Source organism: Thamnophis sirtalis, unplaced genomic scaffold, assembly GCF_051295495.1.
Source record: "Thamnophis sirtalis isolate CommonGarterSnake01/CBP01778 unplaced genomic scaffold, rThaSir2_p1.2 scaffold_15, whole genome shotgun sequence".
NCBI classification, from domain to species: Eukaryota; Metazoa; Chordata; class Lepidosauria; order Squamata; family Natricidae; genus Thamnophis; species Thamnophis sirtalis.
The window spans coordinates 39,456,728-39,519,035 of record NW_028261395.1 but is presented as its reverse complement, the minus strand read 5'-3'; the positions used below and the strand labels follow the sequence as shown (position 1 = coordinate 39,519,035).

The following is a 62,308-nucleotide window of genomic DNA, read 5'->3' as shown; positions in this document are numbered from 1 at the left end:
GGACACTCGGCACCCGATTCATACTTACGACGGTCACAGGCTCCCGGGGTCATGGGGGTCACTTTTTGGGACCTTTGAATCCCTTCAAATTTGGGAAGCCAGATTTACTTTAACAAGGGGGTTCCTAATTTAACAGTTGCAAGCGATCCACTTTACAAATGTAGAAAAACGGAGTAAAATTCACTTAACCAATGTCTCACTTAGCAACATAAATTTGGGGCTCAATTGTGGTCATACGTCGAGGACTCCCTATTTAGGAGCCATATATAGTCTTCCTCCACCATAGGTCTGATTGAATTTGCATTCGGTGGTGGCAGACTCAAGTTAATTTTGGGGAATTTTGGGGAAAGGAGAAAAGAAAGGAGGGAAGGCAGGGGAGAAGGAAGTAAGGGAGGGAGGGAAGAAAAGGGTATGGAAAAGAAGAAATGAGGGAAGAGAAGAGGGAGGGAAGGAATAAGATACCTAACCTTTGATGTTTATAATGATTTGATAGTATGGGAATATCTCAAAATGTAGTTGTATTGTTTTTTACAAGTTATGGATGTTGTATTTTCTTTTTACCAATAAAATCTTATTTAATTTCAAAAAAAAAAATGGGGGGGGGTATTTGCTGTCTACTATCCCTTTGCTTTGATGTTCTGCTTGCCACCGACTTCTTCTCAGCTCAACTATTCAGAAAGAAGGTGGAATACATTTGTAAAAAAACCCAAACAAGTGATTGCTCTGCTCTGCTCTACTCTACTCTGTATTCTGTATTCTATATTCTGTATTCTGCATTCTCCTATTCTATTCTATTCTACTCCACTCCACTCTACTCCACTCTATTCTGTATTCTATAGTTATTCTATTCTATTTTTTACTATACTCAACTCTACTCTACTCTGTATTCTATTCTACTCCACTCTATTCTGTATTCTATAGTTATTCTATTCTATTTTCTACTATACTCAACTCAACTCTACTCTGTATTCTATTCTATTCTACTCCACTCCACTCTATTCTGTATTCTATAGTTATTCTATTCTATTCTATTTTCTACTATACTCAACTCAACTCTACTCTGTATTCTATTCTATTCTACTCCACTCCACTCTATTCTGTATTCTATAGTTATTCTATTCTATTCTATTTTCTACTCTACTCAACTCTACTCTACTCTGTATTCTTTTCTACTCCACTCCACTCTATTCTGTATTCTATAGTTATTCTATTCTATTTTCTACTATACTCAACTCAACTCTACTCTGTATTCTATTCTATTCTATTCTATTCTATTCTACTCCACTCCACTCTATTCTGTATTCTATAGTTATTCTATTCTATTTTATATTATACTCTACTCAACTCAACCCTGTATTCTATTCTATTCTACTCCACTCCACTCTATTCTGTATTCTATAGTTATTATATTCTATTCTATTTTCTATTCTACTCTACTCTGTATTCTGTATTCTATTCTACTCCACTCCAACTCTACTCTATTCTACGCTACTCTACTCTATTGTATTCTGTATTCTATATTTATTCTTATCTATTATCTTCTCTTCTATCCTATTCCTATCCCTATCCCTATTGCTATTGCTATTTCATGTCATCATTTGGCTGAAAAGGTGAGAATCTGGAGGTTGTTTTTCAATCCCCCACCCCTCATCTTCATCACCCCACAACCTTATTTACATCCAAAGGGGAGGACACCTCCCTGACGTTGCCACCTATACCCTCTAACCGCTCGTAGCGGAAGGGCACTCTGTCTCCTGGGCACAGATACTGGCTGGCCAATTTCTTTTGTGTGTGATGGCTTCCGGCCTGCTGCTGCTGCTGCTACTGCTGCACAGCCCCTCCTCCTCCTCCTCCTCCTCCTCTCTCCAAGCCCCGCAGAGAGCCTGCTTGGGAAAGAGACGCTGGAAAGCAGCAGTCGCTCCAGCCAGATTTCCATAGCTACGCAGGAGGCAGCATAAGGAACTGCCCAGAAAGGCAGGCAGGCAGGAGGGTGGGAGAGAGGAAGCCTCACAGCTGACCCCCTTTGCCAAGCAAAGGCGAACGAACGGTTATTCTGGGCCGCTCGGACAACCACGCCACGGCTTCGCCTCCCCCAGAAGATGCTGAACAGGCATCTCCAGGGCAGGTCCCAGGACCAAGGATGAGCTGAGATGCAGGGTGGGAGGCCCACAGCACCTTCCCTGGCTGGGCTGCTCTCCTGATCTCCCCCCCACTCATGTCCAAGAGCTGACGGGGAAGAAGAAAGCAGGGTCCCCGGGATCACCCCACAACCTTATTTACATCCTTCCGCTGCCAAGCATCATGATCCGCAAGAAAGCCTCTGCTGCCAGCCCGCCCGATGCCAGCCTCTTGCTCAGCGCTGCCAAGGACTCCTCCGGGGGCCACTACGGAGAAGCCGAAGCCATTCGAAATGGGCCCTCGGCCGGTAGCTTCGTAAGTACATGGCTAGAGCCAATGTAGGGATAGGGTTGGGATCCAGCACTTTAAAAAAAAGCAGAGATCTTCTCTCCTGCTCAGGGACAGCTGTGGGATCTGGCCGTGATGGCGTATAAGCGGGCGAAAGCACTCGGCGCATGCTCGGCGTCAAACTGTAGCGAGCATGTCCTCAGCATGCGACCCCTGGGAAGTTCCCACAAGAGGACAGGGAGCAGGAGGAATGGACGTTAGAAGTAGTAAACTTAGCAGAGATGGCCAAAATTTCAGCATAGTTGAAGGACCATTCAGATGAGAAATACAAGTTGGAATGGAGAAGATGGATTGATTACATTCAAAATAAATATCGGACTAAGAAATTTCAATTGGCTTATGAATGAACAAAGAATGTTATAATTTACCTAAATTTAGTTTAAAAAAGGGGGAGTTAAAGTACAAGAGGGAGGTAGGATGCTATAGTTAGTTAGCTTATGTTAGTGTATGATTGTTAAATGTTTATACCTTGTATTTTGCTCTGGGAAATTGGGGGGAGGGAGGGTTGGAGGGGGGAGTGTGGGAGGGAGGGAAGGGGAAGGGGAAATATTTATAAAATGTATTAAAATTCTTCAATTATAAAGAGTACAGAGAGCAGGTTCAAACCCCCAGCAGCGCCTTAAAGCCGACGGCAGGCGATTTGCCGTCATGCGAATAAAAAACAGAAAGTTAAGGGTGGTGAGGTGTCACAGCTGGAAGGAAGCCAGCTGGTTCCTTTGGGGCTGCACTGAATTCGGGAGCCTGAAATGATCGAGGTGTCAGTCTCCACGGATTCCATGTAGAGGAAAAGAGAGAGCAGGGTCACCGCATCCTTGCCCTGGCAATACATTCGGTGGTGCCCAGTGGTGGGTTTCAATTTTTTTTAGAACCTCTTATGTAGGTGTGGCCTGCTTTGTGGGAGTGGCTTGCCGGCCATGTGACCAGGTGGGAGTGGCCAACTTGTAAAATGGGGTGAAACTCACTTAACAACGCTCTTGCTTAGCAACCAAAATGTTGGCTCAGAAACTCTGGCATTTGAAGTGAGCAAGTCTTAAAGCTGTCAAGTTACAAGACCCTTGCACCCCTAACCCTTTAGGGAAAAAAACCCAGGTGTGTTCAAACTTGACAGCTTTAAGACTTGTGGACTTCAACTCCCAGAATTCCTCCTCCAGTCATGTTGGCTCAGAAACTCTGGCATTTGAAGCACACAAGTCTTAAAGCTGTCAAGTTACAAGACCCTTGCACCCCCTAACCCTTTAGGAAAAAAAACCCAGGGGTGTTCAAACTTGACAGCTTTAAGACTTGTGGACTTCAACTCCCAGAATTCCTCCTCTCGCTCTTCATCTTGATGATGTGCGGACAGGCGGGGGGGGGGTAGGGAGCTGGAACCGGTTCTAAACGCCACTGTAGATTTGTGGAACCTCTTTTATAGAGGAGGTTAAAACTGGCAGGAACCCACCCCTGGTGGTGCCAAACAATGATATGTGACGTGACACAATCGATCACCCCAAAACAGGACCCGCAGTGCTCTTGGTGCAGCACTAAGCAAGCAGACAAATAAGAGGGGTAATACAGATTCAAAACCAGCCCTTTTGCTTCCCCTCCAGGGGTGCCAATCTCCAAAGAACATGGGCTGTTTAAAGAATTTGGGTACAGAATAGTACTGGAAGAGACCTTGGAGGTCTTCTAGTTCAACCCCCTGCTCGAGCAGGAGAACAAATAAAATACAAACCCGAACTCTTTCTGCTGGGAATAATCAAAATGAAATATACAAAGAAAATTAAGTACATATTAACACATCTGCTGACCACAGCTAGAATAGCGTTTGCCCAATGCTGGAAGCAAAATAATATCCCCTCGGACGAATTAGTGATACAAAATTTTTTGGATTGTGCAGAGATGGACAAATTAACACTAAAATTAAAAGACAAAGAAGAGTCGGAATATTATGAAATTTGGAACAATTGGTACAAATGGTTGAAAAACAAGAATAAAATTAATTAAGCCAAAAAAACAATATAGATAGATAGATAGATAGATAGATAGATAGATAGATAGATAGATAGATAGATATAGATATAGATATAGATATAGATATAGATATAGATATAGATATAGATATAGAAGACAGAGAGAGAGGGAGGGAGGGAGGGAGGGAGGGAGAGAGAGAGATGTGTATAAAGGTTATAATCATAGAAGCTAAATAATATTTACATGTACAGGTATGATGACATAATAATGTTGATATAATGACTGTAAGGTGTTGTAGAAAAAAATAATTAAAAAGAGGGGGGACACCCTGCATTTGTGGTCAAAGCTGCAGAGGGATGCAGAGGGAAACAGAGGGATAGAATTAGGCCTACATGAAGTGATAATACCACTTTATAATGCCTTGGTATGGCCACACCTGGAATACGGCATTCGGTTTTGGTCACCCCAATGTAAAAAAGAAGTTGAGACTCTAGAAAGAGTGCAGAGAAGAGCAACCAAGAGGATTAGGGGACTGGAGGCTAAAACATGAAGAACGGTTGCTGGAATTGGGTATGTCTAGTTGAATGAAAAGATGGACTAGGGGAGACATGACAGCAGTTTTCCAATATCTCAGGGGTTGCCCCAAAGAAGAGGGAGTCAAGCTATTCTCCAGAGCACCTGTGGGCAGGACAAGAAGCAATGGGTGGAAACTAATCAAGGAGAGAAGCAATTTAGAACTAAGGAGAAATTTCCCAACAGTTAGAACAATGAATCAGTGGAACAACTTGCCTCCAGAAGTTGTGAATGCTCCAACACTGGATGTTTTTAAGAAGAGGTTGGATAACCATTTGTCTGAAGTGGTGTAGGGTTTCCTGCCTAAGCAAGGGGTTGGACTAGAAGACCTCCCAGGTCCCTTCCAACTCTTCTAAATTCTAAAATCTCTTAAAATACAGCCTCTAATAGAGGACAGTAGTACTTTTCCGTTTCCTGTTCAGTGGGTCATGTTTTCCGACCCACAGCCTCAGCTGTCTCCAGGGGCTTCCCAGAGATGTCCTCTGTCTATATCCGTATGGTCTCTCTTGACCTTCTTCTTGGTAGGATGCAGAAGTGGATGACACGGTCTACATTTACGGCAGAGATGGCTATGAGTCTTCCAACAATCCCAGAGGAAATTACTTCAGGGATGGGAAAACGAAGATAGGTGAGCATGCCTTTCTCTGCCCTGTTTCTCGGTGGCCTAAATGGATCGCTCTGGGAGGGGTCTCGGATGCCGTCCCAACTGAACCCTCGCTCAGCATGAGATTCCAGCAGAGTTGGGGGTTTTGGTTTTTTTTGCAAGTCCATCTAGATGATTTGATCGTCTCACAATCAGGAGACTGTGAGTTTGATCCTAGGTGGAAGCAGCTATTTCTCTCGCTGGGCACAATGAGAATATATCTGCTGAACAAAACTCCACATTGGTGACAGGAAAGGCATCTGGCCATTAAAACACTCTGCTAGCTCCATTTAGTTGCCCAGACTCCACCAGCCATGGGATTATGGGGTCGTTAAAAGATGATGATGATCTGGATGATTTGGTCAAAGCAGAATCCTTGATGAAATGGGATTCCTCCCCCCAAGAGTTCTTTCCCAAATATTGTCGATAAACTACCATATTTTTCAGAGTATAAGACGCACTGGAGTATAAGACGCACCAAGATTTTGAAGAGATAAATTTTAAAAAAGGTTTTTGTACTCTGCGGGCTTCCCAAACCCTCTGCACACCTCATTTTTTGTGAAAAACGGGGCATGCAGAGAGTTTGAGATACCTGCAAAATGCTCCTGGGGGCTGGTGGGACAAAATGAGCAAAAAATGGCCCGTTTTTCATGAAAATGGGCCCATTTTTCTGGGGTTTTTTTGCCAAAAGCAGGGCGTGCATAGGCTTTGGGAAGCTTGTAGAGTGCTCCAAGGGGCTGGAGGGTGCAAAAATGAGCAAAAACGGCCCATTTTTCACTCATTTTTGCCCTCCGCAGCCCCCAGGAGCATTTTGCAGGCCTCCCAAACCCTCCGCACGTCCATTTTGTGAAGAGGGCAGGATTTCAGGAGGCCAAAAATGCTGTATTCAGTGTATAAGACGCACCCATATTTCCACCCTCCCTTTTTGGGGGGGGAAGGGTGCGTCTTATATTCCGAAAAATAGGGTAAGCTAGGAACCAGCTTCCAGGGCAAAGGACGGCACTTGGGAAAACTCAGCACAAACCACTTGCCATTCGTTTTATAATAATAAGGTAGCCTATGATGAAAGCCTTCAGGCAAAGGCTCAAAACTCCCCTTTGGTAACTTGGCTTGCAGACTTCGTACTGGTTTGGGAGGAGAAAGCCCGTCCCTCAAAGAAAAAGCGTGGCAAACAGCTGCAATGTCAGGGCGAGGCGGCGGCAGCGGGCACAAGTGCTGGATGGGATCAACGTTACGGGCGGCACAAGAGATGGAAGCGGAAATTCCTCAAAAATCTGAGGAACGCTGGCCTCTTGGTAGAGAAGGTAAGATCGGGGGGAACACTTCTGGGCTTGGAAGGGGGGCAGTAATACAAAGAGTGCTATGTTGGCATCAGAGACCGTCTAGTGTCAGTTGGCATTGGCGGAAATAACATCTCAATCTGACATTGTTATGACCTGCCAGCAGCCAGAGAGCTGGCAGAAGATTTGGACAGTGAAGAGGTTGGGGAGGAACATGGGCCAGTCCTGGACTCTGGGGAAGGCTCGGACGAGGGCTCTGCATCAGAGACAGAGATGGGGCCGAGGCCGTCTGGCAGTGATCAGGTGTCTACAGAGCTAGACAGCAGTGAGGCGGAGGAACAGCTGGAGCCTGTTCCCAGTGTGCACATGCACAGAGCTGCCAGAAGAACAACTCAGAAATCAGGGTCGACTTGGGAGTAAAGCCACAGGTGAAAGGTGATTGGCCCCTCCCATAGGGAATAAAAGAGGAGCGAAAGGGGAGGGGGCTTTTGCAGGAAACAATTCACTCGTTCGCTCCTTAGATTCGTTTCAGGAGTGTGAAGATCTGTCCCTGAATCTCAGAGACTCTGTGCCCAGTCTTTCCTTGCACAGAACCTCATTTGAGATATATTTACATGGCAGCTTTCCAAGAGAGATAAGGTCGGTGGTCATAAATATTCCTTTGAAAGACTGTTTGCCAGGCCTTTGCTGAATGTGAAGGAGAGGAATTCCCATTCGTTTTAATAAAAGGGGTTTTGCCAGGACCAGGAATCTGCCTCCTGCTTTCTGGGGAAGCTTAGGTCAGAATAGATAGACATGTCTTTGCACCAAGATGGAATTGACCCAAGTATTTGGCAGAGGGCAGAGCTCCTCTCTCTTCATCGCTCAGAAAATTGTTGGGTTTTAATTGGGGGTCCTGGGGTTCTTGCTTGAGGTGTTCCCCCCTTCTTCTCTTCTCAACCTACCCTCCAACCTGAATGGGCTGCTTTTACAGGAGGAGACCAGGAGCGAACACAAGAGCATCCACTATCTGAAGCTGAGCACCCCCTGGGAAGTGCTGGTGTATTATGCCGAGGAGCTGTGCATGCGAGCGCCTCTCCAAGTAAGCCCTGGGCTAGTGTGTGTGTGTGTGTGTGTGTGTGTGTGTGTGTGTGTGTGTGTGTGTTTCGGAGTGTGGTACAGGAGCTCCACTTCTTCCCTGTCCCCTGAGCGGCTCTTTCCTTCCCAGGCTCACCCCAACCCAGACCGAAATAGTTCCGACCACCTGCTTCGGTGGTTGCGTATCCCCAACGTCATGGATCAGAGGGTGCCCAACAAGCCTGTGGACTACTACACCTGTGCCTTCCGCAAGTCCAAGCTTGACAGGTAAGCGGGGGCAAGGGGGCAAGTCAGAGGTGGGATTGTGACCAGTTCTGGAGAACAGGAAATTCTGAGTAGTTCGGGGAACCAACAAATACCACTTCTGGCTGGCCCCGCCCCCATCTATTTTCTGCCTCCCGAGTCCCAGATGATCGGGAGGATATGGGGATTTTGCAGTATCCTTCCCCTGCCACGCCCACCAAGCCCTGGCCCACAGAACTGGTAATAAAAACAATTGAATCCCATCATTGGTGCAAGGGCACCTGTGCTCAGATGGCGCCTCGGCCTGGGTGAAGGGTTCTGGCTCCAGATTTGCAGCAGGAGCGAAAGAGAGAGGGTCCTGGTGCCTGTAGACCAGGGGTGTCAAATTCAAGGCCCAGGGGCCGAATCCTGCCCACGGGGTGCTTAGATCTGGCCTATGGGGTTGCCCTGGAAACAGTGAAGGACTGATCCGCGGTGCCTCTGCCAGCAAAAATGGAGCTTGTGAGGGTGGCAGGAGGCCAGCCCAGCCCAGCCAAAAACGAAGCTCACAAGAGCCGCACGTGCCCCACCCCGAACTCCATTTCCACTGGCAGGGCATTGCAGGAGACCATTGTAGCCGAAAACGGAGCTTGGTAGCCCGTTTTTGCTGGCAGAGCACTCGGGTCACCACAGGTGTGCCCTGACATGAGTGACGTCATGCTGGCCACACCCACCCAGGCCTTCCTTGAGGTCAAACACAGCCCTGATGCGGCCCTCATAGAAATTGAGTTTGACACCTCTTGCTGTAGACCATCTCCTGGGAAGAGTGATCCTACCTTGCTAGGATTTTCCTCCACCTGACGGGAGGTGGGGTGGATTGCTGGACAGAGGTGCAGTGTTCTGACCTATGCTTCCCCCGCAGCATGAAGCCGAGTTCTCGTCCCGATAAACCCCTTTTAATTAATTTACAGTGAATTCCTCTCCAGCAGTCTTTCCTCTCCCACAGTTTTTCAAGGTAGTTCACAATTACTGACCTTTATCAGGCTTGGAGAGTGGCCCGGCCGATATCTTTCAGACGCCGCAATACTTGGCAAGATTGCAGGATTGAACAAATTGTCTCCTGTAAACTCCACTCCCCTTTCACTCCTCTTTTATTCCCTCTGGGAGGGGCCATTCATCGTCCACCTTTTGGCCTTACTCCCAAGTCGACCCCTGTTCTTTAGCTGTTCCCTTCATCTGGCAAATCTGTGCATGCACACACTGGGAACAGGCACCAGCTGTTCTTCTGCCTCACTGAAGTCTGACTCTGAAGGCAGCTGATAACTGGCATACGGCTCTAGCCCCCTCCCTGCCTCCGTCACAGAGCCCTCATCCGAGCCTTCCCCAGACTCCAGGACTGGCCCATGTTCCTCCCCAACCTCCTCACTGTCCGAATCTGCTGCCTGCTGGCGGGACACAACACGCAGGTTCAGTCAAGGATGGAAACTGCACCCCACAAAGCCCTGTTTCATCTTTGAAGAACATTTCATGTTGGGTTCGGGCTTGAATCTGTTGCTCTATTTTTCAGGTTCCTGGGCAGTGATGTGCACGACTCCTACTTCACCAATACGCAAAGGCATCGCATCGTAAGCCCTCTTAGGGGGAAAGCCCCAGTTCCAGGGCTTAGGCAGATGAGGCCAAGCTGGGAGCAAGGAAGCCCTCCCTTTCTCTGCTGTTTTGGCCATGGGCTCACTTTCTTGGGGGGAGGGCCAAACCTTGCCACAGCCATTCGCTTTCCTTTTTCTTCTTCTTCTTTTGTTGGCAGTTCTTGTTCTGGCTTTCTGTGTCCGGTTGCATGACCAGTTAATACCACCTGCAGGTGTATGAAATCTTGGCCCGGACGATTTACGGGAAACGGAAGCACGCAGAAATAGGCATTGACCGGCTGCTGAACGAAGGGGTTTATTCCGCCGCTTTCCCGCTGCATGAGGTAAGCGTGTCATGGAGGCTTCCCAATGGGGAGCAGAGCATCAACGCAGAGAGGTTGTGGCCGGAAGGGTTGGGTCAGGGGTGTTATTCACTTACCGTATTTTTCGGAGTATAAGAGGCACCATTTTCCCTCCTAAAAGAGCATGGAAATATTGGTGCATCTTATACACTGAATACGGCCATTTTTGGCTTCCCAAAGCCTCAACCCCCGCATCCCATTTTTGCAAAAAACAGGCAAAAAATGGGCTGTTTTCGCAAAAACTGAGGCATTTTGCCTTTCCCCCCACCCCAGGAGCCCTCGGCAGGCTTCAGCAGGGCTGGGGGAAGACAAAAACTTTTTTTCTTACTTCTTCGAAATCTTGGTGAATCTTATACATCGGTGCGTGTATGTATGTATATATGTGTGTGTGTGTGTGTGTGTGTGTGTGTGTGTGTAAAGTCTTTTATTTTTTCATTTTCATAACATATAATCACATGTATACTATTACATAGCCAACATTGTATTATATTATTAAATGTTTACATCAATTCATCTTACTATCAACTCCCAAAAACAATTATTGGCTCTTCTGCTCTCCATATACCATATTTGTACCTTATCCCTCGCTTTCTTCTCCCTCTCTCCTCCCTCTCCCTACCTCCTTTCTTCCCTCTGTTATCCTTCTCTTCTCTACTTCCCCTTCCTCTCTCCTTCTCCTCTCTCCCCTTTCCACTCCTCCTTTCTCTCCTCCTCTTCCCCCCTATGTTCTCTCCTATCCCTCTCTTCTTCCCTTACCTCTCTCCTTCTCCTCTCTCCCCTTTCCACTCCTCCTTTCTCTCTTTCTCTTCCCCTCCGCCCACTCTCATATCCCTCTCTTCTTCCCTTACCTCTCTCCTCTACTTCACACTCTTCATCTCATTTACTTGGTGTATTTCAGCTTCTGAGCAAGCTTCATTTTATGTTGATGGTATTTATAATTCCTTTTCAATATACCCATTTAATTTTAACATATATCTTCCTCCTTCTTTAAAAAAAAAATAGAACAAAAAAGTATACATATATAGTCATTGTGCTTTTAAAAGCACCGGTGCGTCTTATAGTCCGGAAAATACGGTACCTCCCCTACCGGTTTGCAAATGTGAGCGCGCATCCCCGTATGTACTTTGCCTAAAAAAAGGGGCCTACATGGGATGCCATAGAGCTGGGGCGGGTGGGTGGAGCCACAAGCGAATTCCGCTACTGGTTTGAGTGAACCGGTCAGAACTGGCAGCATTCCACCTCTGGGTTGGGTCCATTTCAGCTCAGAGGTCCTGCCTCTTCAGCCCCAGTGTGGTCATTGGTCAAGTAAGGGCTCCCCTATCTTCTTCCTATCTTTTCTCTTTTGTGGCGCTCAAAGGAAAACCACCCCTGGCATTTTTGAGCATCCCAAAGCAGTTCTTCGCTTAACTTTCCTTGTCATATCTGTTAGGTAAGCTCCCCGTTGGGAGAGCGAGTACGTTCAGAGAAGCGTTGTGAGAGTTGTGTTGGAGAACACACAAACCAGCATACAGAGACACTGCAGTTTAAATAGGCTTTTACTTTCGTGGAAATAGAGATAACAGAGTCCATCAAACAATCCAAATCATACATGGATACGAAAGTCAGTCATCAATGTCTTTCAGTTAAGGGATAATCCAAATAACATAGTCCAGTATCATATAATCAGTTCAGTACTCAAAGTTTGCTAGCAGTTGCAAAACTTACAATAGCTCACGGCACTTTCTAACAGCCAGCTTCCAAAAACACTCAGATCAGATCAGCCCAGCATCTAACAAACAGAGAGCTAACAGTCATTCTGGCTCCCTCTTATGGCCGATTAAGGAAAACAGCAACCAATCACATTTTACAGTATGATTTAAAGAAACAGGTATAGCATTGCTATATGATTTATATATTGCCAACCCAAGCGTTAGATTATATTCCTAACATTATCCTTTAAATTTGGTTTTATTTTTTTTAGGGAATAAGTTGTTTGGATATTGTTTCTTCTTACTGGGTTCCATATTCCAGATGTAGCATTTTAAGGGCCCTGCAAAAGTGGCTCAGGGGCTAAGACGCTGAGCTTGTCGATCAGAAAGGTCGGCAGTTCAACGGTTTGAATCCCTAGCGCCGCGTAACGGAGTGAGCTCCGGTGACTTGTCCCAGCTTCTGCCAACATAGCAGTTTGAAAGCACGTAAAAAATGCGAGTAGAAAAATAGGTTCCTTTGGTGAGAAGAGAACAGCATTCCATGCGCCTTCAGGAGTTGAGTCATGCCGGCTACATGACCATGGAGATGTCTTTGGACAGCGCTGGCTCTTCGGCTTTGAAACGGAGATGAGCACCGCCCCCTAGAGTCAGGAACGACTAGCACATATGTGCAAGGAGAATCTTTACCTTTAAAAGTCTTTGAGGATTGACCTCTTTGGCTTGTGCATGATGGATATCCCCTCAATGTCTCTTTCTCTGTGTGTGTCTCTGTCTGTTTGTCTGTCTGTCTGTCTGTCTCTCTCTCTCTTTCTGGCTTTCTCTCTGTGTGTGTCACTCTCTCTCTGTCTCTCTGTCTCTCTCTCTGTCTCTCTTTCCCTTCCTCCCCCTAGGGCCCCTATGAGCTGCCAGACTACGAGGTGCTGAACGAAGAGCTGAACCCCCGGCAGATCCTATACCGTTTTTGGGCCCGCTGGGCCTGCTGGTACAAGTACCAGCCCCTCGACCACATCCGGGAATACTTTGGAGAGAAGGTGGCCATCTACTTCGCCTGGCTGGGTGAGACTCATCCATAAGAGTGGGGGGCAGGGGGTGTCTTTACCTTTGCCCAACCTAACCTTCCCCTCCCCTTCCAGAGCATAGCAATAGCACTTATATACCGCTTCACAGTGCTTCCCAGCCCTCTCTAAGCAGTTTACAGAGTCAGTCTATTGCCCCCAGCTGGCTGGGTCCTCATATTACCCACTTCGGCAGGACAGAAAGCTAGGTCAACCTTGAGCCTGGTGAGATTCGATCTACCAAACTGCTGGCAGTCAGTGATCAGCAGAAGTAGCCCGCAGTACTGCACTCTAACCATTGTGCCACCGTGTCTCTTAAAACATAAGCATAAAACATTGATCAGGTTTTGAGCAAACTCTGGGATCAACCTTCCTTTTAAGATCACAGATTATGATGATTAGAGGATTGGACGCTAAAGCATATGAAGAATGGTTGCTGGATCTGGGTATGTTTAGATGAAAAGAAGGACTTCGGGGGTTACATGATAGCAGTCTTCCAATATCTCAGGCGCTACCACAAAGAAGAGGGAGTCAAGCTATTCTCCAAAGCACCTCAGGGCAGGACAAGAAGCAACTTAGAACTAAGGAGAAATTTCCTGATAGTGAGAACAATTAATCAGGGGAACAACTTGCCTCCAGAAGTTGTGAATGCTCCAACACTGCAAGTTTTAAAGATGGTGTTGGACATCCATTTGTCTGAAGTGGTGTAGGGTTTCCTGCCTAAATAAGGGGTTGGACTAGAAGACCTCCAAGGTCCCTTCCAACTCTGTTATTCTATTCTATTCTACTCTACTCTACTCCACCGCACTCTACTCTGTATTTTATTGTATTCAGGGCCGGATTTAGATGAAAAGAGGCCCTAAGCTATTCCACTTATGAGGCCCTTTCACCTCCCATTTTTAAGTTTGTAAATTACATGAGAGACAATAAAATACATCATTACTGTGATATATATCAATATATATAGCTGGCCTCCCGACGGAGGGCGGCTCTGCTCTGCGGCAAAGGCAGCGAGGCCAGCCGCCTCCCCTGCTGCGCTCAGCTGCCCAGCTGGGCCCCCTCGCCCTCTCCTGCCTGGCCGCTGATGGGCTCTGGGTCGACGGGGCGGCTACTGGGGGCGGCCGTGCCTCTCGCCTGACCACCGGTGCCGGGAACGTGGGCGGGCTCCCCAACTGCCGCAGTGCTGGAACGATCTTAACCAATACATTTTTATGTTTGTTTATTAGTCATATGTGTAGAATTTCTCCTTATTTTCGGTTCAGTGTTTTAGTGTTCACTGTTTTTAGAATAGTGTAATTTTAATTTTGCTAACAATTTGAATGTAGGCCCCTCTTGATCTTGAGGCCCTAGGCTGAAGCCTAGTTAGCCTATAGGAAAATCCGGCCCTGATTGTATTGTATTGTATTCCATTCCATTCCATTCCATCCCACTCCACTCCACTCTATTCCACTCCACACTACTCCACTCTTTATTGTATTATATTTCATTCCTTTTCCACTCTACTCTACTCTACTCTACTCTACTCTACTCTACTCTACTCTACTCTACTCTACTCTACTCTACTCTGTATTGTATTGTATTGTATTGTATTGTATTGTATTGTATTGTATTGTATTCCACTATACTCTACTCTATATTGTATTGTATTATATTCCATTCCATTCTATTCCATTCCACTCACCCCACTCCACTCCACTCTGTATTGTATTCTATTCCATTCCATTCCACTATACTCTATATTCTATTGTATTGTATTATATTCCATTCCATTCTATTCCATTCCACTCACCCCACTCCACTCCACTCTGTATTGTATTGTATTGTATTCCATTCCATTCCATATTTTCTATTCTATTCTATTCTATTCCATTCCATTCCACTATACTCTACTCTATATTCTATTGTATTGTATTGTATTGTATTCCATTCCATTCTATTCCATTCCACTCACTCCACTCTACTCTGTATTGTATTGTATTGTATTCCATTCCATTCCATATTTTCTATTCTATTCCATTCTATTCCATTCCATTCTATTGCACAGACCCTTAACAAAGTCAGATCTATTGGCACAGCTCACATTTCATTGACCCATGATTTGTTTTAACCTTTCTTTAATCCATACGCAGATCACACTGTGGCATTGGGCAATCTCCGCTCATATTTAAATTATGGCTTAATCTACTTTGAGACACCTGAAGCGGTTTCATGCAAAAGCAAATTAAACATACCGCGCGAACCGAAGTGGCAAGCTTGCAATCTCAGGCATCTGAGCCTGGCCCGAACAAAGCCGTACCTGTGCTACACAATTTACCCTCTCTGACAGATTGCCTTCTCTGGTGGGGGAGAAAGGGCAGGTGGGGAGGCTCTTCCTGACCCCACTGTCTTCTTTGCAGGCTTCTACACAGCCTGGCTGATCCCAGCCGCAGCCATTGGCAGCTTTGTGTTCCTCGTTGGCCTCTTCACCATGGACATGAATGTGCCGGCGTGAGTGTGGAAGGACGCTGGTGGGAGGGGGGGAGAGTGGACATCCAAGAGTCACAGACTTTCTCCTGTGAGTTATGCCAGGGTTCCAAATAGCATCCAAAAGTAAATCAGAGTCCAAGGCAAAGTATTGCTAAAAGTTCCAATTTATTAAGAGAGACACATTGGCCCATCTAGGAAAACCCAAATCTGAAAGCTTCCTGGTTTTCCCCACCCAGTTGAAAGTTCAAGATCTTGCCCCCATACCCACAAATCCACCCCATGGTCCCCATCTCCCACTACCATGCTGGCAGTTTCCACCCATCCAGTTCTGGTCAGGTGCAGAGGTCCAGAGACAAAGGATGACCTTGGCTGCTTAGAAAGAATGTTGTTATGGCTACTTATCATCTAACTCCATACAATCCCCACTCCCATTTCCCCACAATAGAAAATGCATAGCAGAATGATAGAAAGTGTGGCCAAAGATCCAAAAGAAAAGATGGCGGCAGACCTGGCAAGTTGTTTCCTTCCTTTACCAAAATGAGCACTTATTTACCGAATGTAGAGAGCAACATTTTGTTCACTGAAAAGTAGCTGTGGATGAGGCTCTTCCTAAGAGAAATAGGCCCTTCCCTCAAGCCTGCCCTTATGCATGGCACAGTCCTTTCATCATGCCCAGGGGGCATCTCTACCCTTGAGGTAGGAGCGGAATAGCACACTTAGAAGAAAGATCTCGGCTCAATGCCAAAGCTCTCCCTCCATTGTCTAACTGACTTCGGATAGCACTGACTCTTCAGCTTTGAAATGGAGATGAGCACCACCGCCTAGAGTCGGAACCAGCTAGCACATATGTGCGAGGTGAAACTTTACCTTTACCTTATAATTTATTGAGGTCTTCCTGTTCAAAAAATGCAAAGTACCACATTTTTTAGAATATAAGACGCATCTTTCCCCCACAAAAAACAGGGTGAAAATCTGGGTGTGTCTTATACACTGAATGCAGCATTTTTGGCCCCCTGAAACCTCACCCCCTTTGCAAAAATGGATGTGCAGAGGGTTTGGGATGCCCACAAAATGCTCCTGGATGCTGGGGAGGGCAAAAACGAGCAGAAAACAGGCCTTTTTTGCTCGTTTCCCCAGCCCCCAGGAGTATTCTACAAGCATCCCGAAACCTATGGATGCCTCGTTTTTTTGCACACAAAAAAAAAGTGGCCCTTTTTGGGGAAAAACTGGCCTTTTTTGTATTTGCCCCCCCCCAGCCCCCAGGAGCATTTTGCAGGCCTCTCAAACTCACAAAAAATCGTGACCCGTCAAAACCGCGGTAGACAAAAGTGCGTTCGACGAAAGCGCGTACCTGACGTCATCAGCAGCGTGACGGAAAAAATTAAAAATAAATTAAATTGAAATTAAAATAAAATTAAAGCAAGCCGATTCACAAGGGTTAGGTTTAGGGTTAGGGTTAGGGTTAGGTTAAGGGTTAGGGTTAGGTTTAGGGTTACGTTAAGCGTTAGGGTTAGGTTTAGCGTTAGGTTAAGGGTTAGCATTAGGTTTAGCGTTAGGTTAAGGGTTAGGTTTAGGGTTAGGTTTAGGGTTAGGTTAAGGGTTAGGTTTAGGGTTAGGTTTGGGGGGTGGTTAGGGTAAGGTTTTCGCTTTAATTTTAAATTTACCGCTCACAGCGCGATGTTTTCGTCACGCTGTGATGACGTCACGTATGTGCTTTCGGCGAGCGCGCTTTTGTCTACCGCGGTTTTGTGGTGGAACCACAAAAAATGAGCCGTGTAGAGGGTTTGGGATGACTGCAGAGTGCAAAATGTTTTTTTTTTTAATTTACCTCTTCAAAATCTTGGTGCGTCTTATACTCCGGTGTGTCTTATACTCTGAAAAATACGGTAAATTTTCTTCTCCCCTCCTTCCCTTGGCCATCCCTGTTATCTCTCAATGTCCAATTAGGTGCTTGCATCTCATTTAGGAAACAGGTTCTTGGTTCCCAGCTCTGTATACTGTCCTTGGCTGGCTGAAGCTTCTCACAATTCATCTGGTTCAGCTGGGATTCCATTCCCCCCCTTCTTCCTGCTTTCTAATCTTTCCCTCCCTCCCCCCCCCACAAACCCTGTTGCTAATGTCAGGCTGTCAGCTCACGAAGGTTGGATAGGAGAGATGCGGGCGTGACACCTCTTCTCTTTTCCACTCCTTTTCCAGGAAAGAGATCTGCAACAGTGGGGGGGAATTCCTCATGTGCCCTCTGTGCGATAATTGTGGCAACTGGAACATCTCCGAGATCTGCCCCATGGCAAAGGCAAGGGGGATTCCCTCACCTTCTGGGCAGGGGGGCGGTGCATAGTAATAGCACTTATCTACTGCTTCACAGGGCTTTTACAGCCCACTCTACGCGGTTTTACAGAGTCAGCCCATTGCCCCCAACAATCTGAGTCCTCATTTGACCCACCTCGTAAGGATGGAAGGCTGAGTCAACCTTGAGCCAGTCAGGATCAAACTGCTCGCAGGGGCACAGTGAAAGAAGGAAGGAAGGAAGGAAGGAAGGAAGGAAGGAAGGAAGGAAGGAAGGAAGGAAGGAAGGAAGGAAGGAAGGGGACAGACGTATGTACTGCTTCAAAGTGCTTTTACAGCCATCTCTAAGCAGTTTTACAGAGTCAGCCTATTGCCCCCAACAATCTGGGTTCTCATTTGATGCACCTTGGAAAGATGGAAGGCTGAGTCACCCTTGAGCTGGTCGGGATTAAACTGTTGGCAGTGGGAAGAATTAGCTTGCAATACCACATTTTAATCACTGGGAAGAAGGAAGGAAGGAAGGAAGGAAGGAAGGAAGGAAGGAAGGAAGGAAGGAAGGAAGGAAGGAAGGAAGGAAGATAGCAATAGCACTTAGACTGATATACCGCTTCACAGGGCTTTTACAGCCCTCTCTAAGCGGTTTACAGAGTCAGCTTCTTGCCCTCAACAATCTGGGTCCTCATTTGACGCACCTTGGAAAGATGGAAGGCTGAGTCAACCTTGAGCTGGTCGGGAGCGAACAGTTGGCAGAATTAGCTTGCAATACCACATTCTAACCACTGGGAAGAAGGAAGGAAGGAAGGAAGGAAGGAAGGAAGGAAGGAAGGAAGGAAGGAAGGAAGGGAAAGGAAAGGAAAGGAAAGGAAAGGAAAGGAAAGGAAAGGAAAGGAAAGAACGAAAGAAGGAAGATAGCAACAGCACTTAGACTTATATATCTCGGTCCTCGGAAGGATGGAAGGCTGAGTCAACCTGCAGACAGACAGGATCAAACTGTTGGTATTGGGCAAAGTTAGCCTGCAATACTGCATTCTAATCACTGGGAGGGACGGAAGGAAGATAGCAATAGCCCTTAGACTTATATACCGCTTTACAGTACTTTACAGCCCTCTCTAAGCACTTTACAGAGTTGCCCCCCAACAATCTGGGTCCTCATTTTACCCACCTTGGAAGGACGGAAGGCTGAGTCAACCTTGAGCCTGGTGAGATTCGAACTGCCAAATTGCAGGCAGGCAGGAGGCAGCAGAGGGAGCCTGCAGTACTGCACTCTAACCACTGCATCCTCGTGATGCATAGCTGAGTGGGAACAGGGCTTCCTTGTCACCTCAACCATTAGGGGGGAGATTTTCTTTAAGGAAAGCAAGAACAAGAGGGCAAACCCCTTCCAGTATCCAAGTCACTCTTATTTTTTGACTTTGGAATTAGATGCCTTTTTCGTGGATCCCGGGACTGTGGTGAAAAGCAGGATAGATCCCTCCTAGGCTACGTTGGCTGGTCCCTCAGGAATGGAAACGAGGGGAAATCAAATCCTCTAGTCTATTGTGGCCTGTGAGGAGGTTGGAGAGGAGCATGGGCCAGTCCTGGAGGCTGGGGAAGGCTCGGACGAGGGCTCTGCATCAGAGGCAGAGAGGCGGCCGAGGCCGTCTGGCAGTGATCAGGTGCCTATGGAGCTAGACAGCAATGAGGCAGAGGAACAGCTGGAGCCTGTTCCCAGTGTGCACATGCACAGAGCTGCCAGAAGAAAAGAACAACTCAGAAATCAGGGTAGACTTGGTAGTAAAGTCTCAGGTGGAAGTTGATTGGCTCCTCCCATAGGGAATAAAAGAGGAGCGAAAGGGGAGTGGGCTTTTGCAGGAAACAATTCCTTTGGTCCGTTGATAGATTCGTTACAGGAGTGTGAAGATCTGTCGGTGAATCTCAGAGACTCTATGCCCAGTCTTTCCTTTCCTTTCCTTGGAAAATATTGACATGGCAGCTTTCCAAGATAGATAAGGTCGGTGGTCATAAATACTCCTTTGAAAGACTGTTTGCCAGGCCTTGGCTGAATGTGAAGGAGAGGAATTCCCATTCGTTTAATAAAAGCGGTTTTGTCGGGACCAGGAGTCTGCCTCCTGCTTTTTGGGGAAGCCCAGGTCAGAACATAGTCTGGGAGTGTTTCTCCAACTCTGTTTCTCCACCTCTTCAGATTGGTTACCTCTTCGACCATCCAGGGACGGTTTTCTTCAGCATCTTTATGTCCTTCTGGGCTGTGACGTTTCTGGAATACTGGAAACGGAGAAACGCCACTCTGGCTCACCACTGGGACTGCATGGACTTCCAAGAGGAAGAGGCAAGGGCTATTTTCCCACTCTCTGGACCCAGTGGTGGGATTCCAATTTTTTTATTATCGGTTCTATGGGCGTGGTTCTACGGTTCTCTCTCTCTCTCTCTCTCTCTCGCCTGCTCCTAGGAACGTCCTCGCCCAGAGTTTGCTGCCATGGCCCCTTGCCTGGAACAGAACCCCATCACGGGATTGAAGGAGCCCCATTTCCCCAAGCATGACCGGCTATCACGAATCCTGACCGGGTCCATGGCTATTGTCATCATGGTGAGGAGCTATTGCCAAAACTTTTTACTACCGGTTACTATGGGCGTGGCTTGGTGAGCATGGCAGGGGAAGGATATTGCAAAATCCCCATTCCCTTCCCACTCCAGGGGAAGGATACTGCAAAATCCCCATTCCCACCCCACTCCAGGGGAAGGATACTGCAAAATCTCCATTCCCTCTCCACTCCAGGGGAAGGATACTGCAAAATCCCCATTCCCACCCCACTCCAAGGAAAGGATACTGCAAAATCCCCATTCCCTCCCACTCCAGGGGAAGGATACTGCAAAATCCCCATTCCCTCTCCACTCCAGGGGAAGGATACTGCAAAATCCCCATTCCCTCCCACTCCAGGGGAAGGATACTGCAAAATCCCCATTCCCTCTCCACTCCAGGGGAAGGATACTGCAAAATCCCCATTCCCTTGCCACTCCAGGGGAAGGATACTGCAAAATCCCCATTCCCTCGCCACTCCAGGAGAAGGATACTGCAAAATCCCCATTCCCACCCACTCCAGGGAAAGGATACTGCAAAATCCCCCTTCCCTCCTCATTTCTGGGGGAAGGATACTGCAAAATCTTCATTCCCAACCCACTCCTGGGGGAAGGATACTGCAAATCCCCATTCCCACCCTACTTCCGGGGGAAGGATACTGCAAAATCCCCATTCCCTCCCCACCCCACTAACCTGCTTTCCAGCTCTGTTCTCCTGTACAGGACAACAAAGACCCAGCTTCGGAAGGCAGTAAATAGATGGGGCGGGGCCAGTCAGAGGTGATATTTGCTGGTTCTCCAAACTACTCAAAATTTTCAGTTCACCATAATCGACTGAATACCACTTCTGGCTACTGCCATCAAGGTGTGGGGTGAAGAGAGAGTGTGATCCCTGTCCCAAATGATCCCTGATGCTTCTCTCATGTCTTGGTTCCTCCTCTTCCTCCGTAGCTCTGTGTGGTGATGATCTTTTTGGTGTCAGTGATCATGTACCGTGGGATTGTCAGCGCCGCAATGTATCACACTGGGAACAGAGTTCTGATGACGCAGGTGAGGGCTGCACTCTAGGCTCTGCTTTGACGCCTCCATTCTCAAAGATTCCTTCGGGGATCCCCAAAGATTGTCCATATCCTTTCTCCAAATTTAGGATCTCGCAAGAGAACAGAATTATGGGCAGTTCCCCTTTCTATCTGCACAGGGTGAAAAAGTGTGGATGAAGGAAGAGCTGGGTTCTAAATGATCCATGCCCCGTAAGGCAACAATAGCAGTAATATAAAGAGGGGCTTTTAACCTGCCTTCCAGCCTTCTGGTTGGTGGCTATAAATTATGGTAATCTGAAATTACTTTCTGTGTAAAGATTATCTTGAAAGCCTCCAGGCTCCATGTCGTTTAAGGTCAGCTCTTTGATTTATACATCTGTATTGCTCTCTGGGACGTGGTGGCTCAATGGCTAAGACGCTGAGCTTGTCGATCAGACGGTCGGCAATTTGGCAGTTCGAATCCCTAGCGCCGCATAACAGCGTGAGCTCCTGTGACTTGTCCCAGCTTCTGCCAACCTAGCAGTTCGAAAGCACGTTAAGAAATGCAAGTAGAAAAATAGGTACCACCTTTGGTGGGAAGAGAACAGCGTTCTGAGCGCCTTCGGTGTTGAGTCATGCTGGCCACATGACCACGGAGACGTCTTCGGACAGCGCTGGCTTTTCGGCTTTGAAACGGAGATGAGCACCGCCCCCTAGAGTCGGGAACGACTAGCACATATGTGCGAGGGGAACCTTTATCTTTAAAAGTCTTTGAGGATTGACCCTCTGGGAAGGAGGTGTTGAGGGAAGAGAAAGGGGTGATAAGGGGCCTCTTTCCCTCTCTTCCTGCAGGCAGGTAACATTGCGAATATCAGCAGCTCCATGGTGAACTTGGTGCTCATCCTTCTCATGAGTCAGGTCTACACTTCCTTGGCTGAGAAACTTACCAGATGGGGTGAGTGGAAGTCCAGTGGAAGTTCTTCACCACAGGTAGTCAATTAGCCCAGGATGTTTTGCTTTTATAAAACTCAGAAACCTTCTTTCACATCACTTGGGAAATTGTGCAAAAAAAAACACCCTCCAACATTTCACAGAATTGGAACTTTTGCCACTGATTATTGGGCTTTCCTCTTGTTGGAAAAGGAACCGATCAGAACTCCGGCCAGTGGTGGGTTCTGGGCGGTACGCCCTGGTATGGGCATACCAGTAGCAACTGGGAGCAGCGGCCACCATACTAGAATGGTGGCTTATTGGGCCCACCCACCCGCTCTCATTCCTTACCTGTTTTTAAGCCAACTGGGCCATTTGCACACACACACACACACACAGCGTACGGTGCCTGCACGACCTCCGCCGAGCAGTTGGGGTATCACAGGGTGGTGGCATGCGCATGCTTGCGCAGCGCACGTGCCTGAGGTGGATGCCTGGCCCCATCGCAGCATACCGGTTGTGATGGGATCCGGAACCCATCTCTGACTCCGGCTGATTCTGTTGGCATCCAACCATCCACCTCTCTTGCTTCCCCTGGCAGAAATGCACCGGACTCAAACGCAGCACGAGGATGCCTTCACCTTCAAAGTTTTCATTTTCCAGTTTGTGAACTTCTATTCGTCGCCTTTCTACGTGGCTTTCTTCAAAGGCAGGTAGGGGACGCGATGAAAAGGTTTCCACTCGGAGGCAGGAATGGAAGGAGGCTCCTCAGAGGGAGTCCTTGCCAGGGGTGATGTGCTACTGGTTCGGACCAATTTGCCAGAACTGAACCGGTAGTAAAATTATACATACATACATACTGTTCTGAGCCCCTCCTCCGTCCAGTAACAAAAGCCGAGACATGCTTAATGAGAATGTCCTTTAATAGCAAGACCAGACTCTCAGTGGCTGAAAGCCAAGTAAGCAAACAGATAAGGACCTTGGCAGCAAGTCCGACAAACCTTGGCAGCAATTCAGACAAGCTCTGGCAGCAATCCAGCCTGTCAAGTTAATTTCTCTTTGGTCAAAGCGTTGACTTCTGCAAGAAAGACGTGGCACAAGCAGTCTTTTTTATAGTCTGGAGAGGGGCCTAATGACCATCAGCTGAGCATAATTACCTCCTGTAATTACGTAATTGTTCTTGACGCCGAGTAGCTCTTCGACGGCGTGCATCCCGGAACAACTCACTGTTGGTTTCTGGATCACTCTCCCCTGTCTCCTCCCCACTGATTCAAGGCTCAGGCTCCACCTGGTGGCCAACCAGTTTCTCTGCGCCCTGCTCAGAGTCGGAACCCTGTCCAGGGTCCTCCACATCCTCCAGAGCCGAATCATAGGGCCCCTCACTGTCGGAGTCTGGTGGCAGCTCCAACGGCTCCTGCTGGGCCACAACACATACATACATACATACATACATAAGGATATCATCTAAATAGACGAGTACCCCTTGATACAGATGCTCATGTAGCACCTCGTTAATTAGCTGCATGAACACTGCTGGGGCTCCTGGCAGTCCGAAGGTCATAACCCGGTTTGGGCAAACTGGTTTCCGATGTATTTCCAACGATCAGCTATGACACACGATTTATATTAGCTAGAATCGTCAGATTTCCTGCTTTCTAGCAAATCTAAATCACGTGGCACAGCAGATTTCCCCCCCCCCTTGCTGTTCTACTTACATTTGCCGCCACGCTCGGTATCGGGCTCTACCCACCCGCCCAGACTTCATCACATCCGTTTTTGACACTCTGCGCATGTGTGGAAGGTGCCGCGCATGCACGGAAGATGCCACACAGGCATGGAGGTGGCGCGTGTGAGCAGAGTGAGAATGCACATGCTCACATTTGTGAACTGGTACCGTGTTTCTCCGATAATAAGCACTTGGCCTTATTTTTGGGGAGGTGTTATTATTTTTGAGGTGGAGGAGGCAGTGAGCGTGGTCACCTCATGGCTGCTGCTGTGTTGCACTATTTTCAGGGAGGGCTTATTTTCAGGGGAGGGGTTATTTTAGTGCATGTGCTCAAAAGCCCAATTGGGCTTATTATCCAGGGAGGTCTTATTTTCGGGGAAAACAGGGTAGCGAAGGTAAGTAAACATAGTAAACAGTGAGTAGATTTCACCCCTGGTCCTTGCGCAATCTGGCCCTTCTGACAAATCTAGGGAGGTGCCAATCCAGATTTGAGGGGCCTCCTGGTTGAGCTGGGGCTTCCTCTTGAGCTGAGACCACCCTGTCTTCTCAGTCTTCCCTCTCAAGTCTTCCTCCAACCTTATTAGCCAAATATGAATCTCTCCCTGTCAAAAGTCTGTGCTGGGTTCATAACAAGCATGCAAGAATTGGGCTTCCGATCTTCAGGGCTGGACCTGCCCATCCTCAGATGACTTTTCGTTCTTTTCAATACCTTCCATTTTTCCCAGCAGGTTTGTAGGCTACCCTGGTCAATACGGACAGCTCCTGGGCATGAGGAATGAAGATGTAAGTACAATGCAGCAGCGAGTCCTTGTGCACGCTGGCACTTATAGCAATAGCAATAGCAGTTAGACTTATATACCGCTTCATAGGGCTTTCAGCCCTCTCTAAGCGGTTTACAGAGTCAGCATATTGCCCCCAACAATCCGGGTCCTCATTTTACCCATCTCGGAAAGATGGAAGGCTCAGTCAACCTTGAGCCGGTGAGATTTGAACAGCCGAACTGCAGAACTGCAGTCAGCTGAAGTAGCCTGCAGTGCTGCATTTAACCACTGCGCCACCTCGGCTCCTTATGGGAGGCTCTAGTAATGGTTGTCCTCAATGTAGAGCGATACATCTATGTCCCCTACTCTCCCCCCCCCTGCAGTGCGGTCCCGGCGGATGTCTCATCGAATTAGCCCAGCAGCTGTTCATCATCATGGTTGGGAAGCAGATCGTCAGTAACGTCCAGGAATTCTTCGTTCCGTGAGTTGCCTTCTCGGGAAACGGCGGAGAAAAACGAGATGGTTTGGTGGAAGGAGTGCCAGTAATTGAGGGGCATTTCCCGACCCAAGGGGACAGCCAAACCGAAGCAACCCATTTCTGTTATTTTCCTGCAGCAAGCTGAAGGCTTGGCACCAGAAAAGGAAGCTGGCCAAGGTGCGAGGGGGGCAGATCTGCCAGGAGTCCAAACGGTGGGAGGAAGACTACGAACTAATTGAATGTGAAGGCCTCTTCGAAGAGTACCTGGAGATGGGTGAGTGGCGAAGGGAGAACAGGATTCAGCTCCTTTGAAACACAGAGGAGCAAAAGGAGTTTGGGGGATGGGGTCCTAGATTCAGCAGTACAGATCAAGCTTTTATTTTGAAAAGCTTCATTTTGTTCAGATGTCTAGAACAATAATAAAGCAGTCTTTAAGAGCCGAGGTGGCGCAGTGGTTAGGGTGCAGTACTGCAGACCACTTCAGCTGACTGTTATCTGCAGTTCAGCGGTTCTAATCTCACCAGCTCAAGGTTGACTCAGCCTTCCATCCTTCCGAGGTGGGTGAAATGAGGACCCAGACTGTGGGGGGCAATATGCTGACTCTGTAAACCGCTTAGAGAGGGCTGAAAGCCCTATGAAGCGGTATATAAGTCTAACTGCTATTGCTATTGCTATTGCTATTGGGGCTTCGCTAGCAGCGGTGGCTCTTCCGTTCCAAGGACCGGCCCACAGATTTCCACTGCTCTCCTCTGCCTTCTGCACATCTGTGTGTCAGGAACTGGACCCAGCTGTTCCTCCTCCTCCTCATCAGCCACCTCCAGACCTGGGGACTCTCCATCTGAGAGTTGATGGATGGTCCAGGCTCCACCTCTGTCTTTCTCTCTCTCTGACTGCTCCATTCCCTCTTCCCCTTCAGAGCTCTCAGCTGCCCTGATGCTGACCCTGACTCTCACACTTCCTCCTCTGATTCGGTTGCTGTAGGGGCCAGCAACTGACTGGCCACGACAGGATTCTGTAAAATAGTGACACTGAACATGGCCTCTTCTTTCTTAGTGCTCCAGTTTGGCTTCATCACCATTTTTGTGGCTGCTTTCCCGCTGGCCCCTCTCTTCGCCCTGCTCAATAATTGGGTCGAAATCCGTCTGGATGCTCAGAAATTTGTCTGCGAGTACCGCCGACCGGTCGCTGAGCGTGCCCAGGACATCAGTGTTTGGTTCTTCCTCCTTGAGGTCTTGGCCCAAATCTCCGTCATTGTCAATGTGAGTCTGGAAGAAGCAGCGGAGATCCTCAAGCCATTCCTCACTGACTGGTGGCTTCCAAGATCCTTTTTCCTGGGGGGACGTGGAGGTCCACACCTTCTTTGGAGCTAAGAGTTAAATAAGAGAAAACCTCCCCCTCCCGATGATGACCATCTTGCCTGTTTGTCCCCAGGCCTTTCTCATCGCCTTCACCTCGGACTTCCTGCCACGGCTCCTCTACCAATATGAGTATGACAGCCACCTCCACGGCTACGTGAACTTCACCCTGGCTTACTCCCCACCCGCTTACATGCACGGCAACCATACCATGTGCAGGTAAGTGGAAGGGTCTCCATCGCCAGCAATCACGGTTAGGACTCCCCCCACTACCCCGCGATGCTGATCTACCGTGGCCCATTCACAGGTACAAAGCCTTCCGCGATGCTCACGGGAACTACACCCTCTTTTATTGGAAACTTCTGGCCATTCGCCTGGGCTTCATCATCGCCTTTGAGGTGAGTCCCAGGCATTTTTATGAACAGAATTTGCACAGAGAATTACGATGGTGAGTCCCTGGAAATAGGACCTATCCCAAAAAGAAGCCCTAGCATGTTTTCTGCACGTGCACCCAATATAAGCCCTAACCCCCAAAATAAGCCTTTCTGTATTTTTTAGAGTATAAGATGCATCTTTCCCCCCCCTAAAAGAGCGTGGAAATGTTGGTGTGTCTTATACACCGGTGCGTCTTATAGTCTGAAAAATACGGTACTTAAGCGCTTACGCAGTCACCTGACCATCCATTCTGTCTGGTTGCTTGCGGTGCCGCTGACACAAGGGGAGGGTGGGATGGAGCTGCTCCACATGCTCCACAGCTCTGACCTGCTTATGTCAGAGCTCCCACAGCCAGCCCACCCACGCCATGACAACTGCCTTGCCTCGCCCACTTCTTCCAGCACTGGCACGGTACCACTGCAGGAGGCAGAATAAGGCCCTGGTCCCACGGCCACGAGGCAGTTGTAAGTGCATGGATGGTCTGGCTGCATTGCTCGGCCTCGTGCAGTGCCTCGCTGGTGCCAGAAGAAATGGGCCGCCACCACAACACAAGGCAGAGGTCAGGGGGTGGATGGCATGACTGTTGGGGGGCTGAGGTAAGCTGGTGTGGGGCATGTGGGGTAGCTCCACGCCCTTCTCACTGCGGTGGCACTCAAAAGAAATAAGAGATCCAAAAAAATAAGCCCTAGTAATTCGGTGCCCAAAAGAAAGTAAGCCTGGTTCATATTTTCGGGAAAACACGGTATGTGGGATTCAGCAGCTCTGGCTTATTGGGAGCAAACAAGGCCTGGCTCAAGTCAAATAAAAATTGTTTTTTTAAAAAAACTGCTAGGTTGGCAGAAGCTGGGACAAGTCACAGGAGCTCACTCCGTTATGCGGCACTAGGGATTCGAACCGCGAACTGCCGACCTTTCTGATTGACAAGCTCAGCGCCTTAGCCAATGAGCCATCACTTAATTTCTCTCAAAAGCCCTCCCATGGCACCTGAAAATTATCCATTTATTTACCATGATTTATTCGGTTGAATAATCTCTTAGAACCATCTAATTTTTATCCAAATAGAGTTGAAATTTGCTGGGCCTTAGCTGCATTTGCCCAGGCGAGGTCGTATTCAAATGTCAGGCCTGCCAATCAGGGTAAATATCGATTATCTGCTCTTCATGAAAAAAAAACACAGTGGCTAAGATTTCTGTACCCCAGAGCTGATTTAGGAACAGAAATTAGCTCCTGAAATCAGAGTTTTGGGCAGCCCTTTTCTTGCTGTCAAAATTTCATTTCCCAAAGCGAGAGAGAGTGTGTGGTATTGGCTTAGGTGGTCATAAGGGCTGATAATAACCCACGGTGGTGCAGTGGTGAGAGTGCAGTACTGCAGGCTCTTTCTGCTGACTGCCGGACGACTGCAATTTGGCAGTTCGAATCTCACCAGGCTCAAGATTGACTCAGCCTTCCACCCTTCCGAGGTGGGTCAAATGTGGACCCAGATTGTTGGGAGCAAGAGGCTGACTCTGTAAAACCGCTTAGAGAGGGCTGTAAAGCACTGTGAAGCAGTATATAAGTCTAAGTGATATTGCTATAATTCTGGGATGGGCAATTCCCTTGGGCCCTCCTCCTCCGTCCTTCTCTTTCCAGCATGTTGTCTTCTTCTGCTTGCGCCTGATTGATTGGCTGGTGCCAGACATCCCCGAATCCTTGGAAGTCAAGATCAAGAGGGAGCGTTACTTAGCCAAGCAGGCTCTGGCTGACAACCAGGAAGCATTGTTGACGACGGTGAGTGACGACTCTTCTCCCACCCCAGGTCAGTCCATGAGTGCTACACAAAGCACAAAGCACATGTGTATCCGTGTGTGTCTCTGTGTGTATTGCTCCAGTGCCAAGAGAAGGGTTCAGAAGAGGGAGAGGCAGGGGTGAGTTCCTGCCAGTTCTGACCTCTTCTGTAGAAGAGGTTCCACAAATCTACATTGACGTTCAGAACCGGTTCCAGCTCCCTCCCTCCCCCTCCCATCCGCACATCATCAAGATGAAGAGCGAGAGGAGGAATTCTGGGAGTTGAAGTCCACAAGTCTTAAAGCTTTCAAGTTTGAACACCCCTGGGATTTTTTTTCTAAAGGGTTAGGGGTGCGAGGGTCTTGTAACTTGACAGCTTTAAGACTTGCGTGCTTCAAATGCCAGAGTTTCTGAGCCAACATTTTGGTTGCTAAGCAAGAGTGTTGTTAAGTGAGTTTCACCACATTTTACAAGTTGGCCATGCCCACCCAGTCACATGGCTGGTAAGCCACTCCCACCCGGTCTTATGGCCAGCAAGCCACTCCCACAAAGCAGGCCACACCTGCAGAAGAGGTTCTAAAAATTTTTGAAACCCACCACTGGGGAGAGGGATGGACCCTTCCCCAGAACCAGCTCTACTTGGGCTTCCACGTTTAACAAGGGGCCATGTGTCACGCTCCAGCAAATTCGGATTTCCAGCCGAGAAACTCAGGCAGACTTCTAGCCCCCCTGCTTCAAAAATCACTAGGAATCTGTGCCTCTCTCTTCCCCACTAGCTGCAAGTTGAGCTACTGTAGTGTGCTGTGATCACCCTGTGTGTCGTGGTGCCATCTGTAGTGTGACACTTGTGCCATCTGTGCTTCTGTTGTGGCAAGATTGTCAAGAGCGTGGCCTTGCAGCGAGGTCTTCTCGGCCACAAGGGAGACTCAGCTCCAGAATTGCAAGCATAGGGGGGAGGGTCTTTCTTTCCATGGGAGGTATTGAATATGAAACCACCCAGGGGTGGGTTCCAGCTGCTGCTGCTGCTGGTTTGCTCAGGGATGCACCAAGAGAACCAGTTCAGGGGTGCGGCAGTCCGAGTTACTACCTACTCATCCGAACCGGTCCGAACCGGTAGGAACCTACATCAGAAACCACCATCCAGTAGAGAAAAAAAACTGGATCTCTCTCCTCTGAGGTTCGTTTGGCTGAGGATGCAGCCCTGAGGCTGTCTAGATCAGGGGTCACCAACTTTTCAATAGCAATAGCAATAGCAATAGTAGTTAGACTTATATACCGCTTCATAGGGCTTTCAGCCCTCTCTAAGCGGTTTACAGAGTCAGCATATCGCCCCCACAGTCTGGGTCCTCATTTCACCCACCTCGGAAGGATGGAAGGCTGAGTCAACCTTGAGCCGGTGAGATTTGTACCGCCGAACTGCAGATAGCAGTCAGCTGAAGTGGCCTGCAGTACTGCACTCTAACCACTGTGCCACCTTGGCTCTATATAAGACCTCAGGGACCACTAAATTCATAATTTTAAATCCCGTGGACCACTAATATGAATTAGTGACGGGATGGGGTCCTTCGGGCACTTAACTTGGCCGCCTCTTAGCGGAGAGAAGCATCTGGGGTCAACCCTAGGTTTGCTGTCCATTGCATTAAAGACTCCCAAATACAGCCAAGAATGAATGTTTGTCTTGTAGCCAGCCCGGATGCTAGATCGATCCCCTGCAAACTCTGTCTTTTGAGGAGCCCAGCTGAAATTTCATGCACTGCTCACTGAAGCACCTAGACTCCCAGGGAGGGAGGGAAGGGCTGGAGCTACTAAACAGGCAGCCAAGCTAAGTGCCTGAAGGACCCCATCCCGTCAACGAGCAGGAATAATTGCTTCGGTGGGGCGTATCCGGCCAAGATTTTTCTGCGGACCCAAAAATTTTCTCACGGACCACCAGAGGTCCACGGACCACCTGTTGGTGACCACTGGTCTAGATAACAAAACGGAAAACAAGTTTAGAAGCCAGAGAGAGGGAGGGAGGGAGGGAGGGAGGGAGGGACGGAGAGAGTGAGAGTGAGAGTGAGAGTGAGAGAGAGAGAGAGAGAGAGAGAGAGAGAGAGAGAGAGAGAGAGAGAGAGAGAGAGAGAGAGAGAGAGAGAGAGAGAGAGATTCCTTTGGCAGCCGATATCACCCAGACCCAATCACTTTTACTATTTATTGGCTTAAATAAGCTGCTTCTCCCCTTAAATACTCAACTGAAATTACTGCTTTTGTTAGCGCTACCCTTTCAGGCCCTCGTTGCAAGCCTCCCTGAAGCACTCTTCCAGAGCGCAGGGGTGAAATTCAGCAGGTTCTGACAGGTTCTGGAGAACCGGTAGCGGAAACTTTGAGTAGTTCGGTGAACTGACAAATGCCACCTCTGGCTGGCCACAGAATGGGGAGGGAATGGGGATTTTGCAGTATTTCCCCTGCCACGCCCACCAAGCCATGCCCACCAAGCCACACCACGCCCACCAAGCCACGCTCACAGAACCAGTAGTAAAAAAAAAATGAATTTCACCACTGCCAGAGCGGTGTCGAGATTTTGAAAAATTGGAGCAAGCTTTTGCTCTCTTGCTCTAAGTGTCGTCTTCTGTTTTATTTCTACTTCTTTTTTTTGTGCAGCAAGCAGCCTTTTATCCAGCAGTGTGAATTAGCAATACTGGCAAGGTCGAAGCCTGGGCACCACTGGGGCATCTCTGTCGTTTTTTGATCAGGAAGCATCTCCTCTCGACAGCATGAACAATGCCAGTGGGGATGGGAAGGAGGCCCTTACCTGCCGCAATCTTTGGAAGACTCCCAGAAGATTGTACTTTTTTCTGTGTTACCCTGAGATTCTCTCTCCAGCTCTCTCTCCCTCCTTTTCCACTCTTTCCCTCTCTCCCTCCCTTTCTCCCTCCCTCTCCACTCCCTCCCTGTCTCTCTCCCTCTCTCCATTTCTCTCTCTCTCTCCCTCACTCCGTCTCTTTCTCTCCTACTCCCACCCTCTCCATTCTCCACTCCCTCCCACTCTCTCTCCCCATCTCTCTCCCTCACTCCCTCTCTTTCTCCCACTATGTCTCTTTCCCACCCTCTCCCTCTCCCTCTCTCTCCCACTCCCACCCACTCCCTATCCATTCCCTCCCGCCCTGTCTCTCCTTCGCCATCTCTCTCCCTCTCTCTCCTTGTCTCTTTCTCCCACTCCCACGCTCTCTACTCCCTCCTCTCTCTCCAGTTCTCTCACTTTCTCCCACTCCCTCCCTCTCCACTCCTTCCTTGTCTCCCTCTCTCCATCTCTTTCCCTCACTCTCTCTCCCACCCCCTTCGCTCCCTCCCTCTCTCATTTCTCTCTCTCTCTCTCTCTCCCACTCCCACCCTCTCTACTCTCCACTCCCTCCCCCTCTCTCCCCCTCACTCCCTCTCTCTCTTTCTCCCACTACCTCTCTCTCCCACCCCCTCCACTCTTTCCCTCTCCCACTCCCTCCCTGTCTCTGCCTCTCCATCTCGCTCCCTCTCTCTTGTCTCTCTCCCCCACTCCCACTCCCTCCCTCTCTCTCCATTTCTCTCTCTATCTTTCTCTCCCTCTCCCACCCTCTCCACTCCCCACTCCCTCCCTCTCTCCCCATCTCTCTCCCTCACTCCTTCTCTCTCTCCCAACCTCTCCACTCCCTCCCTCTCTCCATTTTTCTCTATATATATTTCTCTCCCACTCCCACCCTCTCCACTCCCCACTCCCTCCCTCTCTCCCCATCTCTCTCCCTCACTCCTTCTCTCTCTCCCAACCTCTCCACTCCCTCCCTCTCTCCATTTTTCTCTCTATATATTTCTCTCCCACTCCCACCCTCTCCACTTCCCACTCCCTCTCTCTCTCTCCCCCATCTCTTTCCCTCACTCCCTCTCTTTCTCCCACTCTCTCTCTCTCCCACTCCCTCTCCACTCCCTCCCTCCCTGTCTCTGCCTCTCCGTCTGTCTCCTTGTCTCTCTCTCCCACTCCAACCCTCTCCACTCCCTCCCTCTCTCTCCATTTCTCTCTCTCCCTCCTTTCCTCCCTCCCCCCCTCTCAGCTTTCCAGGCAAAGGGCTTCGGGGACCACTTCTGGGGCCAAGCCACTCAGCCTCCGCTCCGATTCCCCACAGCCTTGGCTCCTGTTGCCAGCGGCTTCTTCTCAGCCGCTGCCTGTTTCAACCTGCGTCTGCATCTCACCCCTTCCCATCAATACTTCAGCTGGAGCGGGGGGTGCAGGGAAGCAGTAAACATTTGAGTCCCTCCACTTCAATCAAATCACCAGAAATCCTTGTGGAAGGCGATGGACATGGGGGTGGGGAGAGGCTGTGGACTGTGGGAGTTGTGGTGCTTCCCTACCTCCCCTTGTCCCACAATTGATGCTGATGGCTCGGGGGAGTGAAACCCAACATTCTTTTAGCACGATCACGGTTTCAGTCCTAACCCCATCTTTCTGACTGCCACGACTATCCAGAATTGCTCCTGTACAGCTTGTATCGTCCAGGGATTTAATAAAGACTGGAATGATCTGGATTTCTTGTCTCCCTGAGCAGCCGAGGGAGGGGCCGACTTGGGTCAGAGGTGGGCTTCAAAAATTTCAGCAACGGGTTCTCTGCCAGGATGTGGCCTAGTTGGCTTTCTGCACCATGGCGGGGGTGGGGGGCGTTTTCGCCTTCCCCAGGCTCGGGGAAATTGTGGGAGCTTCATCACTGGACGCTTTCAAGAAGAAACTGGACTCCCATTTGTCAGAAATGGTGTAGGGTCTCCTGCTTGGCCGAGGTGGGTGGGTGGGTGGGTTGGACCAGATGACCTACAAAGTCCCTTCCAACTCTGTTAACCTGTAAAATCTGGGTTAAAGCTTTCAAGAAGAGACTGGACTGCCTTCTGCCAGAAATGGTGTAGGGTCCCCTGCTTGGGTATGGGGTTGGACTAGATCAGGGGTCTCCAACCTTGGCAACTTTAAGACTTGTGGACTTCAACTCCCAGAATGCCTCACCCAGCAAAGCTTGACAAAGCTGGCTGAGGAATTCTGGGAGTTGAAGTCCAAAAGTCTTAAAGTTGCCAAGGTTGGAGACCCCTGGACTAGATGATCTACAAGATCCCTTCCAACTCTGTTCATCTGTTAAGAGAGTATGGGACTGCAGATCTCTTTCTCTCCCGAGTGGGGGTCATAAAAGATGTTTTTCACCAAAGGCATTCTACATTTTCTAATCCTAGAAGGGCGACAATATTGTCACCCCTGTTTATTTTAAGTCAATAAGGAACACTGGATCTTCCACCCCCCTGATGAAAGTGAACCGAAATTCCCAGGGCTAAATGAGATATATGAGGCTTCTGTTTTGTTTAATGCGTGGGGGGGGGGAGGGGTCCAAACTTGGGAACTTTAAGACTTGTGGACTTCAACTCCCAGAATTCCCCAGTCAGCAGAACCGCCATGATTCATGAGAGAATCAAGGCTGCAGTTGCCAGTTTTTTTCTTCCAGTTCTGTTCTTGGTTGAAAAGCCTCTAAATGGGCAGGAAAAAACAAAGTGTTGGGGAAACAAACAGCTTCATTGACTGGATCGCAGGTTGACAGCCAAAGGAAGGACGAAAGGACTTAAAGAGGCCATGGGCTTACATGGGACAGGGCCTGGAGAGAAATGGCAACTAGACAAACAAGCTAACGGGATTGTTAAATTTATATTTTACTGACAAAGAAATAAGGAAGACTAGTATAGATTTGAAAGGGACGCGGTAGCTCAATGGGTAAGAGGCTGAGCTTTCCATCAGAAAGGTCGGCAGTTCGGCGGTTCGAATCCCTAGCGCTACGTAACAGTGGGAGCTCCTGTGCCTTGTCCCAGCTTCTGCCAACCTAGCAGTTTGAAAGGACATAAAAAACCGCAAGTAGAAAAATAGGAACCACCTTTGGTGGGAAAACAGCGTTCCATGCGCCTTCGGCATTTAGTCTTGGCGGCCACATGACCACGGCGATGTCTTCGGACAGCACTTTAAATATGAGCCAGCTGTGTGCAGCAGCTGCCAAAAAAGCCAACCCAGTTCTAGGCTGCATAAACAGAGGGATAGAATCAAGATCACATGAAGTGTTGATGCCACTTTATAAGGCTTGGTAAGGCCACATTAGAAATACGGCATCCAGTTTTGGTCTCCACGATGTAGAAAAGATGTGGAGACTCTAGAAAGAGTGCAGAGAAGAGCAAGAAAGAGGATTAGGGGACTGGAGGCTAAAACATACGAAGAACAGTTGCAGGAACTGTGTATGTCTGGTTTAATGAAAAGAAGGAATATGGGAGACATGATAGCAGTCTTCCAATATCTCAGAGTTTGCCACAAAGAAGAGGGAGTCAAACTATTCCCCAAAGCACCTGAGGGCAGAACAAGAAGCAATGAGTGGAAACTAATCAAGGAGAGAAGCAACTTAGAACTGAGGAGAAATTTCCTGAGAGTTAGAACAATTAATCAGGGGAACAACTTGCCTCCAGAAGTTGTGAATGCTCCAATACTGGAAATTTTAAAGAAGATGTTGGATAACCATTTGTCTGAAGTGGTGTAGGGTTGCCTGCCTAAGCAGGTGGTTGGACTAGAAGACCTCCAAGGCCCCTTCCAACTGTATTATTCTATCCTGTCCTATCCTATTCCTATCATCCTATCCCATTCATTCCATTTTTTATATTCTATTCTATTCTCAATTCTATTCTATCCTATCCCATCCCATATTTTCTATTCTATTCTATTCTGAATTCCCATTCTGAATTCTATTCTATTCTATTCTGAATTCCCATTCTGAATTCTATTCTATTCTGAATTCTATTCTATTCTATTTATTCTATTCTGAATTCTATTCTATTCTGAATTCTATTCTATTCTGAATTCTATTCTATTCTATTTATTCTATTCTGAATTCTATTCTATTCTATTCTATTCTATTCTTCTGGGATGCCCAACAATGACTGAATACTCCCGTGCCACTCCAAAGCTACTGGTTATTTCCATGCCAATCCGGAGCGGGTTTGAAGGAAAAAGACAAGTTCCTTCCGACACAAGACCCAGTTTAGAAGAGGCTGCCTTCAGTCCCGTGTAACTGCAGAGCTGCCGGGAAGCCACAATCTTCCTTCGTCGGCACCTTTGGACTGATTTTGCCAACAAGAACCAGACTTATAAATCGGGGAAGGCGGCCAGACCGGGGGCTGCCAAGAATCCCTCTGGCCAATAAAGCCATTTCATTTTGCAGAGAAAGCTCAGTGGTGAAGCCTTTGGAAAGGCAGCTCTCCAAGCAGGAAGACACAGAGACAGCATAAGTCAAAATGCTGGCATTCCCGAAGCCTTGGCTGGAAGCAGCTGCAGAATGACCTTGTAGGCTTGCTTGGAGGAGGACATCTTGCGGCTCTGATCCAGGGGGACACTGCCCTCCTGCCCCGAGGACTCCCCACCTTTTTGATGTCCCTATCCCCCAACCGTGCTTCCCCAGAGGAGACCCACCAGCGTCCACTGGGCAGAAACAAATCCCTTCCCCTTCTCTAGTTTGAGAACCATGGAGGACTTGTACACTGCACGAGTCAAAAAGAGGGTTAATGTGAAAAGATCTAGAGACCCCTCGCATCCTGGACGTCAATTGTTTCAACTCCTTTTCAGCCTCCCGGGCTTCAGGAAAGCCTTCGGAGCCTGGGGAGGGGTCATAGATGCATGCGTGGTGGGGTTGCACATGCATGCGCGGGTGAGTGGGGAGGATTGAGTGGGCATGCACACACACGTGCAATTTTGGCACGCCGTTAGAAAAAGTTTTGCCATCACTGCTCTGCTCTATTCTATTCTATGCTATTCTATTCTCTCTTCTTTTCTCTTTTCTCTCTCTTCCCTTCTTCTACTCTATTTTATTCTCTTCTACTCTATTCTCTTCTATTCTCTATTCTATTCTCTCCTCTTCTCTATTCTCTCCTCTCTTCTCTTCCCTTCTCTTCTACTCTACTCTATTCTCTCTTCTATACTTTTCTATTCTCTATTCTTTTCTCTTCTACTCTATTCTATACTATTCTTCTACTCTATTCTATTCTCTATTCTATTCTCTATTTTATTCTCTATTCTATTCTCTATTCCCTTCTCCTCTCCTCTTCTACTTTATTCTCTCTTCTGTTCTATTCTATTCTCTATTCTATTCTCTATTTTATTCTCTATTCTATCCTCTATTCTCTTCCTTTCTCCTCTCTTCTATTTTATTCTCTCTTCTGTTCTATTCTCTATTCTTTTCTCTTCTACTCTATTCTATTCTATTTTCTATTCTATTCTATTCTCCATTCTGTTCTCTATTCTCTTCCCTTCCATTCTACTCTACTCTATTTTATTCTCTCTTCTGTTTTACTCTATTTTCTATTCTATTCTATTCTATTCTATTCTACTCTTCTATTCTCTCTTTTCTTCTACTCTACTCTTTCTATTCTATTCTCTATTCTATTCTCTATTCTATTCTATTCCCTTCTCTTCTACTCTACTCTATTTATTCTCTATTCTATTCTCTATTCTCTTCTACTCTACTCTATTCTATTCTATTCTCTGTTCTCTATTCTCTTCTCTTCCCTTCTACTCTACTCTATTTTCAAGGTTTCAAGGTTTATTAGCATTTGTATGCCGCCCACTCCCTAGAGACTCTGGGCGGCTTACAGATAAAAACGGGGGGACATATATAAAAATTAAAAAGAAAACAAACATTAAAATTACACAACATGCATACAGCTTAGAGTGGGGCTGGATAAAATCAACAGCCCCAGGCCTGCCGGAACAGCCAGGTCTTAATCGCTTTACGGAAGGCCGGAAGAGTAGTAAGGGTCCGGATCTCCACGGGGTGATCATTCCATAGGGCCAGAGCAGCTACAGAGAAGGCCCTCCCCCGGGGAGTCGCCAGCCGACATTGACTGGCAGATGGAACCCGGAGGAGGCCTAATCTGTGCGATCTTATTGGTCGCTCTTATTTTATTCTCTCTTCTGTTCTATTCTATTTTCTATTCTATTCTCTTCTACTCTACTTTACTCTACTCTACTCTATTCTATTCTCTCTTGTCTATTCTCTTCTCTTCTACTCTATTCTCTCTTCTCTTCTCTTCTACTCTATTCTCTTCTACTCTGTTCTATTCTCTCTTCTCTTCTATTTCTTCTAGTTGGGTAACCCCTTGGCTCTTTCCCCTCCCCCCCAAAGGCCACATGGCTCGAGACACCAGTGCGGGCACAGGGGCATACTTGCAGCGGGGGTGGGGGACAGGGAGGAGAGGGGCATTTGATCAGTATAGCAGAGCTGCGGAGATGTCAAACAGCAGCCTCCCTCCTCCTGCCCTCTCCTCCCCTCCCCACAGAAGAAAACTCTTCCAATCTTCCTCCCACAAGGCCTTCAGGGAGGTGTGGGTAATTACAGGGCTGAGAACCCAGTGGGAGGGAGTTTTCAAGAAAGCTACCCACCGCCGAACCGAAGAGAAAAAAGGCGTTCGAAAGAGAGAGCTTTGGTGGGTTGTGCGTATCTGCCTCAATTTAAGGAATTCCCCTCTCTTCCAATGATTTGGCAGGCCAACCTTCACAGATACAAGGGGCAGCGACCACTGTACTGTGCTGCCCGGGACCCACCGAGAGGGGGAGCTTCTAGGCCCTTGTTTTCCCCATCCACTGCAAAAAAAGCTAACAAGGGCACCTGCCGCAGTCAGTGGCAGGAGAAACCCCTGGGGAGCGTTTCGTGTTTTGACAACCAAGCTCTTCAAAAGCACAAACCAGCTTCCTTTTCCCTGGCAGGAGAACGAGGAGTCATCTGTGTGTGTTTGTCCGTGCGCTGCTCCCTTTTCTCCGCGTCTCCTTCCGGAACCGACAGCATCTAACGGTGTGGCACAGCGGAGCCACAAAGGCAGCTGTCCTTCTCTGCCACCACCCAGCTGCCAGGGCTATCGGAGGCCCAAGAATCTGCTAGGAAGTCCCCGGCAATGGCATCCCAGAAACCGGCCCCTCACACTCCCCGGGAGAGCCTGCCTGAGGCCAAGGCATGGCCATGGCTACACCCGGGCACCAGGTATCCTCCAATGCTCACCTGGGCAGGGCTGGGGGTGGGCAGGGGGTAGAACCAAGCCATGCAGAAGGTGCTTTGCTTAGGCTAGGGAGTAACCATCCCCAAGCCCTGCTGTCCAGTGTTCCTCAGTTTCCCCTTGTTGCGCTGGGAAAATCCTCACTTCAGATTTGTCGCCTTAACCGATTTGCTGCATTACTGTTTCAGCAGTGCCCTTGTCAACAGCAAAGTGTTGTGGCCCGTCGGCGGCCAGTGGAGCTGGCAGCAGACAGTGAGGAGGCTGGGGAGGAACATGGGCCAGTCCTGGGGGCTGAGGAAAGCTCAGACAAGGGCTCTGCATTGAAGGCAGAGAGGGAGTTAGACAGCAGTGAGGCAGAAGAACAGCTGGAGCCTGTTCCCAGTGTGTGCATGCGCAGAGCTGCCGGAAGGGAAGAACAACTAAGAAAGCAGGGTTGACTTAGGAGTAAAGCCACACCTTGGAGGTGATTGGCCCCCTCCCATAGGAAACAAAAGAGGAGCGAATGGGGAGGGGGCTTTTGCAGGAAACAATGTTCATTTGGTCGTTTCAAGAGTGGAAAGTTCTGTTTGCCTTGCCCTGCATTTGGAAACTAGTTATCTGGCAGCTCTCCAAACGAGATAAGGTTCATGTTGATAAACATTCCTTGGAAAGACTGTTTGCTAACCTTTGTGGACTCTGAATGAAAGGAGTTCACAGTTGTTTAAATAAAAGGGGTTTTGCCAAGAATTTGCTTCTGGCTTTCTAAGGAAGCCTGGGTCAAAACACAAGGCTCCAAACCAAGCTTTCCATACAAAAAAAGCTTTTCAATAGTACTGCTCTCCATATATAATTCATTGGTACATCCAGAGGTGGTCCAGTCCCTCCCCACTCCAGGGGAGGGATACTGCAAAATCTCCATTCCCTCCCCGCTCCAGGGGAAGGATACTGCAAAATCTCCATTCCCTCTCCACTCCAGGGGAAGGATACTGCAAAATCTCCATTCCCTCCCCACTCCAGGGGAAGGATACTGCAAAATCTCCATTCCCTCCCCACTCCAGGGGAAGGATACTGTAAAATCCCCATTCCCTCCCCACTCCAGGGGAAGGATACTGTAAAATCCCTATTCCCTCCCCACTCCAGGGGAAGGATACTGCAAAATCTCCATTCCCTCTCCACTCCAGGGGAAGGATACTGCAAAATCTCCATTCCCTCCCCACTCCAGGGGAAGGATACTGCAAAATCTCCATTCCCTCCCCATTCCAGGGGAAGGATACTGCAAAATCTCCATTCCCTCCCCACTCCAGGGGAAGGATACTGTAAAATCCCCATTCCCACCCCACTCCAGGGGAAGGATACTGCCAAATATCAATTCCCTCCCCATTCCAGGGGAAGGATACTGCAAAATATCCATTCCCTCCCCACTCCAGGGAAAGGATACTGCCAAATATCAATTCCCTCCCCATTCCAGGGGAAGGATACTGCAAAATATCCATTCCCTCCCCACTCCAGGGGAAAGATACTGCAAAAGTCCCATTCCCTCCCCACTCCAGGGGAAGGATACTGCAAAATCCCCATTCCCTCCCCACTCCAGGGGAAGGATGCTGCAAAATCCCATTCCCTCCCCACTCCAGGGGAAGGATACTGCAAAATCCCCATTCCCTCCCCACTCCAGGGGTGGTATTTACTGATTCTCCAAACAAATCAAAATTTCGGCTACCGCTTCTCCAGAACTCATCAGAACCTGCCGAATACCACCTCTGGCGCGCACGTGCTCACCTTTGCAAACCAGTGGCAAACTTCTGTGAATCCCACCGCTGGGTACATCTCTTTGTAAAACAACCACGCACGAGGAGGGGTTTTGAATCTTTTACCCAAAGAGAATTCGAGGGCATTTTCCAAATTTACCAAAAGATAGAAAGACACCAGGCAACGAGGACAACCAACGTCTCCCCAATTTATCTCTCTCTCTCTCCCTCCCTCCCTCCCCCTCCCCCCTCTCTCTCTTGCTTCTAGAGCACTCTGGAAAAGTTCTGGAAAAGGGATGAAGGAAGTTGACCATCAGCAGAGAGAATCAAAATGCAGTATGGAAATGAACCTTCATCTCGGGGGTTGTCACTGGGGCGGAAGCAGTGGTGGGTTCCTACCGGTTTGGACCGGTTCGGGCAAACTGGTAATGGTTTTATCGGCCTGGGTTGCTGGAACCGGCAGTGACCCAGGCCTGCCACGCCCCCGAACCGTTTTTTGGGGTGCCGCCGTACGCAGCACCATTTTGTTTTTCAGTTCTGCACATGTTCAGAATAATTTTAATTGCATTGTGCATGCCCGCGCAGTGCACATCAAGCACGTGTGCGCAAAATGTGCACACACACGAGCGAACCGGCAGTAGTGCCTGCCGGAACCTACCCCTGGGTGGAAGATGGATCCCTAGTCGCCAGTGATGGCCAGGAAGCCTTTTCCTTATCAGCAGGCTTCCTGCGCAGAGGCAATGCTTTTGCACGTTTACTGAGAAGGATGGCTGGCATTGGTCCTACTGGTTTTGGGGCACTGGACTGAGCATGTCTCTCTATCCTACTTTTCTGTTCAGAGCCCCTCCATCCAAGCCCTGGGATGAACCGGCTGAAGGCGCCAGAGCAGCAACCCCGGGCCCTCCCGGTGAGTGCTGGCCTCTCCACCGCCGCCCTGCTCTCCTCCGCCCTGCTAGGGGCTGCCTCGTTCTCCCCCCAGCGCGATTACAGCTTCTCCTTCTGGCAAGAGATCCCGGAGGTGAAAAGCAGAGGGCTGCTGGAGGGCCTCCCGTCGCAGCAGCGCCACCTTCAGGAGGTACCCGAGAAAGGCATACCGTGGGGAAGGGAGGGCACAGGCAGCAGCAAAGGCATCTCTGAGGGTTGCAGGAAGGGGGCAAAATCTAGACCTGTGATGGTGAACCTATGGTATGCGTGCCAGAGGTGGTGCGCGGAGCCCCCTCTGTTGGCATGCATGGCATTGCCAGCTGCTCTTCTGGTTTCCAGCACATACATGTGCCCCGGCCAGCTGGTCTTCACAGGCACTGGAGCGCCAGAAAACTGCCTAAAAATGGCTCAAAAAATGCCCCCAAAACAGGCAGTTTTCCAGGCTGTTTTCTGAGCTATTTTGGTCTTTTGGGGGGGCCATTTTCCAGGCCGTTTTCCAGTCATTTTTTTGAGCCAAAAAAGGCCTAGAAAATGTCCATGAAAAACAGCTGGAAAATGTCCTGGAAAATGTCCCGAAAACAGCCCAAACTGCCCCAAAAGCAGACATGCATGCGCTAGCCAGCTGATCTTCAGATTTCTGGTGCTCCGGCACACGCCCGTACACACTCATGCACAAGCATTCCAGATTGGGCACTCGGTGCCAAAAAGGATCGCCATCACTGATCTAGATGATTGGGACAATGGATCAGGTTCACGCCCTGACTGAGAGAAGGAAGCAAAGAAGGGGAATTCTTAATTAATATCGCCATTTGTCCACAGTTTGCAATAGTTTAGAACAACTCTATCAGGGAGTTAATGGCTGTGCCTTGCTTTTGAGCAGAATCCTGGAACTAGCCATTCTGGGGGCAGAGGCTGATTTTAAACCAGGAGGGAGAGAGATAGGCACGATTTTGCCTGTCCAAAAGTTTAACTACCCTGTTTCCCCAAAATAAGACCTCCCCGGATAATAAGCCCAATCGGGCTTTTGAGCACATGTGCTAAAATAAGCTCTCCCCTGAAAATAAGCCCTCCCCAAAAATATCGCAAAAGAGCAGCAGCCGCGAGGTGACGACGCTCGCCGCCTCCTGCACCTAAAAAATAATAAGACCTCTTCGAAAATAAGTCCAAGTGGTTATTTCGGGGGGGGGTTGGGTCAAAAGAAAATAAGACCCTGTTTTATTTTGGGGAAAACATGGTAGTTAAGGTTTAAAGATTTTTCAAGACTGCATTGCCGCACATTTAAGTGGCACATGGAAATAATTTTTGGCTGTCTGACCCAGAAGGTTCTCGTTAGGCTTACTAGAGAAGAACCGAAAAACTTTCCAAATTGCACGTGGGCAAAGAGCTTACAACACCGCAAATATAGGAGCTTAGGTGGCGCAGTGGTTAGGGTGTAGTACTGCAGGCCACTTCAGCTGACTGTTATCTGCAGTTCAGCGGTTCTAATCTCACCGGCTCAAGGTTGACTCAGCCTTCCATCCTTCCGAGGTGGGTGAAATGAGGACCCAGACTGTGGGGGCAATATGCTGACTCTGTAAACCGCTTAGAGAGGGCTGAAAGCCCTATGAAGCGGTATATAAGTCTAACTGCTATTGCTATTGCTAAATAATGTTGATCTGGGCTGGTCTACACGGAATTCCCTGCAAAAGGGTGCAGGGTTTTGCAGAAGTTGTGTTTTACTCGAGGGCCGTGATGGCAAACCTGTGGCATGCGTGTCCCAGGTGGTGCACAGGGCCCTCTCTGCGGGCACATGAGCCCCAGCTCAGCTCCACCGCGCATGCACGCGCCTCCTGCTGGCCAGCTGGTTTTTGGGCCTCTGACGCATATGTGAGGGGGCACATGTGGGAGATGCGTGTGCATGCACGAGGTGTAGGGGGTTACATGCACATGTGCAGGGTGGGGAACGTGGGGGGGACATGCATGGGTGGGTAGCACAGAGGGTGCGTGTGCATGCGCAGGGGGAGTGCAGGGGGATTGTACACACATGCACAGGGGGTGGGGTGCACGGGGGGGGTGTCACACGTGCATTGCATTATGGGTGCACGAACATGTGCATGTGCTTTTGGCATGCCAAAAGCCATCACTGCTCTAGGGAATCTAATCCCTCCCTGCAGCCTTGATTTGACAAGCACCATAGGAACAATCCGTGGGTTTGGCAACATTCGTTTCCGCTCCCAGCAGCCCATCTGCTTTTGTCTCCGTTGGCAGGCTATGTTTGAGGTGATCACTTCCGAGGCCTCCTACCTGCGCAGCCTGCGGGTGGCCGTCTTCCACTTCCAGCTGTCTCCCGCCTTGCGTGGGGCTGTCACGGAGGCCCAAGTGCAGCAGCTCTTTTCCAATCTCTCGCAAGTCAAGGATACCAGTGAGAGGTAAGGTGGCCCTCTTTTCCCCTCCCTCTCTGCTCCTCTTCATTAACCTGCCAAGGCCTTTGGAAGCCTCCCAGGACAATCACCTGCAGGGCATCCAACACGCTCCTCTTCCTCCTCCTCCTCCTTTCTGCCCCCTGCAGGTTTCTGCTGCAGTTGGAGGATCATCTGGATCAGGACGTCTTCTTGCCGGGTCTCGGGGAAGTGGTCCTGAAAAACTGCCCTGCTTTCCACCGGGCTTACGTTCCCTACGTCACCAACCAGATGTATCAGGAGCAGCTCATGCAACGGCTGATGTGAGGAGCGGAGGGGATGCAGGGGGGCAGCTGGGCTGAAGGAAGAGTTGGGGGTCGCCAGCTGCAGCAAGGGACCGCTCCATCGGTGGCCTGCTGCTCTAGGCCAGGGGTCAGCAACCTGTGGCTCTGGAGCCGCATGTGGCTCTTTTTATCCCTCTGCTGCGGCCCCCTGTTGATGGTCGGTGCCACAATTTTGAGGGGAGTTCCTGGTGGGAGGGGGAAAGCGCCAGGAGAAGACTCTATGGTAAGGGGTGGGTTTTCAGGTTGGCTCCACAATTGACAGGGCTTTCGGTTAGGACAGGTAGAGGAAAAAGGGCACCTCGCTAGGAGGAGACTCTATGGTGGGGGAACCAGACATCCAGTTAGCAGAGGAAAAAGGATACTGTGCTAGGAGGAGACTCTATGGTCAGGGAACCAGACTTCCAGTCGGCTCCAGAATTTCAACGGGGGGCTTCCAGTTAGGAAATTTGTGGCGCTTTGAGTGTTCAAGGCTGCCGGCCCCTGCTCTAGGCAAAGCATGCCCTTGTCTGGTTCCACAGATTCACGTGGGATATTAGTCCAGATGGGCTCAAGAGAGCCCATCTTACCTCCCCACTCTACGTCCACCTTAGGCCTAGCTTTCCTCAGCTCCGATCAATTGGGGTCTGCATTAGTGCCCTGAGGGCCTCCTGAAAACTTTTCTTTGTTCCCTCCACCAAGCTAGGAAGGGGAACAGCCGCTTCCTGCAGGTCCTGCGCACGTTGGAGGAGCAGCCCGTCTGCCAGAGGCAGCCCTTGAAAGCATTCCTGGTGTTGCCCTTCCAGAGAATCACTCGGCTCAAGATCCTACTACAGGTGGGGAGGGGAGGGATGCTTATTCCACTTACCACCATGTTTCCTCAAGAATATGACCTACCCCGGAGGTCCTCATGACCCGACAAATGTGTGCCCGACAATAGCGCGGCGACAAAACCGCGATGTCGACAGCGCACCCACAAAGGCGCGCCAACAAAAGAGCAGCGACAGAAGCACGATTACGGTTAAGGTAAGGGTTAGGGTAAGAGTAAGGGTAAGGGTTAGGGTTATGTTCAGGGTTAGGGTTAGGGTTAGGGTTAGGGTTATCTTTAGGGTTAGGTTCAGAGTGTGCTTCTGTCGGCGCGCTGTTGTCGGCGCGCTTCTGCGCTCATTCGTCGGCGTGATTTCGAACTCACGGTTTTTCACCGTGGTTTCGGCGGCGCGCTTTTGTCGAGCGCGCATTTGTCGGTGAACCGGAAGTCCTAACTTGATTTTTAGATGTGCGCCCAATATAAGCCCTATCCCCCAAATAAGATCCTTCCCACTCCAGGGTGCACAGGTAAAAATTAAGGTAGAGTGGAGATGGTGGGGTGGAGCTGCCCTACTACTTACCTTCAGTTGCCGTCAGGCCTTGCACATCCCGAAACCTGCTGTCAGGGTTCCGACGGATGCCCTAATTAAATGACATTTCCAAGTGAAGCCAGCTCTGACCCCACATAATTTACGGCCCCAATCATGACCATTTGCCCCAGTGGTGGGTTTCAAAAAATTTTCGAACCTACTCTGTGGGTGTGGCCTTCTTTGTGGGAATGGCTTGCCGGCCATGTGACCTGGTGGGAGTGGCTTGCCACCCATGTGTTTTCTTTCTCTCTCTCTCTCTCTCTCTCTCTCTCTCTCTCTCTCTCCTTCCTTTTGTCTCTCTGTCCCTTTTTCCTTTTTTCTTTCATCTCTCTCTCACTTTTCTTTCTTTTTTTCTTTATTTATTTCTTCCTTTCTCTTTCTCTGTGTGAGTCTGTGTGTGTGTGTGTGTGTGTGTGTGTGTGTGTGTGTGTGTGTGTGTGTGTGTGTAGCAGTGGTGGGTTTCAAAAATGTTTGGAACCCCTTCTGTAGGTGTGGCCTGCTTTCTGGGTCCACTGGTGGAACTTCTTCTAACCGGTTCGGTAGATTTGACAAACCGGTTCTACCGAACTGGTGCGAACTGGTAGGAACCCACCTCTGATTTGCCCCCTTTTGGGGGTGGGGGGGCGAAGAGAACCAGGTTACTTGTTTGACATGCCTGTGGTTTTCTCTCCCTCCCTGTCAGAACATCCTGAAATGGGCTGGACCCGATTCCGAGCTGGCAAAATCGGTGGGCTTGGCCCACGAGGCCGTGGGGGAGGTAAGTGCTGCCAGGGGGGGGGGGGGAGACCCTTCCTAATTTGCATTTCCTGGCTCCTTCCTTCCATTTGTCCTTCCTGGCTGTCAGGCTCCTCCGCTTTGGCCCAGGATGGCTCTTTCCGCGTGAGACAAACCTCTTGTCCTGCCTTTTCTCAGATCGTGTCCCAATGCAACAGGAACGTCCAAGCAATGGAACAGAAAGAGGAGCTGGTGATGCTGGAAAAACGGATGGACTTCTCCAAGACCAAAGTAAGTTGACCTTTCACGCACGTGAAAAGTTATCACGGATTACCATCATCGTTATAATTGTGGATATAAATACCGCGATCCACCGTAAGGGCTACAACATCCTGTTTTCCTTAAGGGTTTGAAAGAAATTGCAGCTGCTCCTAGATCATCGATGAAACTGCTTGGATAAAAATACTGTTGGGGTTGCGACAAATTAATAGGCAGTACAAGCAGGAGTGGAATTCGACTGGCTCGGACTGGTTTTGGCGAACCGGTAGGGACGATTTGAATCAGTTCACCGAACCACTTAAAACACCCCTGGTTGACCCCACCCAGGCCCGCCCAGTCACCTGCTCACCTGGTTGCCACTCACCCCTTCTGGCTACTCACTCGCCCCTTCCAGACATTTGCCCCACCCTCCCACCCCCGCCTTATATATGTTGCCTTCACCATGTGGCCCAGCTAATCACCTCATCCGTTCAGCTCACCAAAGGTAAGCAATTCCTGCCACCCACTCGCCCTTCGCCTTGGGTTGGGGTCCAGCACCCAGAGACGCACCATTCCCCACGGCCCCAGAGCTGCCACCTGCCTCAACCGGATCAGCTTCTCTCTGCCACAGCATTCAGCGTGGCTGTTTCTCTACCCCTTCTTGGGTTGTATTGTATTTGTATTGTATTTAATAGATTTATAGGCCGCCCAATCCTGAAGGACTCCGGGCGGCTTACAGAAAGTAAATTTTAAAAAAAGAATTAAAAAACAGAGGAAACAAATTAAAACCACATCATGCACCCAATCTGGTGGAGGCTGGACCTCAGTCATGAGGTCAACAGCCCCAGGCCTGCCGGAATAGCCAGATTTTGATAGCCTTTCGGAAGGCCATGAGAGTGGGTAGGATCCAGATCTCTGGGATTAGTTCATTCCATAGGGTTGGAGCGGCTACAGAGAAGGCCCTCCCCCAGGGGGCCGCCAGCCGACATTGTCTGGCTGACGGCACCTGGAGAAGGCCTGCCCTGTGCGATCTTATCAGCCGTTGGGAGGTATGCGGCAGTAGGCGGTCTCGCAGGTATCCAGGTCCTAGGCCATGTAGGGCTTTAAAGGTAATAACCAGCACCTTGAATCGCGTTCGGAGACCGATAGGAAGCCAGTGCAGCTCGCGGAGGATAGGTGTAACAAGGGTATATCTTGGTACACCCAGTATCGCTCGTGCGGCTGCATTCTGGACTAGTTGTAGTCTCCGAACACTTTTCAGGGGCAGCCCCATGTAGACCGCATTACAGTAGTCAAGTCTTGAGGTGACAAGGGCGTGAGTGACCGTTTGAAGTGCCTCCCGATCCAAATAGGGTCGCAACTGGTGCACCAGGCAAACCTGGGCAAAGACCCCCCTGGTCACGGCCGACAGGTGATGTTCTAATGTCAGCTGCGGATCCAGGAGGACCCCCAAGTTGCGGACCTTCTCTGAGGGGTGTAAATTTTCACCCCCCCAGGATTAGGGATGGACTATCTGGGCTGTCCTTGGGGGGCAGCATCCACAGCCACTCGGTCTTGTCAGGATTGAGTGCAAGTTTGTTCACTCCCATCCAGATCCTGACAACTTCCAGGCACTGGAAGACACAGAGCCTGGATACACAGAGCAAACATGAGGAGGAGGCGAAAAGCAGCCAGGTTGAATGCTAGAAGACTTGCCCAGCCAAACTTTTCTGTTGGTTCTGTTGGCGTGGCTTGGTGGGTGTGGCTTGGTGGGCTGCGATGAGTGATGTAAAGTTGGTCACACCCACTCAGCCACATGATCCCACCACCACCAAGCCACGCTCACCAAGCCATGCCCACAGAACCAGTTGTCAGCTCCTAAAGTTCCCCGGGTGAGGTATGGCTCGAGACTCGTGAATCAATTAGGGCATTTTTTGGAAACCTGACACTGATAGGGGAAAAAATGAATTTAACCACTGAGTATAAGGTGCAGTTCTGCATATTCACAGGCTGTCCCACAGAAGAGGAAATTCTCTTTTATGTTCTACCAACATGATTCTTCAAAGTGTCTGACTAGCAGGACCAGTGGTGGGTTTCAAAAAATTTTGGAACCTACTCTGTGGGTGTGGCCTCCTTTGTGGGAGTGGCTTGCTGGCCATGTGACCTGGTAGGAGTGGCTTGCCGGCCATGTGTTCTCTCTCTCTCTCTCTCTCTCTCTTTTTCCTTCCTTTGTCTCTCTGTCCCTTTTTTCTTTCATCTCTCTCACTCTTTTTCTTTCTTTATTCTTTTTTTCTTTCTTTATTTCTTCCTTTCTTTCTCTTTCTCTCTCTCTCTGTGTCAGTCTGTCTGTGTGTGTGTGTGTCAGTGGTGGGTTTCAAAAATGTTTGGAACCTCTTCTGTAGATGTGGCCTGCTTTCCAGGTCCACTGGTGAAACCTCTTCTAACCGGTTCGGTAGATTTGACAAACCGGTTCTACCGAACTGGTGCGAACTGGTAGGAACCCACCTCTGAGCAGGACGCTGGACAAGAAAACATCTCATTCTGGCCGAAACAAGAAAAATTGAATCTCTTATTATATCCTCTTTTCATCTCTCTGCTTGCCTACATCACAGTGCCAATTTCTCTGCCAATTGGTCAGTAGAGTTGCCAGTCTTGGCAATTTAAAAGAGAACAAAGTGTGTTATGTCAGTTCCTCCTTCGATACCAATTACTGTGTTTCCCCAAAAATAAGACAGGGTCTTCTTTTCTTTTGACCTCTGAAATAAGCGCTTGGCCTTATTTTGGGGGAGGTCTTATTATTTTTGAGGTGCAGGAGGCAGCAAGCGTGGTCACCTCATGGCTGCTGCTGTGTTGCAATATTTTCGAGGAGGGCTTATTTTTGGAGGAGGACTTATTGCATGTGCTCAAAAGCCCAATTGGGCTTATTATCCGGGGAGGTCTTATTTTCAGGGAAACAGGGTAGCTGGCAAACTATTTGCCACTTAAAACAATTCTGAATTTTACTTCAGAGGAAAATTGTGGCGGGAATGCCAAGTCCCTGTTCTCTTTTGAAGAACGCACTGTGATGCTCCATTTTGCCATGTTTTTCAAAGGAGGGGGGGGGAGAAATGCATTTATTTGGAAGGAAAGCTAAACCCTAAGCCAAAGCCCCCCAGTTTAATTTTCATACCCTCTTCCTCCCGTCACACCCGACCTGCCTAAGGTAGCCTGGATCAGATTGTCTGTGTCTTTTGGGTCTTTGGCCTGACACAATTTCTATTATTCTACTATGCATTTTCTATTGTGGGAAAATGGGAGTGAGGATTGTATGGAGTTAGATGCTATGTAGCCATAACAACATTCTTTCTAGGCAGCCAAGGTCATCCTTTGTCTCTGCACCTCTGCACCTGACCAGAACTGGATGGGTGGAAAATGCCAACATGGTAGTGGGAGATGGGACCATGGGATGGATTTGTGGGCGTGGGGGCAAGATCTTGAACTTTCAACTGGGTGGGGAAAACCAGGAAGCTTTCAGATTCGGGTTTTCCCAGATGTGCCAACACGTCTCTCTTAATAAATGGGAACTTTGAGCAATACATAGATTCTGATTTACTTTTGGATGCTATTTGGAACCCTGACACTCTGCCACAAACTTTACTAAAGAGCTAGAAGCCGAGTGTCCCAAGAGACGCCCTCCTGAGCTGCTCTCATATTTTCCTGAAGGAAGCTGAACCTCCATCCTTCCTTTTCTGCAGCCTCTTCCTCACTTCAGCCAGGGTCGATGGCTGGTTCACGAAGGAGAGCTCTTGCAGGTCCTGATCCAAGAGGCCAGACTCGGCTATCGGCCCCAGGTCAGCATGAAGTCCATCCATCTGCATCTCTTCAATGACTTGCTGCTGCTATCTCACCTCAAGGAGTAAGTGCCCCTCCACCTCGAAAGACCCTCACCCAGCCTAGTTAGGAATCCGGAGTCCTGGGAAATATATCTGCTAGTTCAGGGGTCTCAAACTCAATTTCATTGAGGGCTGCATCAGGGTTGTGTTTGACCTCGGGGACCTGGGTGGGCATGGCCAGCTTGACTTCACTCATGTCAGGGTGTGTTGTAGCACGCCAGCGATCAGCAGAGCTGGAAGCAGATTCAGAAGGTAAGGAGGTTGGGGAGGAACATGGGCCAGTCCTGGAGTCTGGGGAAGGCTCCGATGAGGGCTCTGTGTTGGTGGCAGAGAGCGAGCCAGGGCCGTATGCCAGCTATCAGCTGCCTTCAGAGTCAGATATCAGTGAGGCAGATGAACAGCTGGAGCCTGTTCCCAGTATGTGCAGGCACAGAGTTGCCAGACGAAGGGAAGAGCTAAAGAACCGGGGTCAACTTAGGAGGAAGGCCACAGGGTGGACGATGAATGGCCCCTCCCAGAGGAAATAAAAGAGGAGCGAAAGGGGAGTGGAGTTTGCAGGAGACAATCAGTTCGCTTCATTGGTTCGTGACTCCTTGCCACGTTTTGCAGATATCGGCCTGGCAGCTCTCCAAGCCAGATAAATCCTCCCTCGAAAGACTTTGCTGGATGTGAATGAGCAGAATTCACAGCAAATTAATAAAAGGGTTTTTGTCGCGACAAGGAGTTTGCTTCATGCCTCTTGGGAAGCCTCAGTCAGAACACGGTGGCCCGAGTGCTCTGCCAGCGAAAACGGGCTGCCAAGCTACATTTTCAGCTGCAACGGCCTCCTGCTGCCCTCTGCCAGCGAATACAGAAAACAGATCTAGCACAGCCACAAAATGTCTCCCTCTTTCTGTTCCTCCCAGAGACGGGCGCTTCTTGGTGATGGACTACGCCTGGACTGGTCACGTCAAAGCTGAACTTTTCAGAACAAAATCCTTGGGACTCCCAGAATGGAGCTTCTACCTCTCCATAGCCCAGAACCACAGAGATGAAAGCAGACAGCTGATCCTCAAGGCAGACAGCAAGTGAGTTGTTTTCCTCTCCAGTCAATGAGAGATGTTTGTGATGTAAGATATCTTTGGTTACAGAGGACTCCAGATTACAGCAGCCGCTGGGCAGGACATGACTCCCTCTGATTACAATACAATACAATAGCAAGAGTTGGAAGGGACCTTGGAGGTCTTCTAGTCCAACCCCCTGCCTAGGCAGGAAACCCTATACCATTTCAGACAAATGGCTATCTAATATCTTCTTAAAGACTTCCAGTGTTGGGGCATTCACAACTTCTGGAGGCAACTTCTATTCCACTGATTATTTTTCTGTCAGGAAATTTCTCCTTAGTTCTAAGTTGCTTCTCTCCTTGATTAGTTTCCACCCATTGCTTCTTGTTCTACCCTCAGGTGCTTTGGAGAACAGCTTGACTCCCTCTTCTTTGTGGCAACCCCTGAGATATTGGAAGACTGCTATCATGTCTCCCCTAGTCCTTCTTTCTATTAAACTAGACATACCCAATTCCTGCAACTGTTCTTCCTATGGTTTAGCCTCCAGTCCCCTAATCATCTTTGTTGCTCTTCTCTGCACTCTTTCCAGAGTCTCCACATCTTTTCTACATCGTGGTGACCAAAACTGAATGCAGTATTCCAAGTGTGGCCTTACCAAGGCATTATAAAGTAGTATTAACACTTCACGTGATCTTGATTCTATCCCTCTGTTTATGCAGCCTAGAAATGTGTTGGCTTTTTTGGCAGCTGCTGCACACGGCTGGCTCCTATTTAAATGGTTGTCCACTAGGACTCCAAGATCCCTTTCACAGTTACTACTGTTGAACAAGGTACCACCTATACTGTACCTGTGCATTTCGTTTTTGCTGCCTAAATGTAAAACCTGACTCTTTTCACCATTGAATTTCATTTTATTAGATAGTGCCCAATGTTCAAGTCTGTCAAGATCCTTCTGTATCTTAAGCCTGTCTTCTGGAGTGTTGGCTATTCCTGCCAGCTTGGTGTCATCTGCAAATTTGATGAGTTCCCCATTTATTCCCTCAAATCCCCAAATCATTGATGAAGATGTTGAAGAGTACTGGGCCCAAAACAGAGCCTTTGGGTACTCCACTGATTGATGGAGGTGATCATTCTAGAGCAGGGGTGTCAAACTCAAGGCCCAGGACATGCACACATGATCCACCCACCCCATGCGGCCTACTCAGCCTCCTGCACCATGGTGGAAGGGCAGCATTTTCGCCCTCTCCAGGCTCCGGAGGCTTTCCTTGAGCCTCTGGGAGGGCGAAAGCAGCCCTGCAAAGGCCGGAAACAGACCCATTTTCAGACTTCTGGTACTTCCTGGAGGTTTGTTTTTCGCCCTCCCTAGGCTCCGGAGGCTTTATTTGAGCCTCTGGGAGGACGAAAACGGCCTTCCCCGGACTCCAGAGGCCCTCCCTGAAGCCTCCAGGCATCAAAAACAGAGTGTGGGGGGGCACACCGCACCCCCTCTATGCTCCCTCCACCCCATGCCCTTCCCACATGCGCAGCACAGACCCGAACATCAGCTGGCCAGCAGGAGGTGCACGCACATGCAGGGTGGAGCTGAGCAACAACTTGTGTGCCCGCAGAGAGGGCTCCGTGTGCCATCCGTGGCACAGGTGCCATAGGTTCGCCATCACAGGTCTGGCTGATTGCAGGTTTTTTTTTCCTCCCTAGGGCCCAGAGACAAGACTGGATTTCGTGGCTAACAAGCCACTGAAACCTCGAGGCAGGAATTCCCAGGAGCCTCGATCCGACTCCCTACCTCCGCTAGGCCTGGCTGCGTCTAACAACCGAAGGAGACGTCTCGCCTCGGAACTACCCACAGGCGGCTTCCAAGCCTGGAAATGGGGTAACCGTGAGTCCGAAGAGGCTTCAGGTAAAGCGGAGGCCTTGATGACCTCTTCAAAAGAGTTGGGCGCATATCAGGGATTTCCACGACCCTCAAACCCACAGAGAAACTAAATGGAAACTGTCCGAGTGTTTGCACAGTGGTGACTACTATTTTGAGACAACCCCAGAGCAAAATACAGGACACAGAGGTTTGTCTTACAAACAGTGGTTTATATACAAAGACTTCTATATACAAGGCATACAGGACATATATACATACCGTATTTTTCGGAATATAAGACTCACCTTCTCCCCCCAAAAAAGAGGGTGAAAATCTGGCTGCATCTTATACACTGAATACAGCATTTTTGGCCTACCGAAACCCTGCTCCCTTTGCAAAAATGGACATTCATAGGTTTTGGGAGGCTTGTAAAGTGCTCCTGGGGGCTGGGGAGGGCAAAAACAAGCAAAGAACGGGCCAATTTTGTTAGGTTTTTTTCCCCCCCAGCCCCCAGGAGCACTCCACAAGCCCCCCAAAGCCTCTGCATGCCCTTTTATTTTTTGCAAAAACAGGCCCATTTTTGCATAAAATGGGCTTTTTTTTGCTCATTTGGGGGGGGCACCCCCCAGGAGCACTCTACAAGCCTCCCAAATCTCTGCATGCCCTTTTTTGTGCAAAAAAAAAAATGAGGCATGCAGAGGATTTGGGAGGCCTGCAGAGTACAAAACCTTTTTTAAAAAAATTTGCCTCTTCAAAATCATGGTGCATCTTATACTCCGGTGCATTTTATAGTCCAAAAAGTATCATACATATATACAGACAGACAGACAGACAGACAGACAGACACACACCTTCTAGGCACAGTTAGACAAGCAAGCAATCTCCAACTCTACATGGAGAACTACTATGAAGATAATACATGAGGAGAGAGATACACAAGGAGAGAAATATGCCCCCTCATGGCCTCCTTTATATAGACAGCTTCTTAAAGTTTCTTAAAGGGGCAATAACCCAGCTTCTTAAAGCAGCAATACCTCCGCCGACTCATCCTCATTTCATCAGATTAAGTTACAGCCTTACATTGGCTGGTCAGCTTTAAATCATCATTACCCTGACAGAAACAAGGGGATCTTGTTCCGTGGAGATGCAATTATTCTGAGAGTGGACAACACAGAAGCAGGCTGAATGGGCCGAGGCGTTTTGGCCGTTGAGCTGGGCAGGCAAGCAATGCTGCTTTGTTAAATACCGAACATTTTACTAAATAAAATGGTTAAAATAAAATGGTTAAAAATTGCCACAATAAGATTGCATTTATTTTTATAGTTAGTAACGTGGTTGTAGCATGCTTTGGTCTCATAGATCTAGAAAAGGAGATTTTTAAAGAGTGTAACAAATGAGCCACAAATGCAGAATAACAGAGTTGGAAGGGACCTTAGAGGTCTTCTAGTCCAACCCCTGCTCAGAAGTAGGAGACCCTATAAAATTCTGGACAAATGGTTGTCTAGTCTCTTCTTAACAACCTCCAGTGATGAGGCACCCACAACTTCTGGAGGGAGGCCGTTCCACTGGTAAATTGTCCTCTCTGTCAGGTAATTTCTCCTTAGTTCTGGGTTGCTTCTTTCTTTGATAAGCCAGATTAACAGAGTTGGAAGGGACCTTAGAGGTCTTCTAGTCCACCCCTCTCCCCCCCCCCCCGCTCAAGCAGGAGACCTACACCATTGCTGACAAATGGCAGTCCAATCTCTTCTTGAAAGCCTCCAGGGATGAAGCTCCCACAACTTCTGAAGGCAACTTCTGTTCCTTCGGTTGATTGTTCTCACTGTCGGGAAATTCCTCCTTGTTTCCAGGTTGAATCTCTGCTTGGTCAGTTTCCATCTATTATTCCTTGTCTGGCCTTCGGTTGCTTTGGAGAATAACTTGACCCCCTTCCTCTCTGTGGCAGCCCCTCAGATATTGGAAGCCTGTTATCATGCCTCCCCTGGTCCTTCTCTACACTAGACTAGCCAGGCCCAGTTCCTGCAACCGTTCATCATATGTTTTAGCCTCCTGTCCCCTCATCATCCTGCTTGCTCTTCTCTGCACTCTTTCTAGAGTCTCCACATCTTTTTTATAGTGTGGTGACCAAAACTGGATGCAGTACTCTAGGTGTGGTCTTACTAGAGCTTTATAGAGTGTTATTAAGACCTCACTTGATCTTATGTCTCTGGCAATTTTCAAAATGTTCCTTTTTTTTTCAATTCCCCCCCCCCTAAAAATTATATAATATAATTTTGCATTCAGCAGGAACTGACAAGCCCCCAAAAAGCCAGCCTGTAGGGAAACAAAGAAAGGGATGCTTAAAAAATGGAACTTTCAGATAGCACAGAATGTGTCACTGTAACTCCACAACCTCATGACTTTCTTAAGCGCAGCAGCCGTCCAAGGCAACTTAAAAGACAGCTCTGGGAACTCATAATTTTGAATCACAGCCGCAAAAAGCCAATTTCTAATCGCAGAATTAACCTGAACTGTAAATCTTTTCGGCGAGGAATGTCCCATGATTTCCCTGACCAGGAGGGGGCGGCAACGTCCTATCAGCCAAACACTTAGTTTTCAGCTGCCTTTGCTACAAATTCCTTTTAACAGTAAGAGAGTGGGAAGGGACCTTGGAGGTCATCTAGTCCAACCCCCGGGTCACGCAGGAGACACAGATCTATTACATTTAGATTTCTTTAAAGTGAGTCAAAGGCCTTCCATTCCCCCAAAACCTTCAGAGAAGCCCTGCATTTCTTCAGAAATATAAAAGAGGGAGGGAGGGAGGGAGGGAAGGAGAGATGCATGTGAGAGCGAGGGAGGGAGAGATGTGTGTGTGCGTATGAGAGAGAAAAGGGGGAAGGAGGGAGATGGAGGAAGAGACAGATGTGTGTGTGTGAGAGAGAAAAAGATAAAAGGGAAGGAGGGAAAGAGAGGGAGAGATGTGTGTGTGTGTGAGAGAGAGAGTGGGGAGAGATAAAAGAGGGAGGGAGGGATAAGAGGGTGGGAGAGATGCCTGTGTGAAAGAGAGAAATGACAGGGAGAGAAGAGAGGGAGGGAGGAGACCTGCGTGTGCATGTGTGTGAGAGAGAGAGAGAGAGGAGGGGAGAGATAAAAGAGAGAGAGATAAGAGGGAGGGAGAGAGAGATACCTGTGTGAAAGATGAGAGAGAAGATAGAGGAAGGGAAAGAGACATGTATATGTGTGCGTGAGAGAGAGAAATATAAAAGAGGGAGGGAGAGAGGGAGAGAAAGAGAGAGAAAGAGATGAAAGAGGGAGGGAGGGAGAGATGTGTGTGAGAGAGAGATGAGACAGTGGGAGGGGGAGAGAGAAAAAGAGGTGTGTGTGTGTGTGAGAGAGAGAGAAAGATAAAAGGGGGAAGGAGGGAGAGAAAGAGAGAGAAAGAGATGAAAGAGGGAGGGAGGGAGAGATTTGTGTGAGAGAGATATGGGAGGGGGAGAGAAAAAGAGAGGGGTGTGTGTGTGTGTGTGTTTGTATGTGTATGTGAGAGAGAACAATAAAAGAGGGAGGGAGGGGGAGAGAGGGAGGGAGAGAAAGAGAGAGAAAGAGATGAAAGAGGGAGAGATGTGTGTGAGAGAGATATGAGAGAGTGGGAGGGGGAGAGAGAAAAAGAGAGGGGTGTGAGAGAGAGAGAGAGAGTGAGAGAGAGAGGGGAGGGAGAGAGAATTACAAGGGCACAACTACCACTGCACTGGGGGAGGGGAACATCCAAGGATTTAATAAACATAACATTCCCACTCAGCCCCTGTCAAAAAGCTACAGCTACCTGTGCCTGGGAGGGAGAGGCTGCAACCTGCTCACAGCTGCAAATTGTGGGGCTGAGCCCAGGGGCTCCAATTCCGCTCGGCTTCTCCTCTGTGGAGAAGGGGTAAATAAGTGACCAAAGATTTGCTTCGGTGAACAAGGCTAAATGCCACCTGCCCAGCAGTGCCCAATTGTGCCTCCCCTCCTTATATCCAAAGAGGCTCTCCCCTCCTCTGGGCATTTATAGTCCAAAGGGGCTGCCAAAAAGTGCTTAACTAGCCAGGGTGAGATCCAACTGGCTCTTCTGCTCCCAACTCCCTCCCTTTCTCCCCCGCTCTCCAAGGGCACCTTGAATTCTTTGTTCACCATCAGACTAATGATTAAACCTACCATTCGCCCCAACTGACATTTGTCAGTTCCTTTTCCATAAACTTTGTCCTGCGCCTAAGAGACACCCGGGCCTGTAGTGATGGAGCAGAGAGGGAAGAAGCAAGCTGGAACCAATGCTAAAACAATCTTCCAATGGAAAGAACCATCAACCAATGGAAAGAACAATCCACCAATGGAAAGAACAATCAACCCATGGAAAGAACAGTCCACCAATAGAAAGAACCATCAACCAATAGAAAGAACAATCAACCAATAGAAAGAACAATCAACCAATGGAAAGAACCATCACCCAATGGAAAGAACAATCCACCAATGGAAAGAACCATCAACCAATGGAAAGAACCATCAACCAATAGAAAGAACATTCAACCAATAGAAAGAACAATCAACCAATAGAAAGAACAATCAACCAATGGAAAGAACCATCAACCAATAGAAAGAACAATCAACCAATGGAAAGAACCATCAACCAATAGAAAGAACAATCAACCAATGGAAAGAACAATCAACCAATGGAAAGAACAATCAACCAATGGAAAGAACAACCAACCAATTGAAAAACCATCAACCAATGGAAAGAACCATCAACCAATGGAGAGAACAATCAACCCATGGAACAGAAGTTGCCTTCAGAAGTTGTGGGAGCTTCATCACTGGAGGCTTTCAAGAGGAGACTGGACTGCCATTTGTCAGAAATGGTGTAGGGTCTCTTGCTTAAGCAGGGAGGGGAGGTTGGACTAGATGACCTACAAGATCCTTTCCAACCTTGTTCATCTGTTAAACTGCATCCAGCTACCTTCTGCTAGAGCAGGGGTGTCAAACTTGATTTCATTGAGGTCCAAATAAGGTTTGGGTTTGACCTTGGGGGGGGGGCAGGTAAGCATAGGCAGGGTGGCATGGCCAGCTCAACATCACTCATGTCAGGGGCACCTGCAGCCCTCTGCCCATGCTCCATTTTTACTAGCAGAGGAACAAAGATGTATCCGTGGTCATGTGGCCGGCATGACTAAACGCCGAAGGCGCGCAGAACGCTGTTCCCTTCCCATCAAAGGTGGTCCCTATTTTTTCTACTTGCATTTTTTACGTGCTTTCGAACTGCTAGGTTGGCAGAAGCTGGGACAAGTAAAGGGAGCTCACTCCATTATAAGGCACTAAGGATTCGAACCGCCAGACCGCCAACCTTTCTGATCGACAAGCTCAGCATCTTAGCCCCTGAGCCACCACATCCTTATTGAGGGCGAAAGAGCTTGGAATATTTTGGGAAAGTCTCAAGCCAGCTCAGGGGAGTCCATCAAGGCCAGAGGTGCTCTGAGATCTGCAAAAGCAGCCCCCCACACAAACACACATGCGGATTAAATCAAAAGACTTGCATTAAAAGATGTCCAAATCTCACTGTGGGTCAGTTTTCCTGATCTTCCCCCAGTGATGATTTTTTTTATTACCGGTTCTGTGGGCGTGGTTTAGTGGGTGTGGTGTGGCTTAATGGGCATGGCTTGGTGGATGTGGTAGGGGAAGGATATTGCAATATCTCCATTTCCTCCTCACTCCTGGGGGAAGGATACTGCAAAATCCCCATTCCATTCCCACTCCTGGGGAAGGATACTGCAAAATCCCCATTCCCTCCCCACTCCTGGGGAAAGGATACTGCAAAATCTCTATTCCCTCCCCTCTCCAGGGGAAGGATACTGCAAAATCCCCATTCCCTTCCCACTCCAGGGGAAGGATACTGCAAAATCCCCATTCCCTCCCCACTCCTGGGGAAGGATACTGCAAAATCCCCATTCCCTCCCCACTCCAGGGGAAGGATACTGCAAAATCTCCATTCCCTCCCCACTCCAGGGGAAGGATACTGCAAAATCTCCATTCCCTCCCCTCTCCAGGGGAAGGATACTGCAAAATCCCCATTCCCTCCCCACTCCAGGGGAAGGATACTGCAAAATCCCCATTCCCTCCCCACTCCAGGGGAAGGATACTGCAAAATCTCCATTCCCTCCCCACTCCTGGGGAAGGATACTGCAAAATCCCCATTCCCTCCCCACTCCAGGGGAAGGATACTGCAAAATTTCTATTCCCTCCCCTCTCCAGGGGAAGGATACTGCAAAATCCGCATTCCCACCCCATTCTGGACCCAGCCACATGTGACATTTGTCGGTTCTCCGAACTACTCATAATTTATGCTACCGGTTCTCCAGAACCTGTCAGAACCTGCTGGATTTCACCCCTGCCCCATCCACCCTCGGGCAGCTCCAGCTCCGTGGACCAGTTCAGCCAGAGGTTTTCTCGCCCTCCCTGGAGATGGGGCAAAAGATGGGGACCTTCCTGGATGTCCAGCCAGTAGTGAGCTGCATCTGCCTCCCTGCCTCCTTCCTACCGGGCTGGGGTAGCCTCGGTAGGATGTGTGTGTGTGTGTGTGTGTGTGTGTGTGTGTGTGTGTATGCGTGCCAGACAATTAATCTCAGTCCTTCCTGGGAGGAACTTTTCTTACTCAGCAAACACGGCCGCCCCATCTGTCCTTTGATGTTGTTTGAGGAATGGCGCTGAGGCTTTTGTGGCAACCCGCTGTGTAGTTGTGTGTGTATGTGTGTGTGTTGCAGTTCAGCCATTCCCTAGCATCAGTCCGAAGATCATCGGCTTGCTTATCTTCCTATTTATCTTCCGCCCAAAATAAATAAATAAATAAATAATAATAGTAATATTATTACTAATAATATTAATATTATTATAATAATAGTAATATTACTAATAGGTGATAGCAGGGTCGATGAGAAGGAACATGAAAAAATCGCAAAATACCAGGACTTAAAATCGAAATTCAACGACTATGGCACAAACCAGCAGTGGTAATTCCAGTGGTAATTGGCACATTGGGTGCTATTCCAAAAGCACTGGAATTACATTTAAAACAGTTAAAAATTGACAAAATCACCATCAGTCAAATGCAAAAAGCCGCACTGCTTGGATCTGCACGCATATTACGAAAATACGTTACGACGTCCTAGGCCCCTGGGTGGGGCCCGACTAGTAACCAATGCCAAATCCGGCGAAACAACTGGCCGCTGTGATACAATTGTATAATAATAATAATAAATCAAAAAATGTTTACCTTTTTTAACAGGGGTGTTTGCTCTACTTGGAAGGAGGGAAGGAATGTGGCAGGTCAGCAATGGAGGGGAGTTGTGGGGAGGGGACACGGATGGTTTCGCTGGATCCAGAGAATTGAACTCTGATCTTGAAGGGATGACTGGCTCCATGGCTAAGACGCTGAGCTTGTCGATCAGAAAGGTCAGCAATTTGGCAGTTCGAATCCCTAGCACCGCATAATGGAGTGAGCTCCCGTTACTTGTCCCAGCTTCTGCCCACCTAGCAGTTCGAAAGCACGTAAAAAAAATGCAAGTAGAAAACTAGGAAGCAACTTTGTTGGGGAGGTGCGCCTTCGGCGTTGAGTCATGCCGGCCACGTGACTACAGAGATTTCTTCAGAAGAGCGCTGGCTCTTCGGCTTTGAAACAGAGATGAGCACCGCCCCCTAGAGTCCGGAACGACTAGCACACATGTGCGAGGGGAACCTTTACCTTCACCTTAACTGGCTGAAACCTTTTGCTGAACTGTAATTCAGAAACTTCAGGTGTTACATTTGGAATAATAATAGTGAAAATCCACAGTCAGCTAAGTAAATAGTAATGAAATCTACTTTAAATGGATTACTGTATTCAATTCATGCATTTTTAAAAAACTGGGCAGAAAGTTTGAACCAAAGGATACAGTGATGCTAACCTTGGGAAATAAGATGTGAGGGGAACCTTTACCTAAACAATAAGCCTAAAATGCCCACAGCCATTTTGGTTTCCTAGCCCACGGGCATGCCTCCGCCAGCTGTCAGGTGATCAGAAGGACAAAGGAAGCGCCGGGAAGCTGCGATGTTTTCCCAGATGTCTCCTGTAAGTGAGCCAAGCTACACTGTCTAGTAATAGCCGCACTCCCGGTAGCAGCAACGTGATTCGGACAGCCAATGAAAGAGGCAACAGACAGATGGGTTGGAGAAAGGAGAGTGGGGACAACTCTAAGAATGCCAGCTACCTACCAGGGAAAGGCCGAGGATGAAATGTCCCGGGCTCTTCCAGGGATCCGAGCTTTCACAGCTTTTTAAGGGTTAATCATTCCCGCTCATGGAGGTTTAAAAGGCTGGGAGGAAACGAAGAACTGATGTTTGGAAACTTCTTTTCCTTGCCGTTAACCTCAGTTAAGGGTAAAGATGCACATTTTCCTGCCAGCTGCATCCAGCTTCCTCTCCCGCCAAGCGCTATCGATGTAGGGGCAGCCAAAGTCAACTTTTTGGCAAAGGCGGAGAGGAAGGCCAGCCTCCTTATCTGTGGCATGTTTCCCAGGAGGAGACACGTATTCGCTGTGGCATTTCTAGCGGGGGGGGGGAGCCAGCTTCTCTCACCCCCACCCACCCGCCTGGCTTGTCTCCTTCCCTGGACCTCGCCTCCACTACTAAGCGAGGCCTGGCAGAACGGAACGGGGCACGGCCTTCTTTGGGGCTGCGCATCATCCCCGTTGAAGGAATTCCCCTGCTCCTCTTAGCCAGGAAAATCTCCCCCCCCCCCACCTCTTGTCCCATCCCTCCCAGGGAGCCCTTTTCTTTCTAGAGAATCCTAGTCATCCCAAGGTGAAACCTGCAAAACTCCGGAAAGATTCCTCCAGTCAAAGTTGGAAAGAGAGAAAATGTTATGGCCCAAATCCGCATTTTAAAAGACTGTTTATTTGTTTGTTTTCTTTGTTTATTGGATTTATATGCCGCCCTTCTCCCAAAGGACTCAGGGCGTCGTACAACATAAAAGAAAAACATATTACAAAAGTTAAAAAGGAAATGAAATAAAAATTAGATTAAAATTAACA

General features: G+C 48.8%; 2 protein-coding genes across 3 annotated transcripts; both read left to right on the top strand.

Annotated features, from left to right (window-relative positions):
- The first annotated feature begins 1,883 nt into the window (after nt 1-1,883).
- Nucleotides 1,884-31,775, top strand: LOC106548682 (anoctamin-7-like). 2 transcript variants are annotated; one of them, XM_087702100.1, is made up of 23 exons: nt 1,884-2,433; nt 5,515-5,617; nt 6,749-6,936; nt 7,886-7,993; nt 8,120-8,256; nt 9,779-9,836; nt 10,070-10,180; nt 12,777-12,942; nt 15,338-15,428; nt 17,604-17,700; nt 19,876-20,019; nt 20,140-20,277; nt 21,219-21,317; nt 22,139-22,241; nt 22,818-22,929; nt 24,671-24,725; nt 25,087-25,184; nt 25,319-25,455; nt 26,235-26,440; nt 26,613-26,755; nt 26,844-26,934; nt 28,601-28,738; nt 31,376-31,775. In XM_087702100.1, the coding sequence occupies exons 1-23, from the start codon at nt 2,302-2,304 to the stop codon at nt 31,400-31,402; spliced, it is 2,682 nt and encodes an 893-aa protein (XP_087558226.1). In that variant the 5' UTR covers nt 1,884-2,301; the 3' UTR covers nt 31,403-31,775. The 2 variants fall into 2 exon arrangements, with proteins under 2 accessions (XP_087558226.1, XP_087558225.1); XM_087702099.1 differs by having other exon boundaries at nt 24,668-24,725; nt 28,601-28,766; nt 31,376-31,774.
- Nucleotides 31,776-43,687: 11,912 nt separating this feature from the next.
- On the top strand, nt 43,688-53,641 carry LOC106548681 (rho guanine nucleotide exchange factor 19-like). Its single transcript, XM_087702069.1, has 8 exons — nt 43,688-43,838; nt 43,979-44,131; nt 44,835-44,964; nt 46,208-46,282; nt 46,438-46,530; nt 50,211-50,371; nt 51,254-51,415; nt 53,087-53,641. Exons 2-8 carry the CDS (start codon nt 44,100-44,102, stop codon nt 53,127-53,129), a joined length of 696 nt encoding a protein of 231 aa, XP_087558195.1. The 5' UTR covers nt 43,688-43,838; nt 43,979-44,099; the 3' UTR covers nt 53,130-53,641.
- The last annotated feature ends 8,667 nt before the right edge of the window (nt 53,642-62,308 follow it).

Excerpts from the sequence above, each read along its gene's own strand:
- LOC106548682 (XM_087702099.1), top strand. The coding sequence starts at position 2,302 with ATGATCCGCAAGAAAGCCTCTGCTGCCAGCCCGCCCGATGCCAGCCTC. Across the intron at positions 12,943-15,337 it reads CATCTACTTCGCCTGGCTGG|GCTTCTACACAGCCTGGCTG; the intron begins GTGAGACTCATC and ends TCTTCTTTGCAG. Across the intron at positions 26,756-26,843 it reads GGCAACCATACCATGTGCAG|GTACAAAGCCTTCCGCGATG; the intron begins GTAAGTGGAAGG and ends GCCCATTCACAG.
- LOC106548681 (XM_087702069.1), top strand. The coding sequence starts at position 44,100 with ATGTATCAGGAGCAGCTCATGCAACGGCTGAT. Across the intron at positions 44,132-44,834 it reads CAGCTCATGCAACGGCTGAT|GAAGGGGAACAGCCGCTTCC; the intron begins GTGAGGAGCGGA and ends CCACCAAGCTAG. Across the intron at positions 44,965-46,207 it reads GGCTCAAGATCCTACTACAG|AACATCCTGAAATGGGCTGG; the intron begins GTGGGGAGGGGA and ends CCTCCCTGTCAG.